This window comes from Malus domestica, chromosome 11 (genome assembly GCF_042453785.1).
Source record: "Malus domestica chromosome 11, GDT2T_hap1".
NCBI lineage: Eukaryota > Viridiplantae > Streptophyta > Magnoliopsida > Rosales > Rosaceae > Malus > Malus domestica.
The window spans coordinates 16,819,444-16,891,532 of NC_091671.1; the positions used below are offsets into that span (position 1 = coordinate 16,819,444).

General features: G+C 35.4%; 2 long non-coding RNA genes across 3 annotated transcripts; both read left to right on the forward strand.

The window, feature by feature from the left end:
- The first annotated feature begins 27,634 nt into the window (after positions 1-27,634).
- On the forward strand, positions 27,635-30,026 carry LOC114820838 (uncharacterized). 2 transcript variants are annotated; one of them, XR_011573227.1, is made up of 6 exons: positions 27,635-27,891; positions 28,511-28,538; positions 28,649-29,231; positions 29,422-29,529; positions 29,675-29,768; positions 29,882-30,026. It is a non-coding gene; the product is annotated as an uncharacterized lncRNA (long non-coding RNA). The 2 variants fall into 2 exon arrangements; XR_011573228.1 differs by having other exon boundaries at positions 27,655-27,891; positions 28,427-28,538.
- Positions 30,027-48,814: 18,788 nt separating this feature from the next.
- LOC139189125 (uncharacterized) lies at positions 48,815-50,530 on the forward strand. The gene is made up of 5 exons (XR_011572674.1): positions 48,815-48,951; positions 49,060-49,174; positions 49,300-49,341; positions 50,253-50,305; positions 50,405-50,530. It is a non-coding gene; the product is annotated as an uncharacterized lncRNA (long non-coding RNA).
- The last annotated feature ends 21,559 nt before the right edge of the window (positions 50,531-72,089 follow it).

Sequence of the window (72,089 nt, forward strand, 5' to 3'; positions counted from 1 at the left end):
TATTGAAAATGAAACATTGTTGGATATGAAGAAAATTAAGGCAATTGAGACATCTGTTGAAAAGGAGAACCATTTTGAGTACCATCTGCAAAATAAGACTTTGAGCCAGAAGAACTACCAATCTCCAAACTAGAATTAGTGGAATTAGCAAACATGGCAAACTAGAATTAGTGGAATTAGCAAACATGGCACTCATCACAGGAGCTTGCTTAATCATTTCTTCTAATGTAGACTCTTCAACTCTTAACTGTGAACAAAGTTCTTGAAAAGAGACAAGATTTTCTCTACCCCTGATAGCAGCTTTGATAATATTATACTCAAAAGGAAGTCCTCGAAGAGCCACAATCACAATATTTTCATCTGAAATCAACACACCCACAACAGCAAGTTGGTCTCTACAATCTTTGATCCTTTGCAGATACAAATTAATAGACTCTGGTCCATTTTTGATATTCTGTAAATCAATCTTCATTTGAACAATACTGGTTATTGTCATATTAGAAAACCTTTCTTTGAGATTAGTCCACATTTCTCTAGAAGTTTGACACCCAATAACACAGGACAGAGCAGCAGTTGATAATGTGGCAATAATAAGAGTCATTAAAGCTTTGTCATGAATCTTCCAAACCTTAAAAGTATCAGCAATCACTGGTGGATCATCAATAGTCTCATCTACATAATCAGACTCTACATATTTGTTTGGACAAGGAATTGAACCAATAACAAACCCAAGAATTCCATTTCCATCTAACAAAAGTTCCATTTGAAAATTCCATGTAACATAATTGGAATCATCAAGTTTTACAGTCACGGTGTTTCCAACACTGGGAATCAACGAAGAAATCGGTGACTGAGTAAGAGCTAACTGAGCAACAGAAACCATGTTTATATGAACACACCAAATCAATTAGAAATTCTGAGTAATGAGGTGAACAAAATGATCAACTTTGCAAGAATCAACATAGCAACGATCAAAGATGATCTAAGCAAGAATCAACACTAATACACCACAAATCCGTCAAATAGCAACACGATCTTCACCAAAGAAAGCAAGAATCAAAGAGAGAATCACCGACTTACAAAAAACCCCAAAGAAATTAAGGTTTCAATCACTGACTTAGCACACCGACTTAGCACACTGACGTAGCTTTAACAAGCACACAATAACAACGAACGACAGAGGCCCAACGAGGAAGGATAACAGAAGCACAGGATTGTCGTCAACCAATGGAGTTACCCATTGCCGGTGAACATACCAAGTTAACAAAGCTTACAAAGGCTGAGAGAGAGAGAAGATAGAGAGAGAAAGTAGATAGGGAAACTGAACTTTTAATATTTCACTTAATACCACATAATTATTACGACATTTGTTTCTATATAACTTCATCCTCACATAACTAACTTATCTAATACACATGTGACACATGGCACACATCTAATGCATGACACTTGGCATAATCCTAATCTAACCTCTATAGTCTAACACCAACCACCACCCACGGTAGCACGTGGCCAGTGGGCCGACACTGCCTTTTTCATGCAAATTTTGATATTTTAAGTCCGTAATTTGTACCCATTTGATGTGATTTGATTGTGAAAGTTAATGTTGAATATGGCCAATACCAGAATATTTTCGAAAATGGATAAAAGAATGAAATGTGAACTACGAAAGGCTTGATCTCGCTCAAGGGTACGTAGGTAGTCTAACAGGGTTAGATGCAGCCTTAAATAATCGAGAATTAATCTTTAGAATGGAATTTGATCTAAGAGAAGAAATTGGTGATAAATTGAGAATATAATCGTATGTTTTGGTAAGAGAATTATAGTTACAGATCATTGATGCGATGAAAGTTAAGCACTCAAATTAAACTCTCTTGTTGTCAAATTGTAGTATAAATGCAAGTAGGGATCGTTCTAAACCGGGGATTAGGAGGGCTTGCTAAAACCTCTAAACTTACTCAAAAACATAAAAACAAAGTTAAAAACGTTTGAATAGACTCAAGGGACTCAAAACAGATTCTAAAGACTCAAAACTGCTTAAAAACACAAACTGGGTAGATTTGACTCTAACACAATTTTGGACGAATTTAGTGTTTTGGCTTGAATCAAAACACTCAAAAACACAAACAAAACCGAAATTTAACACTTTGAAACAAGAAAGTAAAATGGGGATTTTGGTTTTGATGAATTTGAAACAAACAAACAAGTTATAAAACTAGGCAGATTGTAAGACAAATTTGAGGAATACGATGATGGATAGATGAGTTAGAGGTTCGTTCTTCACACATGACACACTTGTACATGAATCGATTTCCAATTGATTTTCAATAAACTATGATGCTCAACACCCCAGATTAACCGTGATGCACAAATTAACCCTCAAATTTTCCTTTACTCATTGAATTGGATGAATGCATGCGACAACCCAAATCATTCTCTAAAAGTCCCATATATGAATGCATAATAGAGATACAATCAGAGATCATTACATTCAATGAAAATCATAAGTGTTGACGAGGCAATTATAACTATGAATGCATGATACAATTGCCAAGAATTCAATTAATGCGATTGTGATAAACAACCTTCACAACTCATGAATATAAACTTGTAACGATTAGGTGAAACTCATTTATATTCTAGCATCTAATTCATGCATGAAAACTAAGTATGCATCCTTAATAAACATACAAGAATCAGTTATGAATCAAATAGATAATTGAATTCCAATCACAACTTATCAAATCACAATTGGAAGAAATCAATTCAAATCTCAAGCATGTTCATGGCTTCAAACTTCCCCCTAACTAAATAGGGGTTTAGCCACTCATAATTGCAACAAAATTAGAAAATAACAAAGTAGACATTGAAAGCAAGAATGAAGTACACCTAAAACGCTCCAAAGTTCCAAGCTTGAAACGCCAAGGACCTTTGTTTTCACCACCTTGTTGTAGCACAAGTGTCTAGGATGTGTATGGATATATGGATGGAATGGATTTGCACGGCTAAGAGATGAAAGTGTATGGATTGGTGAGATGTAGTATGGCTAGATGAATGGATGGAGGTCACGGCAAGGAAATTGTGTTTGTGAATGAAGCTCTCTTGATGGATCAAGATTGTTCTTAGGAAGGGGAATGGTGGATGTATTTATAGGCTAAGGAGAGGACCACTTCAATTCCTTGCATGTGCAGTTTGTATGGGTGTGTGATGTCCATGTTTCCCTTTACATTTGCACACACATGACCTCCATCATTTCAGCCACAAAACAAACACATTTTCTGCCATGTTTCTCCTTTACATTTACACACATGTTCTTCATTATTTCAGTCACAAATCAACCCATTTTCTTCCCATGTGTGTGTCTTTCCTTTGCCCATGTGTGTGTGTTTCCTTTGCCCATGTGTGTGTGTTTTTCCTTTGCATTTGCACACTCATGTTCTTCATTATTTCAGCCAACAATCCACCCATTTTCTGCCCATGCCAAGCCCTCCATGACGTGCCTTTCTTGTTGTGTGTGTGCTGTCCATGTAGAGTGTGTGTATGCCCTCCAACCTGTGCAGTTTGCATGTGTGTAGCTGTCCATGTTTCTTTTTTGCATATGCCGTGCCTTCTCTTTCTAGCTGTGCATTTCCACTTGCTCCAAAGCCACATGAGTGCAATCATAACCCCATTTGCTGCTGAGTGCTGATGACAAAGCAAAACACAAAACAAGTGCCTTTACTTTCTCATTTTATTAGCCAAATCTGCTTAGCCCTTTTCTGAACCTTTCAGTGTTACAATGCCCATAACTTCTTCTAGAAAAATGATATTAACAATCTGTAAATTTCTCCAGCAAATAGACATCCGTAGCTTTCCAAGCATATAAGGCTCATTCTCTCATTCATTCTGAGCTGTTCGTAACATTCTTCCAAAGTCAGCTAATCTGCACAGGCAGTTTTGACGAATTTGTTACTTAATATCTCACTTGTGCTACTTTTCTTTTCTTTGCTTGATAAATCACACAAAACACAAAAACATAGTAAATAGCTCAAAAATATAAGGAACTAACTAATAAAAGACAAGTGAATTTTATGTAAAATATATATAAATATGAGCTTATCAATCATGTGTGGAATTAAGAAATTTAGTTTGGGCCTATCACCGATATTAATTTCCGAAATAAATATTTCGAGGCAGGGTGTTACAAATGGTATCTGAGCAAATGATCCAACTTTACAATATGCAATATTATTGAGTTGTGGTTGTGAATTTTGATGGCATTGATCTTGCATTATTTGATAAGTTCTATGAATGTGAGCAATTTATTTGAAGATGAGCACTTGATTAAAGTCTTGGATTAATCTTGAATGGAGTTGATATTATGTTATGCATTATGAAAATTTGAATGTTACGATGATTATGGTATTGTGATGAGTAGATGAAAAGTCATATTATACCTGTGCTATTGAGAAATGTTGAATTGGGCAAAAAAGGTCCGTGGATGTTGAATTGGGCGAAAAAGGTCCATGGATGTCAATTTGGAAGTGATAGCCCGTGGAATGGGAGGAATGTTTGGTTGGGCAAAAAGAGCCCGTGGATGTTGATTTGGGAAAAAAGGCCCGAGGATGTGTGATTGGACAAAGTGGCCTCGTGAATGATGAATTGGGCGAAATGACCTGTGAAATCTGAAGGAATGGATGCATGGGCACAAAGATCCAATGTTGTCGAGATGGAGCTCTATGTGTGGGCTGTGAGAATGAACTATTGAAGTGATATAAAATGTGTGATGTGTATTGGCCAGGTATATTACGATCTTTTCCAGTCTGCCAGTCACTGAAAAAAAGTGATGAAATCATTGTTTTGTCAATGATAATTATGGCTAGAAATTTTAAAATCTTATGGCCAATGATTTTGGTTCGAAATTTTAATATTTATGAAAGTCATGATGGTTTATGGAATGGGAATGAAACTATAAAACCGAGGTTATGGTTTGTCCATTATAATGGGAATGGTGTAAGGACCATGAAGATTTTTTTTTCATTTAATATTGGTGGACATGAATAAAATTATGGAATGAGATTTTGAGTTCATTTAATATAAACGTTTTCCCAATTGAGTTTTTACGTTTGATGAAAAGAATTGATGGGGAAAGTTTATAATTACAAATTCGATTGGTTTGGTTGCCACAGTTATGAGTTGCCAATGTTGAATTTGTTATTGCAAACAAAACTGATGACGAGCACGTATTCTTGTGGCTTTGTGATTAATAAGGTTTAGTTTTGTTGGCCAATAGAGTTGTAAAATATTTAAATTTCTCTTCCTCGGTTGATGAAATGTGAATAGTACTCTGGAAGTGTGAGTCACTCATTTATTCGATCTGTGTCTACACTTTAAAGCAATTTAAAAGAGAACCAATTGAAAGAAAGAAAAAGATAAGGTTTTTAAATTTACTATGGTAATTTAGTTAATTGTGGAAATGAAGGAAATCATAGAATGAGATTTTGATTTCGTTCTATGGTAACGGTATTGCGGATTTTATTTCAATATATAGTGGGGAGTAGTTATGTTTGAAATTCCAATGATTTTGGTTGGAATTTTTTATATTTGATTTGTCAATTCTAATGGTTTGGTTTGAAATTTTGATATTTACTTAGCCACTGATGATTATGGCTTGAAATTCTGATATTTAATTGGCCGAAGATAGTTATGGCTAGAATTTATGATATTTGTTTTTGCCAATAATGAGTATGGAATAAAAAAATATTCTGATGTTTGGTATCGCTCGTGAGTGTGGTTAGAAATTTTGAGGTAGAATCGTTGTAACGGCGATGTATAGCCAGTGATGGTATGTGGTTTACCAATGATTGTGGTTATTATGCTAGTATTTATCTAGTCAATGGTAGATGGGGTTTAATATCTGGTATTATTTAGCCAAGGGTAAAGGTGGCTTGATATTCTAATATGTATTTAGTCAATGATGATTACGGCTTGATGTTTGACATTATTTTTGCCAATATGTTTGGCTAGAAATTCTAATATTTATTCTGCCAATGAATGTGGCTGGGAATCTGAGAATGTGGGTGAGAATCACAATTATTATTCGTTGGTTGCTTATTTTTGGAGCCTGAACAAAATCGTAGACTGAGATTATGATTTTATTCACCATTAAAGGAATGGTGGGAATAGTTCTAATTCCTTTTCGTAACTCGATGGTTGAAATCTCGGGGAAGAGATTTATTTTAACGGGGGTTGAATGTAATACCCTAAAAATTTTAATATATGAATATGTGGAGAAAAATAAAAAATAAATCAATTTATGAGTATGAAAAGTTGAATTGAGAACTTTTTAAATTTTGTTTCCGGAAATTATTATAAATTACGTCGTAAAATTTATCGTTAAGTTGAAAAGACAAAAATGCCACAAGGGCATATTATTATAAATTACGTCATTAATTTATCGTTATTTGATGACGTATTTCATCCTCATAAATTTTATCGTATTTCTTGACATATTTGGATAGAGGATGATTCCAAATGGGCATAGGTGCAAACCGTTCGTGAAACGGAGTTTTAACGAAAGAGTTATTAAAATTTAAAGTTAGGGACATTTTTGTAATTTTGGTCTCATTTGGAAGGCTCCAGACTTATGGAGCAATGAAATGCGTTGGGATGAAAGGAAAAGAAGAGAAAGGAGAGAGATGGACGACTGAGATGGAAAGGAGAGAAAGGAGGGAAATGATGGGGGGGGAGGGGGAATGGCCCAATTAGAAAAGAAAGAACGGAGAGGAAATGAGAGAAAGAGGAAGCGGGGGATCCTCGACCCACACTATAATATTTTCAGAAATGGATAAAAGAATGAAATGTGAACTACAAAAGGCTTGATCCTGCTCAAGAGTACGTAGGCAGTCTAACAAGGTTAGATGCAGTCTTAAATAATCGAGAATTAATCTTTAGAATGGAATTTAAACTAAGAGAAGAAAATGGTGATAAATTGAGAATATAATTGTATGTTTTGGTAAGAGAATTATGGTTACAGATCATGTGTGGAATTATGGAATTTAATTAAGGGATCGTGATTAATGGTAGTTAAATAAATAAGAGTTTAGTTTGGGCCTATCATCGATATTAATTTCCGAAATAAATATTTCGGGGCGGGGCGTTACAAGGCAAATAGGAGGTTGTATTTGAATTTGAAAGATATTTTTCTATAGAAGGGTGTCATAACTTTATGAATTTTTTAACAACGTTGGATGTAATGTCCATAATTTGTTAACGGAGATAAACATAAGGATTAAATTTACTATATTGAAAACAAGAGGGGACTAATTGACCAAATGACTATAACATATGAACCATTTTGACATTTAATCCTTATTTTTTAGGATGTGAATGGAGTTTAATTCAGTTGTATATTTTTTGTATTTTTTAAAAGTTATGTGAGGAATTTTGAGTGGAACGATACACGGTCGACATTATGTATCGAATTCACACAATAATTTTTCATAAGGAGAAAAGATGAGCTCTTAAAGACTCTTAGTATTAATTACTATTTTCTAAATAAATTTTTAAATAAAAATTCTATTTCTATTGGTTCATAGTTTCTATGACTCCCTAAATTAGATGGTATGGTTGGAGTAGAAATGTTTTAGGAAACTACTAAAATTAACTCCTTTTTACTTCAAATTTAAAAACATGATTGCTGCAGATGGCTCTTTTCTATACACTATTTGAATTCAAGCAGTCTATATTTTTTTTTTTAATAATTTGAAATCTTGGTTATATATATGGGTCCCAACAGTTCCAAATGAAAGCCTAGCGAAACTTCACGCATCTACTCTCTCCACAATTTTTTTCCACCTTATGGTAATTCTCTGTTATTTCATGACACACTTATTTTCACATTCCAAAGTTTTTGTTATTTTACATTCAACATATAAAGATTAGACTACACTAGACCCGGCAGTTTCTGATACAACACGAAAACGAGACGAAAATAACAGGTTTCGGGTCATTATTGGGTGACCCATTAAGAACCCGTTATTAACGGGTTCTTAACATGTATACATGTGGGTAACACGTGAGTAACCCGTTTCAACCCGTTAAAAAAAATTATTTTGCTAATTTTAAAGTTTAATTACTAAAAGATTTATTATAAAATACAATAGCCATATTAATATATACAATATATTCTATATTAAATATATAGTTTTGTATTATTATTCTATATAAGTTTAAAAAAAAAAAAGTTTTAGTCATTATTTATTTTTGTTATGAGAGTTCCTTATTATCATTACCAGAATAAATTTTACTTAACTTGTTGTTGTCCAAAATTAAAATAAACTAATATAGTATTTATATAGGCAAGAACTAAGAAGACATACATACAAGTATGAAAAATGTGAAAGAATATATAAACACTCGTGATTCATCATTATTCCTCCACGAGTAGATAATGGTTACACTTACATTATTGTTTAGATTTTTAAAATCCTCCAAACCTTCATGAATAATGTTTTTTATTTAAGGGAAAAATTAATAAAATTAATAATAATTATTGTAGAAGTGTAAAAAATGTAAAAAAAAAATATAAAATCACTCATAGTGACAAACTTTACAACTTTCATGAAGGCGTCAGCTTCGAAATCCAACACTATAATTCATAAACCTTAAATTTATTTTTAACCGTCGATTGCCATTTACGCTTTATTCTTCTTACTGAATTTCATTTTTTTAATTTTCTTTTTCGAAAACATGATCATCTGGCGGATGTAAGAAGATGAACGGTTCAGATCTTTGATATCACGTTTCGATATTTACGGTTAACTGAAATATAAGTCGATGTCATATAGTTTGTAAAAACTTTATAAACATCAAGCAATATTTTCACCAACCGTAGAACTCTGAATATAATATCAACGATCCAAACCGTTCATCTTCCTGCATCCTCTAATAGATCAAGTTTTCAAAAAACAAAATTTGAAAAAACAAAATTTGATGAGAACAATGAAGCGTAAATGTAAACAACAATCAACGGTTAAATTTTGATCTATGATTTATATGATTATAGTGGCGAATTTCAAAGTTAAGCTCTTTATGAAAGTTGTAAAGCTTGTCATTACAAGCGTTTATATATTTTTTCTATATTTTTTTTACACTTCTACATTAATTAAAAAACTATTAAAGACTTTAGGTAAGTGAAAATATACTTAAAAGAAAAATGTGTTTTTATGTTTTGGATGTGACAATATGGTATGTATATACTTATTTAGTATTATGTTTTTCATTTGATTATTTATTGGTTTAAAATATATTTTCCTTAATGGGTAACGGATCGGGTCATATTACCTGTTAATATTATCGGGTCATTTTACCCGTTTATTTTAATGGGTGTTACACGACACGACCCGTTAAGATATCGGGCATGACATGAAAACGATACGAACACAAAAACCACGACACTAATGCCAGGTCTAGACTACACGCCACTTCAAACATTCGTTAAACCGCGTGTGTTTTCTGCATGGATGGCCTTGAACATTTGTTGTGTAATATTATATGAAATCTAAGACATATATAATGCATATATAATTATTACACTATTATAATTCTTTCGATCTATTAATGCTTAATTTTGCACATGTGCAAGCTTTTCTGTTCATTTTATCAGATGGCTTGAAAGTCAATATATTACCGAAAAGGAAATTTCAATATATCACAGAGAAACATCAGAAGATAAGAACGGTGATAAAATTTTTACGTAAACAGCTTCAAATTTATTGCTTCCAATTATGTGCAGCCATCTTCTAGATTTCACCCCTCACCTCCATACTTGGTACTATACTTTCTAAAGCATATACATTAACAATTACAATGGAAAAAAACTAACACAATACACATTTAGGGGCGCGTAGCACCCGTGATGTAAAAATGCCTCTCGCACGCACGTTAGTGCGTGCAGAGAGGCTAGTATATATTATCTTAAGGGATATTTTGGATTCGGTCCCTAATCCTTAACATTCTTTGATTAAAACCTTAATAGTATTCAAAGTTTAATCAATGTCCCTTAACTTTGTATACCTCATTATATTACTATTACTATTTATATTTTTATAGTTTTGACATTAATTGTTTGATATTTTATGAGATTTATAATCCTATAAATTTTAAATCCCTCATTATAATCCTATTAGAAACGGTTACAATACAAAAATTTAAATATTTTGATTGAATAAATGGATAAAAACTATGTAAAAATAAGAAATAATAAATGGCAAAAGAATGTATCCATAGTGTTAAAAAATTGGTACATTTCACATATAATAAAGTGGTACATTAATAAAGAAGAATGGGTACATTAGAAATAAATTAGGGTATAGATAAAAGATTAAAAATTATGAATACAAATGAATTTTTAAAAATATAGGTGCTAAAAGAAATTAATACATGGGTACAAAATAAAACTAAAAAGAAAATACTACAAATTAAAAAAAAATGTTGCAAATTAAAAGTGGGTACTAACTAAAAATATAAATATATGATACAAAGTTTAGGCATAAAACATAAATATATCATATGTAATTTTTCTATCATTGATTAAATATACAATGTTACGTGACGGTATACACATGGGTACAAACACAAATAAAACTTTAAAAAATATGAGCACAAAAAGAAACTAATATATGGGTACAAATTAAAAATGAAAAGAAAATTGGTACAAATTAAAAAAAAATATTTGCAAATTAAAAATAGGTACAAACTAAAAATAAAAATATATGATAAAAAATTTAGTCATAAATATAAATATACTAATTGTAACATTTTTAACATTAAAGGAATATATTTAAAAATAAAAATATTTTATTATTCATATAATTAATGATGTTATTAATATCCAAGGACCTTGATCAAAAATTGAAAATGAATAGGATTTTAATCAATGGAGTAACAAAAAGAATGATGTGAACCTAATTTTCCCTTATCTTAAAATAACAAAGTCGGCCTAGTCAGAAATTTGCTTTCCTTTTCGCAATATATATGAAAAAAAAAAAAGGGGGGGTTGAAATTAAACAAATAAATTGTGTTTACTTATGCAGTTAGGTTACTCTAATTTCTTGGTAGTTCTGTGGAAACCAAACTGCTAGATACGAAATATTTCCAACATTCAATGCAAAAGCCACAATTGTGTACATTTTTATACCTTCTGTGTACAAATTTAATTAAGTTGATGATTAGTAATTATGTCTTCTGGTGAGAAATTTGATGCAGCAACAGTTCTTCATCCTGGCACGAGACACGGTTCGTCGTCCCATTCTCAGAGTGGTGGAGCCCCGAATCCACCAAATGTTCAGAGTATTCTAGGAAGGGACAAGAAGGAATCTGGGAAAAACTAGCGAAAAATCATATATGCATGGCTGCTGTTGTGGGTTGTATAATACCCTTATCAAATTATTGATTAATTTGTTGGGCAATTATGGGGTACGTATACATAATACATTAGTAGATAATGAGCACAGTTGCATATTTATATATATTTACAAACTTGAAAGATCTTTGCACCAAGTAATGGCTACAAAAATTTCTTCAAGATAAATAAGCACATTATTTCTTAAGTTCAGTTAGCATTATTTTATCGTGAAAATGGGTGAGTTCTGCTAAGAACAAATCCCACTAGGATGTAAGAAAAGAAATAAATTAATTTATTCTTTCATTTTGTTCCACAATTGATGTTTCTAAATTGATTGTATTTAAGAATCTAGTAATCCATGTGTATTATCTTTGATAATGTTTATACCACATTTTAGTTTTGAGCCTCGACAATTCCGTAGGGAAATATAAAGTATGTAAAGGTAAAGATAAGGATGCCAATTCATGACAGTTCATATAGTTTTAGGCAACCAATATGATTGATGGACAGACCTTTACCATCACCAATATAGACTTTATCTTCACCAGTGTAAGGAGAGGGAGAATAGATGTTGGCAATGTCATTGGTAGTGTGAGAAGTTGCACCAGAGTCAATGAGCCAAGAAGGATGAGAGGGCTTTGATGTATAATGCACACACATTGCAGCAAGCTTGGCTAGAGGGATTTTTCCAGAAATATCAGGATTCATTCGATCAAAGCAGTCTATGGCCTCATGACTTGTAGTTCCACAGATCTGGCAAAGAGTACGAACACCAAAGGAAAAGGAACCACGATAGTTGGAATGATGACCACGATTTGAACCAGAGTTGAAGCCAGAGTTGTAGTTACCTCGATGATTGCCTTTATTTCCCCGATTGTTGGAAAATCAATTGTTCCTACCACGATTGGAATTATAGCGAAAATTGTTGTGAAGTGGTGTCTGTTGAACAGCAAATGCCTGAGGTGGCGTAGGAAGAAGAGGAGTTGAAGCTTGAGCCGAGAGAGCATGAAACGGTTCAATAGGTGCAGAAGAGGCAAGTTTCTTCCTTCGATTCATGGAAAGCTCCTTTGTGAGTAACAGGCCATGTAATTCATCAAGAGATGTTGAAGAGAGACGAAGCATGATAGAATCAATGAACGATTCAAACTCATCAGGAAGACCAGCCAGCGTAGCAACAATAAGATCATGGTCTGAAACCGAAGCTTCGGCGGCAGTGAGAGAATCAGAAATTTCCTTCAGTTGTTGCAGATAATCAGTCATTGATTGAGAGCCTTTCTGAATGCACTGAAGACGAGAATGAAGCTGATGAATGTGAGCATCAGAGACACCACCAAAACGCTGCTTGAGTTTGAGCCACAGATCTCTGGATGAAGAAACACCAACAGTGAACGGAATGACTTCCTCAGAAAGTGTTGAATTAAACCAGATGAGAAGATTCTGATCCTTCTCATACCAACTCTCGAAGGCAGGATTGATCAATCGATCTGGTAAAAATGGCGCCGGACAAGGCTCAGATCCATCAATGAGTCTAAGAAGCTTGTAGCGACGAAGAATTGGGGCAAAGAGAGCACACCAGGGCAGATAATTCGAACACTTGAGCTTGAGCGGCACCATGCTACCAATGTTTTGGATCGTGAGAGATGTGTATGAGTGGAACGAATTAAGGTTTGGAGAGGAAGAATTAGCATCCGGAGACGGAATTGGAGAAGAGGACGCCATCAGAGATCAAGATGAAGACAACAAAATTGAAGATCGGAGAACAACACAGGTAATTTCTTACAGATCAGAGATCAGAGAAGAGATCGGAGAAGAAAGCACGGCGGAAGAGACGAGGATCGAAGAGTGCCGTGATGCGGTGGCGATGGGTACCATAAAGAAACCAAAAGAAACAGAAGAATGATGCATCTCTCCAGAAGTCCAATCAACTGGAACCTGGATTTTGGTTCCTTCTTACCATAAAGAATTCAATGCCCTCCAATCAACTGGAACCTGGATTTTGGTTCCTTCTTCTTCCTCCCAGAATGTTGTCGGTTGTAAGTGGGTGTTTAGAATCAAGAAGAAGCCTGATGGAACTATTGACAGGTATAAAGTCCGGCTTGTTGCCAAGGGTTTTCATCAAAAAGAGGGTTTGGACTATCAAGAAACCTTTAGTCCTGTGGCAAAACCTATTACTATCAGAATTTTGTTAACTTTTGTTGTCCACTTCAACTGGTTTCTGCATCAACTTGATATTAGCAATGCTTTCCTTCATGGTGATTTAAAAGAAGAAGTATTCATGCATCAGCCACCTGGTTTCAATGATCCAAACTTTCCAAATCATGTGTGTCAACTCAAGAAGTCCTTGTATGGACTCAAACAGGCTCCAAGAGCATGGTTTGACAAGTTGTTTCAAGTCTCAAGTCTCTTGGTTTCACTCAATCATCATCTGATGCATCTCTCTTTGTTCTCAAGGTTCCAGTTCTTGTCATTGTCCTTGTCTATGTCGATGACATCTTAGTTAGTGGTCCAGATTCATCAGTGTGTAATCTTTTCATCCAGAAACTGAGTTCTTTATTCCCTGTAAAGGACTTAGGTCCCTTACATTATTTCTTGGGCCTTGAAGTTCAACGAACCAAAGAGGGCTTATTTCTACATCAGGGTAAATATCTGATGGACTTGTTACAAAAGGCCAAAATTGAGGGTGCTAAGCCTTGCTTTACTCCTCTTGGCACCGCCAAACTAGATCACAATGGTACACCTTTGGAAAATCCAACAGAGTATCGATCTATTGTGGGAGGTCTACAGTATTTAACTTGGACTCGGCCTGATATCTCATTTGCAGTTAATCAGGTATGCCAATTCATGCATACTCCCACTGATTTACATCTGCAAGCAGCCAAAAGAATATTCAGATTTCTCAAAAGTACATCCTCACATGGTATATGGTTTCATAAAGGTCCTCTCACTTTATCAGCCTACTCTGATGCAGACTGGGCTGGCTACACTTTTGATAGGCGATCCACGAGTGGATTTTGTGTGTTTCTTGGCTCAAACTTAGTCAGCTGGAGTGCTAAAAAGCAGCCTACAGTAGCTCGTTCTTCTACTGAGGTTCAATATCGATCATTGGCTCATACTGCAGCTGAAGTTACATGGATATGTAAAGTTTTCAGAGATTTTGGTTTCTCCTTCTCTGATAAACCTACCATTTGGTGTGATAACATTTCTGCCATCTCTCTTGGTTCAAACCCTGTTTTTCATGCGCACACCAAACATGTGGAAATTGATTACCACTATATACGAGAGCTAGTTCTTGCCAATCTGGTTAAAGTTCAGTATGTTTGCAGCCATGATCAGATAGCCGATATTCACACTAAATCTTTGTCTAAGAATCGGTTTCTCTTTCTTCAATCCAAGCTTTCTCTTGGAACTCCAAGTTTTTCCAAGCTCAGCTTGAGGGGGTGTAAAGATAAGGATGCCAATTCATGACAGTTCATATAGTTTTAGGCAACCAATTATTCTTGTTACAACTGTATAGTTTTGGTTAGGTTGTTATATTTTGTCACAGGATGTTAGAGGAAGTTTTGTACATGGCCTTGACTATATATATACCCCCAATGTAAATGTAATTAAATCAAGTCAGTAAATGAGAAGAGGATTATTCTATAAAATCATTCTTTTGTTTCTTTTGGTTTCTTTAAAAGGAAGGGCAAATTATTATCTCTATAGGGAAGCAAGCAGTTATATATCTATATGAGAAAAGAAATCCGGTTTTTAATTTAAAAGGTAAATCAGCATATCTAATGCATGCAATATTTAACTCCAAATGACTGAAAATCAATTTCGAATGGGACATATATATCTTGCCTTGCTTAAATTAACTAGCCCATGGCTCTTCAAGGGGCCAATTTGTCTCCAGCTCTTGCCCAGAGCTCCTCAATTGGTCAGTTTAAGAAGAAACTAGTGGCGAATGAAAATTAGCTACCTGATGCTTTTTGGCCATTAGCTTGTCACACTATTAGAACAACAAGAAATTTGGAAGGCTATATTTTATAAGTAGTGTTGGTTTTGTAGACATCAAAATTTCGGTGGTCAATAATTCAAAGTTTAACCACTTGACTAGTCGAAACTAACTAGGCCAATTCATGGGTCCCACAAAATACACATGGCACATGACAAAGCGAGCAATCAAGAATGACACATGTCAACATTTGAGACCTCCGTCAAATAAATTAAATCAAGTACAAAAGGGGGCAAAACAATGCTAATTTGATCAAATTATATCAGTTAGGGTTTAATTTTCTAAATCATAAATTCTGATCCAATTAAGATCTAAATTAAATAATTAGCTAAAATTAAATCAAATTAGAAAATCATTCTCAAAAATCAAGGATTCAGATTTGGGATTCTAAACTAATATTAAATCCCTTGCCTATAAATATTAGGCTCGTTTTTAATAGATGGAGGTCAGAAAAACGAAGCAAACCAGAAAGTTCTTTAGCCAAAGCAATCACCAAAAACTCTTGTTCTTCACCAAGCTTGTGGAGAATCAACAAGCACAACAAATACACGTGCCGGTTCATCCACACTAAAGCCGAAGACCACCAACCATGTGAAACCCCTCGTGGTCCCATTTCGTTCAAGATCAAACATCGACAACCCTTTAAGAAATCTCATTTTGGTTCAAAATCAAGTGCTTGCCCATCCTTGGATCAAATCTCAAGATTGGAGATCAAATCAGAGGAATATTTTTGTAAGGAATAAACCATAGATATTGAAACCCTAAACACTCATTAATACAAATTTATTATTTTGTACATGTGTTCTTCTTTTATTTGTTTGTAGGAACTTTTTTGTTTACAGGTGATAGGATTTTTGCTACTTATGTGAATGCGATAAAAACCTCCTATTTTACTTGCAAGAATCACAAGGTTATTGTAGTATAAACGGATTTCGCAAGGTCATCTCCACAGGGATTATTAAATAATTCGAACTAATCAGATTCCAATTAATTATTGTAAATTAGAAATTGAAGTGATTGATTTTATAACCTAATTAAAATAAAAACGAATTTAATGAATTAAAATAAACAATCTGCAATATTAGGACTAGAGAGAAGAAAACAGTTTTAGGAGAAATCAAATTAAGAAAGCACTAGGGTTCCACCATCACCTAGCAATCTTACGAATTTTTACCCATTACTTATGATCTATACATGCCACTTTGAAAGTTAGATTTTCCTAATTCATATTCTACTTGGAACCTCCAACATAGAACGTATATCTAACATGCAACCCGTCCGGACGTTCGGATCAAATCTAAACATGAAAGACTTATTATGCTTTATGAAAATCCTTTGAAAAACCATGCAATCCTTAAGACGTGATATTCATCCTAAGCGAAATTACAATTATTAATCACAAGAAGCCAGCGTCAATTTCAGGGAACCTTCCGACCAAAATTGCATCAAATTACTTTTCTAAAGATCCTAATGGTGATCAAGCATTAAAACAATTAGATAGTTTTTATCCCGGTAATTAACAATTCAAAGTATGCATGAAATCAATCATAAGCAATTAAATAAAAATCACATATTAATGCTAAGGCTCAAGGCTTCGCCCTAGCAAAAGAAATTAGTTCCGCATATTCATAATTGAAATCATAGAAATATCTCTTAAGAAAAGGATTGAAAACACCTTCAAGTAGAAAATCTTCAAAACCCTAGCACTTCTCTCTGTCTCCAATATTGCGTAAAAATAAAGCGTTCCCTGAAACTGTAGATGGCTAAGCAATATATTTACTCAGCCACCACCAAAAACCCCTAGCAAACTGAAATTAATAAAAACCCTAAATAAAAATAGTAAAATTCGTCTAAAATCTGAACAGCCACATTTTGGCCCATAAGCTGCTCCAAAACTGGCCCAATATAGCTGGATTTGATGTTTGGAATATTCTGAACACTTTTTCAGAAGGCCACGAACCCATTCAAGGTCATCTTGGGCTCCAAAAACGTCATTTAAGCCCAAAAACATCATTTTCCAGCACTGCGCACTGCTTCTTTATTTAATCGTCAGAAAATAACCACTTGGTGGAAAAATCCCAAATTTTGATACAATCAAGCTAAGTGACTCACGAACGTCCTCCAACTGGAATTACTCCAAAATTCGTCCATTTGATCCTGTTTTGCTCCAGAGGAAGTCGAAAGTCCTATATTGAAAATACAATTCAAAGTATCAAAATTCTTCCAATATATTAACCAAAATATACTAAGATTAGGGTAAAATATATAATATAAAATCTACTCATCAACAGGTTTGGTGGGCAAGATTTTGTCATTAGCCCATGACCCTCGCCCTTACCATTAACATGATAAGAACAATATTACAATTGTATCTTAGGTCACGTTTGTCAAGCAAACCTATGAAGCACTAGGGAGGAGACTGTTTAGTCTTGACGAGAAAGAACACAAGCTTTATTTTCTTTCTTGTTTGTATATATGGCTAATGGGTTATGGCTATGTAGGATAAAGAAGGATGATCAAGCTTTCATGAAAAATCCTTTCAAGGCACATAGATTACTACACTAATATAATTTACCCTTAATTCCCCTCCACTATATGTGTCAAGGAAAAATTGTGGATAAATATTTTGGATGCAACGAAGTCTAAACTAACGTTTGTTATTTGTCAAAGTTGTGCATGCTTCTATAACCACAATCATACCAAGAATAATAAGAACACTCCATTTTTTTCGAGAACAAGAGATTCATAAACTATATATTACCATGCTTATTCTGGTCAATCAGTTACCGTGAGTTTGAGGCAAAAAGTTTTCCATGGGTTTAATATTTAGGGTTAATCTCAGTTTATTAGCATGAAGTTTCTTGGTTTTCAGCATTTGGTACATGAAGTTTTTTTCATCTTAGAGTGGTACCTAAAGTCATAATTCGGGGACACTTTCATACATCTGTTAGGATTGTTGTTAAATCAGTTGTTAACTGGTGATGTGGCACCTACGTAGACAATGACTGGACACCACATGAATATTAAGAAATTAAAAAAACTTAAATTTAAATAATAAAAAAAATAAAATAAAATAATCTAAGCCTATCTATCCCGCCCCTCACCCACCCCCACCTTCCCTTTCCCTAATACCCACTCTGCCACCAAGCTTATTCCCCATCCCTGAAACCCAGCCCCTTCCCCTCCCCAAAACCCCAAAATTCCCTCCCTTTCTTCTCTCCTCTGCGCCCACCCTTCGTCCCTAACTTCCCCAACAACTTGTCCACTTTGGGACGCTTACGAACATAAAAATTCATCTCGGTTCCGTCGATCCTCGACCGCACTATTAAATCGAATTTGTCCGGCTGCAAGTAGACCCAACAGTTTCTAACACGATATGAAAATAACGGGTTTCAGGTCAACACGATAACTTATTGGGTCATTATGGGGTGACCCATTAATAACGGGTATATACGCGGGTAACACGTGGGTAACCCGTTTCGACCCGTTAAGAAAAAATTTATTTTGATAATTTTAAAATTTAATTACTAAAAGATTTATTATAAAATACAATAGCCATATTAATATATACAATATATTCTATATTAAATATACAGTTTTGTATTATTATTCTACATAAGTTTAAAAAAAAAGTTTTAGTCATTATTTATTTTTATTATGAGAGTTTCTTATTATCATTACTAGGATAAATTTTACTTAACATGTTGTTGTCCAAAATTAAAATAAACTAATATAGTATTTGTATAGGCAAGAACTAAGAAGACATACATATAGGTGTGAAAAATGTGAAAGAATATATAAACACTCGTGATTCATCATTATTCCTCCACGAGTAGATAATGGTTACACTTACATTATCGTTTAGATTTTCAAAATCCTCCAAACCTTCATGAATAATGTTTTTTATTTGAGGGAAAATTAATAAAATTAATAATAATTATTGTAGAAGTGTAAAAAATGTAAAAAAAATATACAATCACTCATAGTGACAAACTTTACAACTTTCATGAAGGGGGTCAGCTTCAAAATCCAACACTAAAATTCATAAACCTTAAATTTATATTTAACCGTCGATTGTCATTTACGCTTCATTCTTCTTACTGAATTCCATTTTTAAAATTTTCTTCTTTGAAAACATGATCATATGGCGGATGTAAGAAGATGACCGGTTCAGATCTTTGATATCACGTTTCGATATTTACGGTTAACTAAAATATGAGTCGATGTTATATAATTTGTAAAAACTTTATAAACATCAAGCAATATTTTCACTAACTGTAAAACTCTGAATATAATATCAACGATCCAAACCGTTCATCTTCCTGCATCCTCTAATATATCAAGTTTTCAAAAAACAAAATCTGAAAAAAGAAAATTTGATGAGAACAATGAAGCGTAAATGTAAACAACAATCAACGATTAAATTTTGATTTATGATTTATATGATTATAGTGGCAAATTTTCTACCTCTCAAACTCCTTTCTTCCTATACACACACATAAGGCCAAGAGGCCAAGAGACACCCCACCTGCCACCTTCTCTATTGAGCTCCAATTGAACCACCCACTTGCTGCAGGACTCGCAGTAAGTTGCCATCAACATTGATGCTCTCTTAAATCACACTCTCTTTTTCTCTGCAAACCGAGACCACCATCATTGTTTTCATGGCGGAAAAACCACACGATCACCATCATTCTGCTGTAGCGGACCACCATCTCCTCATTCCTGCCGATTTACTTAGGACACCCAGGCCTAAGGCCTTTTCCCATTCATTGACAACTAGCATTGCTCAACGTTTTCTCCGATGATTTCCAGCGTGGATCTCACGTATCCTGGTGATAGTGAGTTTGAAAACACATTAAATGAACTCCTCTCGTTGTTTAGAATCACCTCTAGGCGTGATATATGATTTTTGGGCTTGATTTTTGATGTGGTGCCATAAATATACTTATGGTCACAAATATTATTATTTTATTGTTGTGAATTTCGAAATTTTCGTAGCTTGATCATATTTATATTACTGCTCATCATACATGCTACACTGGTGTTTGTACTCGCCTAAGTCAGGGCCAGTCTTCATGTGTATGTTCACATCTCACCAATGCACTCACTTTGGATCCATTGTAGGTGCTAGTCTTGTCCTAAATTGCTATAGGCAATTAGGACTCGTATGTAACGCGCATAGCGCCAGTCTTCACATAATTGTAATACTAGAGCGTAAATCATTATTACACCCGGTCCTGTTCATGTCAGATTACATTTGCATGAACTCGTGTGTCAACATACGTCGCTGAGCACCTGATAGTATATGTTCATTTATTCAAGATATTGTGATTATTGGGTGTTATATGTTTTATACAAAATATTGTGAAGTTTTGCGTTCTCGAGATTTTGCCGTTTACGGTAAGTATTTTCATACTATTTATAATATGTTATTTTTGGAAACTATACTTATTTTACGGCGATGGGTTATTATATTTTCGAAAAGGTTTTACGAAACTTTATTTTCAAGTCCACTCACTCATTCTTGGCAAATCTTGGTATAGGTGATTACATTCAATGGTATAATTCTTATCCTACCTTTACTGTACTTTACTTATGCTCTGATATCACGTGTGAATTAGGTTCAATCCCGCTCACATGCACACTCTTACATTTAGGCACTTTTAAGTTTCAATTTATCCATAATTTCCACATCACTACACTTTATGGTTTTGTCACATTTTTTGTGTCGGCCAACACAGCTTGAATCGGAGCCCAGATGGACATTCCGGGTTGGAGTGTGTCATTTGTGTCCTTTATTTTGTACCCAAAAGCCATTTTTCTTTTATAGTGTACCTTAAAATGAAATAAGTTCATGTTGGTCAATCTTGTAGCCACCATATATACTTACGGATGTGCGGGAATGACAAACACATGACGCAGGACGCAACCAATTAAGAAAACACAAGTACTAATTAAGAAAACACTATTTGAATTCAAGCAATCTGCATTTTTTTAATAAATATGAAGACTTGGTTATATATGGGTCCTAATAGTTCCAAATGAAAGCTTGGCGAAACTTTATGCATCAACTCTCTCCATGATTTTTTTCACCTTTTGGTAATTCTCTGTTATTTCACGACACATTTATTTTCACATCCCAAAGTCTGTTATTCTACATTCAACATATAAAGATTAGACTACACGCCACCTCTTAAGATATACATTGGTGTCGTTCTTCAAACATTCGTTAAACCGCGTGTGTCGGGGAAGATTATTTTCTGCATGGATGGTCTTGAACTTGTTGTGTAATATTATATGAAATCCGAGACCGCATATATAATATTATAATTCTTTTGTGGGTTTCGATCTATTAATGCTTAATTTTCGACATGTGCAAGCTTTTCCTGTTCATTTCCTCAGAAGGCTTGAAAGTCAATATTTACCGAAAAGGAAATTTCAATATATATCACAGAGAAACATCAGAAGATAAAAACTGGAGGGAAAATATTAACAGATATTCCCCATACAATTGAAATCTCCACATATATATTAACTTAACATAACAATGTCGGCCTAGTCAGAAATTTGTTTTCCTTTTCAAGAAATGTGTGTGATTCACGAAGAGAAATGCTACAAAGCAATAACAAGCACGCATGCGGTCAACCATCAAAGATTTTTTTCAAGCGCCCACCGGTTCTCAGCTCATCAGATTACTCGGCATTAAGGATACATTTCGAAAAAAAAGGACTTAAAATTAAACAAATAAATTGTGTTTACTTATGCAGTTAGGTTACTAATTAATTTCTCGGTAATTCTGTGGAAACCGAACTGCTAGGATACGAACCCTAACGCCCTCCCCTCCCAATGCTATAAATATCCAACATTATTTCATAGAAAAGCCACAACTTGATCTCCTTTTATACCTTTAATTTGTGTACAAGTTTAATTAAGCTAATCATTAGCAACAATGTCTTCTATTAAGAAATTCGATGCAGCAACAGTCCTTTATCCTGGCACAAGACACGGTTCGTCGTCCAAGTCGTCTTCTCCAAGTGGCGGAGGCTCAAATCCGCCAAATGGTAAAAGTACTCTAGGAAGGGACAAGAAGTGAAGAATTATATATGCAGACTGCTACAATAAGTTATATAATACTATTATTGAATTGTTGAATAATTTGTTGGGCAACTATGGGGTATACATAATACATTTGTGGATAAACAAGCACAGTTGCAGATTTATATTTGCAAACTTTAAAAAATCTTTGTACCAAGTAATGGCTACAAAAATTTCTTCAAGATAAATAAGCACATTATTTCTTTAAGTTTAGTGTATTTTATTGTCAAAATGGGTGGGTTCTGCTAAGAACAAATCCCACTAGGATGTAACAAAAGAAATAAATTAATATATTTTTTCATTTTGTTCCGCAATTGATGTTTCTTAATGGATTATATTTAAGAATCTAAGTAATCCATGTGTATTTTCTTTGATAATGTTTGTACCACATTTTAGTTTTGATTTTTGAACCTCAACTATTCCACAGGGAAATATCAAATATGTAAAAGGAAGGGAAAATTATTATCTGTAAAGGTAAGCAAGTAGTTATCTATATGAGAAAAAGGATCCGATTTTTAATGTGATAGGTAACTGAGTATATCTAATACGTGCGATATTTGACTCCAAATGACGAAAATCAATTTCGAATGGGACATATCTTGCCTTGGTTAAATTAACTAGCCCAAGATTCTTTAAGGGGCCAATTTGTCTCCAGCTCTTGCACAAGGCTCCTCAATTGGTCAATTTAGGAAGAAAATGGTGGCGAATGGAAACTAACCACCTAATACTTTTTCGCCATTTTTCATAGATAAAGTGAATTTTGCAGACATCGAACTTTCGGTAATCAATAATTCAAAGTTTAACCACTTGACTAGTTGAAGCTGACTAGGCCAATTCATGGGTCTCACAAATGCACGTGCAATAACAAAGCGAGCAATCAAGCATGAAACATGTCGACATTTGTTATGCAATTAGCGACCTAAATATTTAGCTACTAATTGCACGTTTTAAACTTGTAAGTGCACATGAACAATGACATAGTATAGAAAGCAAGTACAAGATCATTCCCACAAGGATTGCACAAATATGTATCTAGGTTATGATTCCTAACAATTTAAATGATATCTTTCACTTAAAGCTATCAAATATGCATATAAAGGATTCCACAAAATAGATTGAGATGTCTTAAATTAAAAAAAGTATTAAAACACAGTATAAAGAAAGTAAGAAAAGAAGAGTAATTGGCAATAAAGGTTTTGAAAACGATGTTTGAACGGTTAGGACTTTGGTTTCCATCTCTATTCTTTTATGCCTAAGCAATCGATACACACAATGACACGAAAAATTTAGATGCTTAACGTTTGTCAACCTAAAGGCAATATATAAAAATTACGATTTGCTGGACTTTAGTTTCCAAGTGGAATAACCTGCATATAAAAATTACGATCCGTTGGATTGACTAGTCAAGCCCGCTAGTCAATTAAGATAGATTTGATAGTAAAACAAATCTAAGATTCAAATACCAATTTCAGTTTCCAAAAACTATATTAATCAGCAAAGCTATAGTTTGTTGCAAGTTATTAATGTGTCAAGTGAGCATAACAGTGAACACATACCATTTAGATGTTCAACAGATATATGTACCATGTATGTGTGTGTGGGATGTGTGACACTATAAACATAACTTGAACTCAATAAACGTAACTTGAACACAAGATATTTTTAGCCGGAAAAACCCATCTCTGGGTTAAAAAACTAGGGACTCCCCACTAAGTCCAATCCACTAGTGTAAACAAAAGTTCATACAAAGATCACACAAGTTCAATTCCTAGATCTCTATCTACGGAGTAGCTTTACCTTTGTGCAACCTTACCTTACAAGAGACGGACTCCTTCAGTCTTCACGAAGTGGCAGCTCCTCCTGAACTCATCACCTTGTGGCACCGAGATCAACACGACCACTGATGTGATATGATTTTATAATATGCACATGAAATCTAGATTCAAATGACCAGTCAGATTCTCCAGTCAAACAATTGAAGGAAGAATCTAATTTGAATCCAAAAGCTTGGTCTAAAATAAATTTAAAGCTTAAAACTAGGCCAAGACATATGGATATGCCCAAGCAAAGTGAAGCAACAAATAGACTAGCAACATGTAAGCACAAAAAGATGCATGTGTTGTGAATTGAACTCCCCCATTAAGACAAGTCCCCCAGAAATGATGATTGCAATATGAACATATTCTTGACCAAGATTACCACATAGAAGTAAAGATTTGTACCAATAAACAACCAACAACATAACAACTAGATGAGAATGAACTACGATGTAGCTTGAATATCTATGCTTCCAAGAGATATGTAACTTGAAGAACACGAAAAGTAGACATGCAATGCAATTCTCAATGGACAAATCTTCAAAGGCATACAAAAACATTAATAATGAGATTAACACAAGCTCATAATCCTGCAGTAATGTGTCAAGGTAAGAGTGAGGATTTTGGATAGTCATCTTAAAATCATTAGCCATCTTGGTCGTAATAACAACTTTCATGAAGAGACAGTTTGGATTCGAGCCACGAAAAGTGGGGTTTTGGCACCCTTAACATGGTTGTCTATATTTTTGCAGAAACTGCACACTGAGTCTGAATTTCAAACATCTGGAATGATTGCACTATTCTATCTTCCTGGAATTTAGATATGTTATAGATGTTAGGCAGACAAACAACTTTCATGAAGGAAGTGTTTTGATTTGAAACACAGAAGAGGGAGATCTAGTGAGTTGACCAAGTATTCTCTATGTTCCGTCACGAGTAATCGTATGACTTTCGTCAATGGGTGAAAACTCAGGCACGTAGGGAGTGCCATTCATCTTGGGTTTAGAATTTCCAACCATTTTTTCCTTTCTCTAGGGCATGCAAATTAAGGAATTAAAAATTCAGAGAGTGAAAACGCTAGAAAATTCGAAGAGAGGGAAATTCCAACAGGAATTGTGAGAGTTTGTTGATGAATGCACCAATTTTTGGTAGCAAAAATCTACCGTACCTAGCCTTGACAAAATTGTAGCACCAAAATAATTAAACACCTTTGATCAAGGACCAAACCCATGCATCCAAGGAGTGGAGGGATGGATGGTTTGACCAGTAGATCTCTAATGCCTTAGTCAGTTTCTCTGAAAAGAGAAAGTTTAGGGCTTAATTGCATAGCAAAAACTTACCGAAATTTGATGCAAAATGGGGTATTATAGGGAGATGTGGCGGCTATGTGTCGGCGTCTTGTTGGTCAAGGTATGTCATTCGTTGGGAGAGAATTATCCCAAATATGTTATTAATTAAATAATATCTTTGGATTATCTTGTGGTATTCTTGATTGAATTTGATTGTGATTCCTTATTTGATTGAATTCGTCTTCAATAAAGAAGGCTTTAAATATAGGATTTGGTTTTTAAATATATCTTTAATACATTTGACTTTTATCCTTGCCATGAGCAGAAGAGTTGGAGAGATTGTAGTTAGTAGCTTACGTTTTTTTGGTGATTCTACTGTGCGTGGAATAGATGTAAGCCTCACCAATTTAATAAGGGTATTCTTGTCTCTTGTAGGTAAAAGTCCACGCGTCAACTCCATAATATACAAATTATTTTTTGCTTGACATATACTATGAGATATGAGATCAGAATTGGGAGACATTTTTGACATAAATTGTGACACCCATTTTTAATCCGTTAGATTAAAAACATTATCAACGGTTGAGATTGAATCTGATACTAATTATTGCAAGGTAAAAAAAAATATTTCATTCCGTTATTGATAACCAAGGTTCTAAAAAGCGTTCTAAAAAAATATTTCATCTCAGCGCCGCGATTAACCCGAAATCATTTAATAAATCGGCAAATCTATTAGGCGGCGTAAAGCGGCCGCTTGGGTGGACTAGATGGAGGCTGGGCGATCTAAGCGGTTTGGGCGATCTGGGCGGTCTGGAAAAAAAAACAAATGCCTACCCAGAAGAAGGTGGACGCTGGACACTTTGGGTGCTTTGCTTCTCGTGTCTTGTCTCTGTGAGTCTCGTCGTATCCCTCTTAGTGTGCTAGAAGACGAGTCAACGACAGTCTATGAGACGAGAGAGAGAATTAGAGGGAGAGGGTATGGATCTGCAATTGCAGATATGGGTGACGGCGTAAATGGCTTGGCAGTAGCAGCTTTTGTTAGGTTTTCTTTAAAGAGGTGAGTTAGTGATTGGATGGCCACTTGACCCATGAATACAAGTATCCATTATATTTTTATTCAAATAGGATAACAAATGGATTAGATGGGTTTGGGGATTTTTTTTTTTTTTTTTTTTTTCTGTTAGGGTCCATTACACCCATTTATAAATGAATTGGATTGTCCTAGGATACTCGGTGACAATTTTGTTAATTAAAACGAGGAATACAAGTCCAACCTTGCATTATATATATATTAATAAGAATAAAATGCCCAACAAAACTTGTGGACTTAGAAAATGATACAAAACTAACAATTATTTAATGTTTATTTATGTACTATATAGTAAATTTAATTAATATATATGATATATAATAAAATATATCTCAACCTACCGTCAAACTAGCACCTAGCGTATTTTAAAATCTTGTTGATAATATGAACGCACAACTAACAAAACATTATAAAACGCACCCTCCACTCTTTTTAATTGTACGTTCTTAGCACTCTATTCAATTTTCTAGTTCCAGGCTTACATCACCTAAAATTCTGCTTTGCTATTTTTCTATGCAACTCCCTTACTTAATACTCCTCATGGCAACAATAATAACTGAGTCATGCATGTGCGATAACAAAAATTTGATTTAGATTTTGAGTTCACTTGTTAGTTTCTATCAAAATTGCAGAGGCTGCGGTCGATGGAGTACTACTAGAAAATATTATTTTGCCGACAAATTCTAAGCCGATAAAGTAAAATTTTGCCGCCACAAGACTCATTTGCCGACGAAAATTTTAATTTGTAGGCTCATAATTGTTGAACTTGTGCCGACAATATTTTTGTCGGCGAAAAATATTTATGCCGACAAATAAAATAACACTCGGGAAAGCATGCAGGTTTGTCGACAATCAGAAGATGGGAACGGACTAATTTATTCTCGCGCCTTTTGTTTTTTGGTCTTTTTGATTCACCCGCTTCTTCTTTTTATCGAAAAATTCCCCCTATAAAAATCATTGTATTTTCATTGAACCCTAATCTTAATTGTCGATAGCCCACCCCTGCCCTTCTCTTTGAAATCGTAACTTTCTGTCTTCCAATCGAGCTCCATCGACATCGCCGTCGCTCCGTATGCCCGATATCGCCGTCGCTTCGTGTGCTCGACATCGCTGTCGATTCGTCTGCTCGCGTCACCGTCGAAGTGCCCGACCATTCTAGCTTTGAAATTTCTAATGCCGGGTGCTTCTCTGCATTTCGTTCTCTAAAACTTTGGGTAAGTTCTCAATCTCTATCTACCCTATTCTTTCCCCGTAGCTTTTTGGTTAGTTTCAATTTTATGGTGCTTTTCTTAGATTTGTTCTACCACTGTAATTTTGAGGGATTTTAGGTAATGAATTTGGTTGAGAATCTAAGTTAGGTTTGTAATTTCTTTCTGGGCTGCCTGGGTATGAGGATGATTAGTCTACTTTTTGAATTTTAATTACTTTTAACTTTTATTTCTGAGAAACTGCAATCAAAATGCAGTTATGGTTTTATAGTCATAATCAATTGTGAGTCTTTGCACCACATCAATCAATTCCTATGTTTAATCAATTGAAATTAGGGTCATGTTACTAATGAAGTTGTCGGGTTAAGGTTATATGATATTTTGCTTCTAGGATTTGTGTTTTTGTTTTTTAATCTTTTTCATTTTCTGTCTATTATTAATTCCTAAACGAGAACATCAATTTGGGAATGCTTCTGTGGTATTAATTTATCTTCTATCTTCATTTTATATAATTTGCCTCTGATTTATGCGTGTTATTTAGATTATTGATCAAATCAACTGTGTTGGAGGCTAGGATCTCAAATAAGTGAGTAAAAAAAATCTGAATTGTCCCTTTATTGTGCAGAACACTATGAGCAATGAGCTTTCTGCAGGTAAGTTTGATTGTGATGACAATATATTTTTATATTTTGTTTTCCTCTGCTTTATGTTTATCCTAAATACATTGATGACATCCCTTGCATTTTCTTGCATGTCGGAGTAGTTTGATTATGTCTAATACTAGACATGAGCAAGAAGCATACTGGAACAATGAGCACAGATTGGCCTACACCTCTGAGATCTGCACCGCCTCTGAGGGTGACCGCTATGAGAAATCGGTCATTTTCCCATTACTCTCCCTGGTTTTTATTGCTTTTAAAGTTCCAATATTTAATCAAATTAATATTCTAGTAGTAGATATCTCTACAACTGGGCTGTATATTTCATGAAAAATTTGATATGTGGTCCAATTCTTCTGTTGCAATCCTTTATTGTTCTCGGGGTATATTTTTCTCATTGTTTTGACAACCACCAGTCATTTGGTACATGATTCATTTTCAAGTCAATAATGTTTAGTAACTATTTAACTTTCTTTCATCATTAACTGGTTAGATTTTAATCCCAGCCTGTGTAAAAATGTTTAGTAACGGCACACATTCAGTTTGGTGATTTGGATTCATTTTTCACTGGTGTTTCTTTGGCATTATTTAATCTTCCATAAAAATAGTACTTGTACAGAAAGAGCTTGGGAGGCAAACAATGCCTGCTCTATGCGAAGAAGCGCAAGATCAAAGAAGCTCTAGAAGGTTCGTTATCTCTCTAGTCTATAACGTATATATGATCAGTTATATATGAAAGTTACTTTTTTTCTTTTGTTTATAATGTATCACTGTCGTAAAGTCTTGTGTAATCTGGTGATAATTTGAACATGTAATTGTTTAGTTTTTCATTAAGTTATGTTGTTGATTCTTCATGGCTTTCATTTCTGAGTCTCAGTCCCAAGGTCACATTAACAATACGTATGCAAACGCATCTCAAAGAGACCCGAAAATTTTGATGACTACTACCTGGGACCCGAGTGCTCCACTAATACAATTTGCAAAGGTTGGCCTAGCCTTTTTCCTTACTTATCACATTATTCAAATCAGTTTTGCTGCACTCTTGTGTTCATTTTGGTGGTATCATGCTGTGTTGGTTATTGATTGTCGTTTTTGTTGCACGCGTGTCCATTTTGGTGATATTATACAAGGCGGGGGTTGATTATTGATTGTCGTTGAATCACACTGGCGCAAGAACTGAAACTCTTTTTTCCCATTGCGCTACAAATGAATCGTGGTGGCCAGGTTGGTGCACATTTTCAATGAGCCTTCTAACTATTTGGTTATTGTTTGTGTTTTGTAACATTTATTTTGCACCTATTTGGTTATGTTTGTGTTTTGTAACATTTATTTTGCAGGTGCAGGATGTTTTGTGATGCTACATGGCAGCCAATTTTGAGGAATGACAGTAGGATAATATTATTGTGTAACATATGCTTTCGTATAAGCACTCTAGATGTACATTAAAAATTTATCAATCAATAAAGTATTATTTCTTAACAACTGTGTATTGTATTTTGATATGTTTATGTAGTTGTTGAGCATTAAAGTAATTATTAATTTTTTTTTTATAAATTAAATGTCCTTCCCGACGAAACCAGTTTTGTCAAGACAGAGAAGATTATGCCGACGAAATATCCATGGTGACAAACATATTTTGTTGGCTTAAAAGTACTATTGGTCGGCTAAAATGCCTTTTACCAACGAAAATATTTGTCGGGACACATGGAAATGCCGACAAAAAACTGTTTGTCGGTAAAATTTGAACCTTAGCCGACAAAATACCAAAATTTGTCGGGAAAACTCTTAGGCGACATGCTTTGCGAGACAAAATGACCGACAATTTTTTTCGTCGGAAAAGACTCTTTGCCGACAAATTTTGGCCTTTGCCGACAAAGTAGTTTTGTAGGTAAAGTCAAAATTTGTAGTAGTGGTAAGCTTTCAAATGCGTTAAGATAAGCTTATCATTTCATTCTCCTTTCCATCATGATTTCTTGATAAATTTTTCATTCAGAAGAAGGAAATCTAACCAAAGTAGGTGTAAAAATTGTGAGGTTACTTGTGTGTTTTATGGATTGGACTCCATGTGAGCTAAACATCTGGAAACTATTTCTACTTCGGCTAATAGGGACCTTTTTTCTGTTCTTATTGGTTTAAGAAGTTTTCTTCTCGTACGACTCCGTAAAAATTCTAAATTATGTGGGAATTGAGTTGCTTTGTGTGTGCTTGATTTCGATAAAGGACGGAAATTATGGCAATTTGGAAGATGAGACTTCTCGGGATCCATGAGTTTGGTTCCGATTCATTAGAGGTGATGGTACAAAATGGGCTAGAGTTGTGTTTGTGGTGGTCTTTTTGGTTTTTTTCGGTGGCTGTTTTCTTCACCATATTTGTGGAAGTGACGGTGGATGGCTTTTCTAGTATTTCTCTTAGGTAGTTTGTAGACTTGTAGTGGCCACTTTTGGGGTTTTTTTGTGTGGTCATCTATATCACTTGGGTTGATGTCCACTTTATGTAGTGTATTGTTTTGGGTACGAACAAATCCTTTACTAGTGCATTGTAAACACATTGAGTTGTAACGTCTCATTTGTACTTTTCTCATTTTTGAGGTGCTTGTATGATGTATGATGTATCAAAATAATTTAAGACTTTTTTAGCATAGGTCAATAAATAATTTAACCCTTTCCGGTCCAAATTACATGGGATAACCCGCGTATGAAGCCCTACGTGTCCCTCTGTATGCCAATGGGAGAAGGATTCCGATCTTAATCAACATGATATCATCTCCATGCATGCTTATGTGTGTATATCCATCCGTATCAGTTTCCTTTTTAAGAAAGAAAGAAATCGTCAAAGTTTTGCATACGGTAAGTTGTTGCGCAATTGCTCTTATTTTTTGCAGAAACACAAAGAAGGGATTGATCGGTAGGTAAGGCCGATGGACCATTAACAAAATCAGAAATTAATACGTGTTCATGATCGGAAGGGAGTTTCCTGCCGAGTCAAGAAGAAGAAGAAATAAGAAATAAACTGAAGGATTTTTGACCCAATGCCATGCATGTTAATGGCACACGAAATCCAATGGTTTCCTGGATGCAACAGTGGGAAATGAAAACGTACGGCTAGTACAACCACATTTTTGTATATATATATATTTATATATATGGTCAACACGTTTTGACATTAAGACATTCAGCAATTACATTACTGCTTTCTAAACATTATTTTTATTTTATTTTTTATTTTTTAAATTTTGTAGAGACAAATTAAGCGAGATTAACTCTTCATCAACAGTCGTGTGTGAAGTACTAACCATTTCCCAAAAGAAAAAGGACCGTTGCACCCAGAAAACCCATGCACGTCCCCTCTCTACTAGATTTGCTTTCTAAACATTACACGAACTTCTTGCTTGCATGAAGCGAGTGAAAATGCAGGGCCTTATTCAAAATGAAAAAATGGAGTTTTAACAAAACATTCTTGATATTGTTCACTTTTTTACTAAAAATCACATTTTTACATTTTCCTGGTACTATTCTCTACACCTTTATTTGTCATTTTTCATTAAAACTAAAGTTTTTTTGTACTTTTAGTTGGTTTTCTTAATGAAAACGGGCCAAGGGTCAAGGATTCAAAGTAGCAGTTTTGGTTGGAGTGCTCATGTAGCACCTACACAAAAACAATTATCCAAAGTGATTGCTTAATTTTCAAGATAATATCAATTTACGGACATGACGGTATTCAAATTACATTAATCCAAAGTCAATGTTCCTAGAAAATACAAAGAAAGTGAGAATCATCAAGTTTTAGAATTTAAATTAAGCAACTACGTTGAGTTTTGAAATTACCATTTTAGTGGAATTTTCTTGTTGCTTGTAAGTAAGAGATCTTAGGTTTGAATCTCGAAAATAATGAGTTGGCAACCAATTTATTCTCCACTATGTTAGTATTTGATAAAAAAAATATTAATAGAAGAATAGAAAATACAAAGAAATTAAGAAAGTGAGAATGATCAAGTTTTGGAATTTAAATTAAATAGCTACTTTGAGTTTTGAAATTATGTAGTACTATAGTATAGTGGTATTCCTCTTTAATCGTAGGTGAGATGTTTTGGGTTTGAATCTCGGAAATAACGAGTTGACAACCAATATATTCTCTACCATGTTAGTGTTTTGTATATGAAATAAATTAAGTAAAAAGATTAGACCAATTAAACTAGTGTGTCACTTATGTGAGAAATAAAAATGAAAGCATCTTGAAATATCATAATTTTATAAAAATTAAACCAGTGTTTTATTTCTCTACCACAGTGGTGGAGAGAAGTGTTGTCTTTGCATCATGGCGTGCATTCGAACCATGTCGGCTCTCTAATCTAACATTTAATCTAACAAATCTATTTTTTGACAAAAAAAATAAAAACTAAAAAACTAATTTCCTTCAAACTTTTTTTAATAATATGAAAATTTGGAAGAAGTAGGGGGGTGTATAGAAGCAGGGTTCGTGAGGTGGGAGGAATGGGTGTGGATTTAAGAAGTAGGGGGGTGTATAGAAGAGGGAAGAGGGTGGGTGTGGAGGGAAGGATGTGGATTTATGGGTGAGGTGGGTCGCCGCGGGGGCGGGGGGTTTCAGGGTCCCCGGGGGGGTGTTCCTGGGTGAGGAGGGTCGCGTGGGGGGTTCTGGGTGAGGTGAGTCGCGGGGGAAAGTGGAAGCTGGAAAGGAAGCAGCAACAGGAGAGGAGAGGAGGGTGGAGGACTTTTGCCTTGCTTGCCGTAGACACTTAGACAGCAAGCATTTGATTAGTTAATACTTAATAGCTAGCTAGGATGAATGAAGAAAAAGATGGAATTGAAAAAAGTGTAAGTGTGTGTGTCTGAAGACTGAGAGAGAGAATAGGCATGTAATAATGTGGTTTGGAGGAGGATGAGGAGATGTGTCTGAAACTCTTTCTGGGTTAGGGGGTTCACGAGGGTTGGGGTTTTGTTCAGCTTTTGAATGTTTTTTTTATTTTTTATTTTTTTTATAGTTCAGAAGATTTTGGTTTAAAAAATTATTATTTTTGCCACCTGGTACAAATGTGGCAGCACGTCGCGCTTAACGGATTAATTGATGAAAAATGTAACGGAGGTATTATTTTGAAATAAAATAATACGTGAGGTATGAAAGTGAAATGTTTTAAAGATGTTGTATGAGGTTGTAATAGACCTTAAACCTGAGGGGCTACTATGTAATTTACCATTTTTTTAATGATTAATTCTTTTTGTACAATTTTTTTAAATTAGTACCTCACAATAGGTTAGCAATAATGTGATTCAATCAGTTGTTCATTAAATATTATTTTCTTTATTTTTAAACACATTCAAAACATCTTAAGATGCGTGTAATGCCGGTTATAAAAAAGATCTTTCACACGCGCATAATAATGTGATTAAATTAGTTGTTAAATAATTGTTTTTTTTGTTTTTTGAATCTACACTAAGGGCGACGAGGTGGGCTTAACCCCACAATGGTCTAGCAATAATGTGATTCAATCAGTTATTCATTAAATATTATTTTCTCTATTCTTAATGTAAATTCAATAGAATGTATAGATGAAAATTGAAAGACCGATTATATTATGTGAATGCAGCTGCTTTGATTGGTTTGTGAGAAGTTTTCTCTAGCATTATCTAAGATTATTCATTTACTTCAAATATTTGACTTTCTTTTGTCAATTCACGCATATAAATACATTTAAAATGCGTAAGTCACGCGTAGAACGCCGTGATTCAAAAAATGTTTTCTGCATGCGTGTGAACGCGTGCATGAAGGCTAATATTTGCAAACTTGATATGACACAATATTTATTTTCAAGATTAGAACATGTACATTATAATTTCTCAAGTTTAGTTAGCATTATTTTATTGTGAAAATGGGTGGCTGCTGCCAAGAACAAATGCCACTAGTATGTAACAAGAAAATTCTCCCCCTCTAGGTGAGAGTCCTTTCTTTCCTTCTCAGTGAAAGTCTTTCTCACTTTTCTGTGAGTGAAAACAGTTCCATCACTTTACTCTGCCGCTGGTCCTAGCTGTGGCTAGGGTTGGTGGCAGCCCGCTTTGCTTTTAGTTTTCCTCTTTCTCCCTCTCTATCAGTCTTCTTTTTCCACTGCTCTCCGGCCAGATTCTCCCAGTCCTCCACCCTCTTTTGCCTTCGATTTAACCGATCTTAACCCTCGAACGGAAAGCCCCAATTCTGAACTCCACCCTTTCTTTTACGCCCTGTTGTTTCTTCTACCTCCATGATTCTAATTCATCCATCTTATATCTATCCAAATTGGCTCAGTTTTCCCACAATCCCTCAACCTTTCCGTTCTCCATGCACTTCCATCAAACACGATTTGTCGCGGTTTTATCGGAAGGTGTGTAAAGCTCTAGCTTGGGTGTTTACAACACCTCGCTTTTGACTGTGTAATCGAGAAACTGACCATAATTGAGAAAGCCATATATTACACTTTCTCTTTATTTAAATTTTAATTTATAAAAAAGTATAAATTAATTAGAAATAACATACAGAAGAGATCAAACTTCCAATTTGAAAAATTATTATAGTTGCAACATAGAAAAGAGGGGTGGAGGGGTTGCAAGAAATTAAATTGGGAGATGAGTGAACATTAGAAAGGAGGTCGTGGAGTTGGGAGAAAAGTAATTTTTCTTTTAATTTTTAATTTTATTTAATTTTTATACATTTTAAATCAAATAGATAATTTTAAAAATAATTTTATAATTATTTATGAATTTTTGAACAGAGATTGGATGAAATGTTTTTTATTGGCTAACATAGTTACACATAGACTAAATTGACCAAATTGAAAACATGGGGACTAAATTGATATCCTCCCTTTGTATGTATGTTTTTAATCTCTAAACCAAACATCCATTGCTCTTTGACATCCTCCCTTTATATGTATGTTTTTAATCTCTTTGAATTTATTATTCACTTCATAGAAAATATATGTGCTATGTTTGGATGGCGGTTTTCCAAGTTCTAAGGGATTGAAGCCATACTATGAAGAAATTGCCCACAAACCATAACATAGAGGCGATTATAAAGTCCTCCATGAGCATTAAAAAGACATGTAGAAGGATTTGCAAAACCCTACTTGGGAGTTGTCTTCTACAAAATCCTCCCACATATTTGTGAGTAATGCTCAGTGGGCTATTCTAATCCCCTCCATGGTACATTTTGTAGTACATTCCCTCCTAGTTTGACCTAAACCCTTGGAACTTGGAAAAGCATCATCCAAACATATCCATGGGGTTAATTCGATAATAGGCTGACGTTGGGTATCATATACACACAATAATGCTCCTTTCTCACTCCCTAGATTAGGGGTTCCTAACGATTTCGCTATCCTAAGAGCATGATAGGGAGTGTGATTGGAAATAACTTTTTTCTAATCCTCCCTGAATTTTAGTCAGGAGCTTGTTTAAAGAGCTCATTAACGATGATCTTTATTGATTATATTTAAGGTATGTCAATTCATGTATTTTCTCTTTGATAATGTTTTATGTCACATTACTAACCTCCCTTCTGTCTAAAACCCCAAATCCAAAATGATGAACACCAAATCTTGACGGACCTTGTAAAATCCTGAAGCCTCAAAGTCAATCCTGAACTCCTTTATATGATTTTTTGAAAAATAAGTTTGGGGACGGGTATATTTTATTTAGTAATAGCGCCACATTACAATAAAATTTGTGGCCTATCCAAAATATTTGGTTGGGGTTGGTATTTTTTCTTAAAACCTATGACTAACTTCGTATTTAATTTGAGTTTACCACTACAAAAAATATAGTCATTGCACATATATGTCTTATGAGGCCAAAGAGCACCAATATATATACCCATAGAATAATAGTTAAAGTGCAGCAACTAAAATGTGATGTGTGCCCTCTATGGGCATGCCCTTTGATTATGCAGCACAATAAGGTGTATTGTGCTCAAAGAGGTAAACACAAATAAAGGTTCTTTTGTGCCTCAGTTCCAAAAGAGTTGTCAAATGACTTCTACCACCCATGTTAGAACACTTATTGTTATTGTGCCCAATATGTCAACTATTTAAAAAAAACAAAAAACTATAAAAAATTAAAAAAAAAAAGGAAATGACTTACAAATACAATTTTGTACAATATTGTTTCCAAAGTATAATCATTTCAAATCACTTGAATCTGATGATCAGCTGAACCCAAACCCTCTGTTTCCAAGAGTTTAATCATCTCAAATCACTTGAATCTGATCAGCTGAACTCAATATCAAACCCATAAATTTTCTGAAAAATGGAAGAATAATGTTAACTCAAGTTCAATAGTTAAAGTAATTAAAGTTGAGTACAACACTGGGATGTGATCAAATAAATACCTAGGAAATCTAGATTTTCAAGAGGTTTGCAGTCAGAATTAACCATACAAAAATCCAAACAAATTTGCAACCCTTCTGCAACTTCAACTAAGAACTCAACTGCTATCACTTCTCCTATCAAGAGTAAAAGATTCCAACTATGCCAGGCTATAGAGCGTTAACAAAGCGACAGATAATATCCAATAAATTAAGCACATTCTATGCGGAAAAAAAATGTTAGCACATGAATAAATACCTCAAACAGATTCAAGCCCATAGTAATAACTAAACCTGAAGCAGCAAAGGTAGCCCATGCCCTGTTTGTCCATGTCTTTTCAACGAATGAGGCTCCTATGCCTAAAGTGCAAGTGTTGCTGCCAATACTAATGAGAACGCAATTGAACTCCCAAGAACCTGACCAAAAAGGGAACATTAACCTCATGCTATTGTTAGACATGTGTTCGTGTGTGCGTCAATCCGTCAGAGAGAGAGAGAGTAATGAAGGCAATTAAGTATCAAGTTATCACCTCTGCCTTGCTTTTTGTTGAACCAAGTACTCCTGTATGATTCTAATAAATTCATATTAGCATTACACGTGATACAGAACACTTGAATCAAAAGGAGTGAAAACATACTTGCAATCAATAAAATTATATCTTCTCAAAATTTTCTCAATATAGTGCGACTGATCAAGAAACATACCATCGCATGTTTTTGTAATTTTCATGTCCCAAAATAAAATTAGCCTCACCAAGATATTTTACGTCAAAATGGCTCTTAAACATATTTTTTGTTTCATTAATCACAAATATATTTGAGCCAAAAATTCATAGTAACATGTGAATCATTCTTTATTTTATAATATATGCACTTGTCCTCATTACTTTTATAACCATGGTTTCATAAAGATTCCCTTCATCTAATCTCCATTCCAAAAGCTATTTTTACATCCATTTGATGAATAATCAAATCATGAATAGAAGCAATAGCAATCAACAATCTAATGGATGATACTCTAGTAACTGGAGAAAAAGTATCAAGGAAATCTAGATCAATTTTTTGTTCAAGTATGGCTTTAAATTTATTTATACTTTCATTTGGTTTGAGTTTCTTTCAAAGGACCCTTTTTGCACCCTATAGTTTTACAACTTGGTGGTAAATCTACCAATTTTCAAGTGTTTTTGGAAATTAGTGATTCTATTTCATCATTAACATCTTTTCCAATAAAAAAAAAATAGCATCATGTGAGAATAAAACATCTTTCAAAGTAAGTGATTTTCCTCAACATTATACACAAAATAATCCGGGCTAAAATCTTTTTGAATTCTAGCTCTTTTACCCCTCTTTGGTTCAATTTCAATTTTTTTTTTCATCCTGAAAATTAGGAGTAGAAGAAGAAGGAGGTTCATATGAATTATTTTGTTGACCCCATTATTTTTAGATTTAAAAAGAAATTTTTCTTCATCAAAGATAACAACACTTGATTCTAATTCTATAATAACATTATTTTCAAAATCAAGAAATCTATAAGTTGCTTTGACACCCAATTTAGGCCTTTTTGGATTAGTTAACCTTACATAGGCTAAACAACCCCACACTCTTAAATACCCAATTTTCGTTTATGGCTCAAAAAGTGTAATTTTTGTTTTCTTGTGTGGCAGCTTATCCAATACATAACAAGCAATTAAAACAGCTTTACCCCAAAGATTAAAAGGAGACCCTGAATCAATTAGCATAACAACCTTTGAATGTTACTTCCGCTACAATCATTTGGAAATCTTGGACTTGCTCTACACCTGCTTTCCCATCCACCATTTGGTAACAGAAACAACGGCTTGATGCATATTCTTTGCACCTGCCTCCTCGGTGTCATATTACTCTGCAATGCTTTTCATATCTTTTTTGCAGAAGGGTAAGTGGTTTCGTAATGATCATAAAAATGATCAGTAAGACAATTCAAGAGATAATACCGACACTTGTACTCATCTTTTTCATATTGTTGGACTTTGTCTTCATGGTCATAGAGCTTCTTTATTCATGTTCTCCGTGCTCTCTTTGTTTGGATTTTTGTCAGTGACAACGTAGGGAACTTTGAGAAGATTGAGGTAGAAATGGACTTTCCCCTTCCACCTCTTGAAGTGAGCTTCCTTGAAACAGAATGGCTTGTTGAGATTTCCAACATTGTTGAATGACTTCTCAAGTTCAGGCATCATGATATGACTCTCCTTAAAATTGTTGGGAAAATTACAAGTATATCACAATCACAAAAGTACCTAGTAGTGTCACTTTAAAAAATGACAAGAAAACCCCATTTCTATCGGATATTAGCAAAAATCCGACAAAAATTCATGTAATGGCGGATAGAAGAACCAACAACATGGCATGCGTCACGAAAAGGCTTTTGTTATCAGTTAGTTCCCTTAAACTGCCAAGAAAAGTAAAGCATTTAAAATTATAAAAAGGTCAATGATGTCGGATATAGGCGACATTAATTGTTGAATTTCGTCAAATAAATAGATACTTATGTCGTCCATAACCGCCACTAAATCAATTAATAACTAAAAAAAAAAATTATGTTTGAATAAAAAAAATAAAGTTCAAAGGCATTCCTTAAATTGCCTCGTAGGTGAAATCAGAGAGAATAATATTTACACAGATTTATGAAAATGCACTGGACAAGATCCGAAACGAATTCAAAATTTACAGGGATTGAACAACTAGCTATTGATTTCTTTAATCTCTGTTTTATTTACTCTTTCTGTCTCTAAGAGGCTTTGACCCACTTTCGCAATGCCTGAGTAGCTTTGATGTTGTCTAGAGGTTTCCGGCTAGCCTTCATCTTTGCACATTCTTTGACCATTGTAACTTACTAACTTTGTTAGTAATAGTCTAGCGAAAAGAAAAATACTCAGAGACTTTTAGAGAAAGAGCACTAAAACAAACTCCATGATTTCAGCATCAGTATAAAGAAACCCCAAATTTTCTTTTAGAGAAAGTGCACTAAAAGAAACCCAAGATCTAGTAATCCAATAACATAATCAAAATTCAAAACACAAACTCGATTTAATACAAATAATTTAAAACTCACCACTTTTAGGATGCTCAAGTTGCTCCTCGAATTGTTCATCCATGGATAGTGAAGGAGAAGTGCAATAGGGAAGGGGAAGAAGGGTGCAACGGGGAAAGGGAAAGAGAAAGTGAGTGCAGCGGGGAAGAGAAAAGAAAAGGGAAGTGCAGTGGGGAAGCGGAAAGGGAAGGGGAGGAAGAGTGAAGAAGAAAGAAATGAATGAGAGTTTTGAAATAGGGTATTTGATATTCCTGTCGAATAAAACCGCCAGTAAGTGTAATGGTGTCAGTTAAAACCAACCCAAAATCTGAAAAATTGACAAACCTACATCAATCAGTATCTGACACAAAATGCAATGATGTTAGTTAAAACTAACACCACTCTGAAACAACTAACATCACTCTGCCGAATTCCTAATTATGTCGATTACAACTGACAGCACCAATTTCATTTGCAAAACAAGCGGGAAGTTTGAAATTAAAACACATCATGTCGGATAAAAGCACTAGAAATTATTTTTTAACCGACAGTAATTTTTATGTCGGTTAAAAGCGCCACTATTCTCATTTTATCCGACACTATTATTTAAAAAATTAAATTAGTTAAAAGAGCCACTATTCTCATTTTCCACTTCACAATTTTTGTCGGATATAAGCGACAGTAATGTTTTGTCATCCAACAGCATTTAAAAAGGTTGTTGGAAATTTCTTATCCGACAGTGTATTGTATAAAACCGCCACTAGTCTCCGACACATTAAGCTAGTTTTGTAGTAGTGTATTGTAATATTATTCTAAGAAGCATGTAGACAATCAGGTTGAGGCGTGAGTATCTCGCTCTCTTTAGAGCAAGTCCAGCGGTGGGACTTGGACGGGGGACATGCCCCATGTGGGAGCCCGAGGGCCAGGCAATCCAAATCCAGCGGTGAAGGGCCCGAGTGAGGGTGGGGGCCCGAGCTCAAGGCCCGTGGAAAATCGACAGGCCTGTGGCCCGAGTCCGAGTGACGTCAGCGTGACGCAAGGGCTGGGTCCGGCCTTTTTTTTATTTTTTTTGTGTCAGGCGCGTGCCCCTCACTCGCGAGTGGGGGCGCGTCGCCCGACAAGATTTCAGTGCGCAAGTGGCTCAGTCAGTGACCGTTGGGAAGCCACGTGGCTTCCCACGGTCCGTTCGATCCTAACGGATCTTTTATAACAATCGTCCGATTTACAACGGTAAAAAAAAAAAAAAAACTGATTTAACATCAACCGTTCGATCTTAGATCAACGGTTGATATTAATCTGCTTTATAAATTGAAAAAAAAAGAAAAAATAGTTTTAAAATTAAGAAAAGTTACCGTTGTGACACGTGGAACAATCTGGAGTGTTGGAATTCAAAATTTTTAAATCCAACGGTAGAGATTAATTATTTGAATAAAAATTTTAAAAAAATGTAAAAAATCTGAAAAAAATGTAAAAAATCTGAAAAAAAAAATTGTAAAAATTTGTTTTTACTTTTCTATAAATACCACTTCTTCTCCATCTACCTTACACCACAATTTCATATTTTCTCAACTACTTTCAATTAAATTCCTATCTTTCTCTCAAAGTTTCAATCCAATTTTTTTCCACAAAATGGCTACTGATGCAGGTTCGAATTGGTCGCTTCTTGAAGATGTTGCGTTGTGCACTAGCTGGGTTGAAGTTACTCATAATTCCCTTACGGGTAATGAGATGCAATTGCGAGAAATGTGGAGTTTAATTCATACCAAATTTGTTGAGCAAATGAGTGGGAAAAGAACCAAAGAATCGATATCCAGTCGTTGGAAAATACTTAGTCATTCCTTTACTACGTGGAGAGATGCCTTGACACAAGCTAGTAATAATGTTCGAAGTGGGGCAAATTATGCGGATGAGGTAAGAATATATTATAATTATTTGTTTGTATTATTATTTTGTTACCTAATTTGATTATAATTATTTGTTTGTTTCATTTATTTGTTACCTAATTGTTTGTATTATTTATTTGTTTGCAATATTTATTTGTGACCTAATTTCATTATTATTATTTGTTTGTATTATTTATTTGTGACCTAATAATTTCATTATTATTATTTGTTTGCAATATTTATTTGTGACCTAATTTCATTATTATTATTTGTTTGTATTATTTATTTGTGACCTAATAATTTCATTATTATTATTTGTTTGTATTATTTATTTGTGACCTAATAATTTCATTATTATTATTTGTTTGTATTATTTATTTGTTACCTAATAATTTCATTATTATTATTTGTTTGTATTATTTATTTGTGACCTAATAATTTCATTATTATTATTTGTTTGTATTATTTATTTGTTACCTAATAATTTCATTATTATTATTTGTTTGTATTATTTATTTGTGACCTAATAATTTCATTATTATTATTTGTTTGTATTATTTATTTGTGACCTAATAATTTCATTATTATTCATTTGTTTGTATTATTTAATTGTTACCTAATAATTTCATTATTATTCATTTGTTTGTATTATTTATTTGTGACCTAATAATTTCATTATTAATCATTTGAAGCAACTTCAAGCACAAGCATGGTATGGTGCCAAAATCAAATCAAGAAACAAATCATTCACCCGGTGGGAATGTTGGAATATTGTTAAAGATTGTCCTAAATTCAAAATTGTGCCTGTTGGTCCAGAAGTATGCATGAATAGCATCCCTCTACACAGCACCCCTCCACACTCTACACCCGATCATGGCCCCCATGTTGATGAAGAAGATGGAGAAGAAGTGCCTGAAACGCCCATTCCTGAACAAGCGTCGGGGTCGACCCGTTATCCAATTAGGCCTCTAGGTAAGAAGGCTTCAAAGAGGAAAGGGAGTGCTTCCAAGAATGATTATGGAAAGTACATGCAAGAACTTGCTCGTCAAGGTGAATTGACGTTGGCGCGGGAATTGGCGAAATATGAAGCTGACAAGGCTAGAGATGAGGCAAAAGCTGCAGCTATTGAACAAGCATTTCAAGCTGAACAGAGGGAAAGAGAGCTACTTAGGCAAGAAAGGGAGTTGCTTAGAGAAGAAAGAATTGCACAACGAGATCGTGACATTATGAACACGCGTTTAGAAGGGATGTCTCCAAATTCTAAATATTTTTGGCAGTCGGAGAAGCGAGATGTGGTGCAAAGGAGGCGTGCAAGAGAAGCGAGATCAAGACAAGATGGTCCTAGCACAACAAGACAAGATGATCCTAGCACCACAGATTGGTTAAGTGGTGAGGAATAGGGTACTTTTGTAATCGGAGCCCATAGTTTTCCAATCACTTTGGGTTGTAATTTATTATTTATGTTGTTTCCATGTAATCGGAATAGGGTACTTTTGTAATCGGAATAGGGTACTTATGTAATTTATTATTTATGTTGTTTCCATTTTATTGAAGTTAGTACTTTATTAAAAGTGAGAGTACATGTATTTAATTTCGTAATATATTTATCCTAATAAAATTGCATAAACATACCAAACAATTCACAACAAATAAAATTACATAAACATACGAAATAATAAAAAAACTCACTACAAAAAACACACCAAATAAAATTACATAAACACACCAAACAATTCACACCAAATAAAATTACATAAACACACCAAATAAAATTACATAAACACACCAAACAATTCACACCAAATAAAATTACATAAACACACCAAATAAAATTACATAAACACACCAAATACAAACAAACATACTAAATAAACTTAAGTATCTTCAGCTTGTTTCAATGCCCACTGGTGCTCTATCAAGTCAATTTGTCGATCAATGTGCATAGATGACCTTTGAAGTGCAGTATATCGTTGAATGACCCTTTCATTGTAACGTCCATCCCTTTCTAATGGGTCGTGTTGCACGGGTTCTTCGGTGGCATCATGCGCAAAATATATCCGTGTTCTTGAATTGTTCATCGTGTCTGCCTCTGGCTCATATTCATCAACCGCATCATAATCGAACTCATCTTCCACAATCATGTTGTGAAGAATGACGCACGTCATCATGATGGATCGAAGTGACTCTACATCGAACATTCTGGCAGCACCCCTGACGATCGCCCAACGAGCTTGAAGGATACCAAAACAACGCTCCACATCCTTCCTGCACCCCTCTTGACAGGTTGCAAAGTGTTTTTCCTTTGCACTTCGCGGACGTGGCACTGTTTTGACAAATGTTTCCCACCGTGGGTAAATGCCGTCAGCTAGGTAGTATGCCCCTTCGTACCTACGTCCGTTGACGACGTACGTGACTTTTGGTGCCTTTCCTTGCAGGACGTCGTTGAACACTGGGGATTGGGCAAGGACGTTGAGATCATTTTGAGCCCCCGGAACCCCAAAAAAGGCGTCCCATATCCATGTATCAAAAGATGCCACTGCCTCCAAAATGATAGATTTTGATCCTTTTCTGTCCCCATATGCGCCTTGCCATGCACTTGGACAGTTTTTCCACGTCCAGTGCATACAATCGATGCTTCCTATCATCCCAGGAAAACCTCGCATCTCGCCCTTCTTCAGAAGCCTTTGCAAGTCCCAGCGAGTAGGTTTTCGGAGGTACTCTGCGGTGTACAAAGATTCGACTGCTCCGCAAAACCTCATCAGGGCCTCAAGAATGGTTGATTTCCCCATCCTCGTTATCTCATCCACTTGGTCTGCAGATGCTCCATACGCAAGCATCCGCAACGCAGCAGTGATTTTTTGCTCAGGCAGGAGACCCATAACACCACAAGCATCCTTCTTTTGCACAAAGTAAGAATCATGGTTGCAAACATCAGTCATGATTCTGTTGAACAAATGTCGTTCCATTCTAAAACGGCGTCTGAAGTACGTATCAGGAAATGCACTGTTATGGACAAAGTAATCGTCCAACAGCTCTTCACCCCGTCGTTGCCTGCTTCTATCAAGGTTTCTTGAACGGTTGGGCCTGCATATCTGAGCAACAGTCTGGATGACTCGACGGGAATGTGAGGCTCTAGCCATTCTTGTTTCGTCATCTCTCCTTCTACGCTCCTCATCCTCTTCCATCTCATTTTCGGCTATCTGAAGGTTGAACATTCCTTCAGATTGGTTAAACAATTCTTCCTCTTGCTGATCGATTTCCCACATCATCCTTGATGAAGAAGAAGACATTTTAATGATGGATGGTGAAGAAGAAGCAGAAACTATGATTAATGAGATAGAGATGTTGAGAAAATTGGTGTGAGATTTGTGAGGATGGATGGTGGATTATATGGACGATTCAGAAAGGATTGGATTGTAGATAAGGCCACGTGGCATGTCGTCATTCGTTAAAAATCTGATCGAAATCTATCCTCAAAGATTATGAAAAGATAATGACACGTGGCACGATCGTATTGGATAAAAATCTTATCGAAATCGATCTCCAATAATTATATTTTCGGATAAAGACACGTGGCGCAATTTTGAATGAGTTAAAATCTGATCGAAATCTATCGTCAAAGATTCTCAAAAGATAACGACACGTGGCACGATGACATTGGATAGAAATCTTATCGAAATCCATCGCTAAAAATAATTGTTTTTTTTATAAAATGACACGTGACGCAACGAGAACGATTTAAAAAATCTTATCCGAAATTTCAAATAATTTTATTTTGTATTATTTAAACAAACAAAAAAAACTAATATTTTATTGCCTATTGCCAGGGGGGAGGGCTCCAAGGGTGGAGATGCAAATGGCAATTACTGTTCATTAATGTCAGTTACTATTCATTTAAGGCAGTTACTGTTCAAAAGGGTGGATTCAATAGTGGATTGCCAGGGGGGAGGGCTCCATGGGTGGAGTTGCTCTTAAGGAGATTCAAGCCCACTACGGCTTGACTTGTGTAACATGTATATTTCTTACCTTGTCCCCTCCATGATACGGCAGCCCAACTGAATTGTTGTTTGACTCAAACCTATTTGCACAGAAAGGGATGAGAACAAAGCTCCACCACAAGAACACCTTATTTGGCCAATAAGTAAAAGATAGAAATATGGAGGAATAAAGATTGTAGTTATAGAAGAAATTGGTAATGGGATCATAAATAAAAAGATAATGGAAAAAATGCTAATAATTATATGTTTCTTATCATCTTTAGTGAATAGCCTAATAAACACAAATTAACAAGAAAAAAAGTTACAAAAAATGAAAGGCCAAAGACTGCATCTTAATTGCCCACTAACCACAAATAATGATAAATAAACTTACTTCCCCACTAACTACCAAATAATGACAATTATAATTAATTTACTATTAAAAATGAACCAATAACTACTAATTAAGAAAACACTATTTGAATTCTAGGCAGTTTTTTTTAATAATTTGAAAACTCGGTTATATATGGGTCCCAACAATTCCAACTAAAAGCACAGCGAAACTCCATGCATCAACTCTCTCCACGATTTTTTCCACCTTATGGTAATTCTCTGTTATTTCATGACACATTTATTTTCACATTCCAAAAATCCTTGTTATTTTACATTCAACATATAAAGATTAGACTACACGCCACCTCTTCAGATATATACTGGTGTTCTTCAAATATTCATTAAACCGGGTGTATCGGGGAAGATTATTTTCTGCATGGATCGATGGCCTTGAACATTTGTTGTGTAATATTATATGAAATCTAAGACCGCATATATAATGCATACATAATTATTACAATATTATAGTTCTGTGAAATCTAAGAGAAAATATTAATAGATATTCCCCAAATTTAAATCTAAGAAAACTAATGAGAAGAACTTGAAAACTTTGAATTTTAACGAAAATAACAAAATAAAGGGTAAAATGAATAATATTGTGATTGATTTTTTAGTGTAAAAATATAATTTTTCGTTAAAGTAAACATTATCGAGAGCTTTTCGTTAAAGTTCCCTTTAAATCTCCACATATGTATTAACTTAATATGAAAAATGCTAAAAAGACTCTTTTAAAGTGAAACTTTCAATAGATTCTATGATACCTCATGTTTTTGGTACAATGTTTTATAATATTGGCACGAGAATTGTGCAAAAACATAAAGTAACGAAGAGTCCATGGAGAATCTCACTTTTGAGAGAGTTTCCTTAAAATTTCTCACTTTTTTTTTAACAAACGATATTAACTACACTAATGAGGAGGATGGTGAGGCTATCTACACTAATGGGAAGGGGGGTGAGCTTAGCCTCACAATGGACTAATAATAATATGGTTCAAATTCGATTTTACTAAAAATTAAATTTAAAACCTCTCATTTACAAAAAAAAATAAATACTACTAAACTATAATACAAAATGACAATATTTCTCACTTAATATATTAACTTAATATAACAATGTTGGCCAAGTCAAAATTTGTTGTCCTTTTCGAGGAATGTGTGTGCGTCAATTAATCACGAAGACAAATGCTCCAAGCAATCACGTATACATGCGACCAACCGTAATGATTTGCTTTCCTTTTCGAGGAACGTGCGTTTGTTAAATACGAAACCTATGTCTATAAATACATTTGTAACATTCAATGCAAAAGCCATAAGGTCATCTCCAACCGATGGTTGGTCAGATTACTCGTTTTAGTCATAGTTCTTTAAGATTCTCTAAGATATTAATATTTTAATGAACAATACATGACCATATTTGCCTCCATCTCCAACTGAGGGTCAGAAGGCTCGTTTTAGCCCTGTTACAAAAAACTGTCTCTAACTGAGGATCAAGGGGCCATAATGCCAAACATAATTTATTATTTAAAAACTACAACTTAAATTCAAATCTAACGGCTAAAAATTTAAAATAAAATGAAACAAATTTTGTGAAATAGAAGTTAATAGGAAAAAATGGAATTTAAAAAAAATATGAAACAAATTTTGTAAAATAAAAGTTATAGGAAAAAATAGAAGTTATATGAAATTTTTTGTAAATAAAACATAATAATGTAAAAAAAAAAAAAATTCAAATGCAATGGCTAGTCAGCTAGCCGTTGCATTTGAATTTTTTCTTAAGAATTCCTGTCAGTTATAATCGACAGGAAATCCGACACATTTAAAAAAATTCTAGCAAGCCTGGGGCTGGTTGGCTAGTTAGCTGGAAGTGGCCAGCCCTCTAGCCCTTTGGCCATTTCCGATTCCACAGCCCTCTGGCCTAGCCCTCGGTTGGAGACGGTTTTCGGACTATTTTCGGCCCTCTGGCCATCTGAACCCTTTGGTTGGAGATAGCCTAACTTGATCTCCACCTCCTTATACCTTTTGTGTAAAAGTTTAATTAAGTTGATCATTAACCTTCTAGTAAGAAATTCAATGCACCAGCGGTCCTTTATCCTCGCACGAGACCTGGTTCGTCGTCCCATTCTCAGAGTGGTGAAGGTCTGAATCCGCCAAATGTTCATAGTACTCTACGAAAGAACAAGAAGAAATCTGAAAAAAATTAGCGAAAAATCATATATACATAGCTGCTGTTCCGGGTTGTATAATACTCTTGTCGAATGAGCACAGTTGCATATATATATAGACATCTTTGTACCAAGTAATGTCTACAAAAATTTGTTCAAGATAAATAAGCGCATTAAAATTTCTTAAGTTCAATTAACATTATTTTATTGTGAAATGGGTAGGTTTTACTAGGGACAAATATCGTTAGAATGTAACAAAAGAAATAAATTAATATATTCTTTCATTTTGTTCTACAATCGATATTTCTGGATTATATTTAAGAATCTAGTAATCCAAATGTATTCTCTTTTATAATATTTATACCGTATTTTAGTTTTGAGCCTCCATCTATTCCACAGGGAAATATCAAATATGTAAAAGGAAGGGCAAATAATTATTCACGTTAGTGCCATCCCTTAATTTTGTTGTGAAATGGGCCCTCAGTTTTGTATTATTTATATTTATGCTATCCCTCCAATTCAAAACCCCATGCCTAATACAACTGATTGAAAGGGTGTGATTTCTGTGTTGTTCGTTCATCCTCCGACGCTCTTTGAGGTAAAAGCACTTTCTCCTCCTCTCACTCTCTCTTCAATTTGAATTCTACTTTCTCTCTTTAGAACTTCAATCTCTTTGTATTTCTTGAAAACCGTCTTTATTTTGCAGATTAAACTGAGAAACTTGAAAAACCCTGTTCGAGATTTTGCTTGAAATCGTGCTTTTGGGAAAATAGCAGGGTCAGATCCAGTACTCCGAGAAGTACTACCGATGATATCTACGAGTACAGATGCACTCCTTTCTGCTTCGTTTTCTTTTGATTTTACTTCATTTTTCAAATTCTTTTTGCATTTTGATAAACATTTTGTTTGTCTTCAATGTTGGTACATGCATGTGGTTGTTCCTCAGGATGTGGCTAAACTGCTCCCAAAAAATGGGCTTTTCTCTGAGGTAATTTATTAGGGGTTTCACTTTCTTTGATTGTAATATGTCCTTTTGAGCTTGTTTTATCTTGGGTTTGTGTAATCTTGGAATCCTTCCTTTTTCTTCTGTGAGATTTGGGTTTTTCGGTTTTGTTTACGGTTTTTGAATGTCCATGAATTTTGAATGGTGGGTTTCTGTGGAATTTTTTATTTGAAGAGGAAAACTATGGATTGGTTTGTTACTTGGTACATGCGTTTATAAGCATCAAATTATGTACATTCCCTCCTACTTAAATGTTCAAATGTATTCATTTATGTATGTTTGCGCATTCACTTCGTATACGTGTGTTAACTGCCATATAAAATACACCCATTTAGATTCGGTCAAATGAATAATGTAGGTATATGAATCGGTCATTTCACACATATATAGATTGATGGTTACATTTAATCAAAATTTCGTGAATCGGTCATACACTTTACGTGATTTCTATGCGGCAATGCTGGTGAATGCTTTATTTAATTTCCAAGAAATTGAAGCTGAGAATACGGTATTTTCCCTTTGCTATGGAAATAGAATCGTGAATTCCGTGGTGCAGTAAATATGAGGCCTAATAAAAGTTTATTTTTCCTTGTTTCTTATATTCATCTGTTCTCAATATCGAATTGGATTTGCATTAAGGGTTTTGTTGATCTGATATTATTGATAATATACTAGGAAACCCACCTGAACTTAAGCAATTTTAGGGGTTTGTTCTGCTTTAGTTCACTTAATATTCACACCTATTAATGTTTTTACTTTTTAAGTGTATGTTTTTAAGTTTTTTTTGGTCTGTGTAAGAATGTGTCCAACATGGTTTTTTTTTTTTTTGCACATCCTTTCAATAATTTAGATTGACTTCACCCCAAATCCATTGACAATTACTTTGTATACGTTAGGGATGGGTCTTCTTCTTCAGCTTAGTGGGCACCATACCTTTAGCAGAGTCTAGGTAATGCGACTGAGTAAGTGCTAGTTTTTTATTTTTAGCATTAAGTTCTCTTAACTTTACCTACGGCTAATTCTTAAGTTTGTCATTGTTGTGGTGCAGGCAACTTGCTTTCTACACCTGACCAACAAGTATAATTTTTACCCTGCCAAGTGATGGAGGCCTGAATTTTTGTATACTATTCATAAATTTTTGTAGTGATATTCATATGGGAAATTTTATTTGAACTCATATAACCTCTTTCTACACTCAATTTACTCTCTACACATTTTATTTTTTAAACTGTCAATATGTCTTTAAACCCAAATTTATTACCTATCCTACCCTCACAAACCCAATCCATATGGAAATTTATCTTTACACCCATTTAGAAAATAAAAAAAAACCAATTTCTCTGGCTCCTCAGTGACTCTAGTGCTTGCTGCAGAGTTTCAAGGCTTCAACGCGCTTGGCCTCTCAATTGTGCGAACAGACTTGAGAATCGATGGCTTGGTGAGCCTCCACTCCCACGCATTCAAACTGTTCTTTTTGAGCAAAGGAATTGTGCTTGCTGGGTTTATTGACACCTAAAACCAGCTATTCCAAAAGGTTCTTACAGCAGGAGATGTGTTTGTTTTCCCAAAGGGTTGCTTCATTTTTATCAGAATACTGGGTATGATTTCACCACTGTTTTCTGGATATGGATATGGTTGACAGGATGAGAAAGGAGTTTCTCACTCGTGACATTGGAAATCTCACTCTTAACAAGAAGCAATTCAGAAAGTTAAAACTATAAAACTATAAATCTCACTCAAAACTGTAAAAAAAAAGAAAAAAAGAAAATGACTTACCAATCAGATTTTTATACAATTTTGTACAAATATTGTTTCCAAGAGTTTAATCATTTCAAATCACTTGAATCTGATCATCAGCTGAACCCAAACCCTCTGTTTCCAAGAATTTAATCATCTCAAATCACTTGAATCTGATCAGCTGAACCCAATATCAAACCCATAAATTTCCTGAAAACGTAAGAATAATGTTAACTCAAGTTCAATAGTTAAAGTAATTAAAGTTGAGTACAGCACTAGGATGTGATCAAATAAATACATGGGAAATGTAGATTTTCAAGTGGTTTGCAGTCATAATTAACCATACAAAAATCCCAACAAATTTGCAACCCTTATGCAACTTCAACTAAGAACTCACCTGTTATCACTTCTCCTGTCAAGAGTAAAAGATTCCAACCATGCCAGGCTATAGAGCGTTAACAGGCAATTAAAGTATAAAGTTATCACCTTTGCCTTTGTTTTTCTTGAACCAAATTCTACTATATGATTCTAATAAGTTCATATTAGCATTAGACATGATACAGAACACTTTAATCAAAAGGAGTGGAAACATGCTTGCAATCAATAAAATTATATCTTCCCAAAATTTTCTCAATATAGTGCGATTGATCAAGAAATATACGATCACATGTTTTTGTAATTTTCATGTCCCAAAATAAAATGAGCCTCACCAAGAAATTTTACATCAAAATGTTTCTTAAACATATTTTTTGTTTCATTAATCACAAATATATTTGAGCCAAAAATTTATTGATCATCAACATAGAGGCTAAATAGTAACATGTAAATCATTCTTTATTTTATAATATATGCACTTGTCAATCTCATTACTTTTATAACCATTGTTAATCATGCAAGAATCAAAATTTTCATGCCACTGTTTAGGTGCCTGCTTTAAACCATAAAGAGATTTAATTAACTCCAATGGTGCCATAAGACTCACTCCAATGGTGGGCTATGGGCTAAATTCCCCCCCAAACTTAATCCAACCCAAGGGGAAACTTTGGGCTAAATGCTAAATGGGGAATTGAGGCCAAATTCCGCCCAAAATTTAGCCCAAAAGTCGGTGTGGGCCCCACCGAAATGTTTGCTTTTCAGCGTTTGGGTGACAAACGCAGCCCAACCCAACGCCCAACGCGTGAGGCTTCCAACCACCTGATCGGATCATATTTATATATATTTTTACTTCGAATTCACTCGTCTTTTCTTAGTTAGTTCCTTATATTTTTGAGCTATTTACATTATTTTTGTGTTTATAGGATTTGTTATGCAAAGAAAATAAAAATAGAACAAGTGAAATTTTATGTAATAAATTCGTCAAAACTGTCTGTGTAGATCAGCTTTTAAATAAAATTAAAAAAAAAATAATGATAAGTCATGATGACGTTTGAAACATCATCATGATTCATGTTTTGTAGAAGAAGAAAACTAACGGCAAAGAAGAAAAGAAATAAATAAAATAGCAAGAGGGAATGGCAGAAAGAAAAGACACGGCAGAAAGCAGTGGAGTGCACACTGACAGATTAAAATAAGCAAAGAAGAATGGAATGCATGACAGCAAGCGGAAAACTAAAAACAGAAAATAAAAGGAAGTGGATGGCAGGGACTGATGGAAGAATAAAAATAGAAATAAAAAGAGGGTAGTGGGAGAAACAGGATGGCAGACACGGGTTGAGTGGAAAACAAAGGAGGTTAGTGCGTAGGAAATAAAAAAATATACAAAGAGTGAGGACAGAGAGCATAGAAGCGGAGAAAGCCAGAGAGAGGAAGGCTGATTGGAAAGAGGTCAGAGAAGGGAGGCGCGAAACAGGATAGAAGCTGCCTTTGGCAGCTTGAGAGACAGGTGGCGGGAGAGAGAAGCAGACAGCTGCCTTGCGGCAGCAGAAAACCGAGGAGGACTCGGACTGGGTGAGACGAGAGCGCATAAAGAGAAGCAGCAAAGCTGCCAGGGAAAGAAAAAAAGGCTGCCTTTGGCAGCGTGAAGGATAGAAGGCAGTGCGCAGGAAGAGGGAATCAGCAGATCACAGAGGCACGGACACACAGCAGATCTTCTTTTCTTGGTTTTATCTTCTCAACCCCACGTTTTACTTTTGGTTTAATTTGATAATAATGTGTAACTAAATTTATTTTGGCTAGAGGTTAATTCAAAGCCATGAATATATTTGTAATATGAATTGATTACCTTCAGTTGTGATTTCTGAGTTGTGATTTAATTTGCTTAACTGCTTGATTGATAACTTATTTTTGTATGTCGATTAAGAATGCATACTTAATTTACATGCATGAATTTGATGCTAGAATATAAGTGAATTTCACCTAATCGTTATGAACTTATATTCACAAGTAGTGAAGGTTGTTATCCACAATCGTGTTAAGTGAATTCTAGGCTGGATTAACATGCGTATTCCATAGTTATGAATGCCTAGTCAATGTTATGATTTTCGTTGAACTTAATGATCTTTGTTGAATGTCTCTATCATACGTATTCCATAGTTAGGGACTTTGATGAGGAATAATTTGGTTGTAATGCGTATTCCATTCAATCCAATAAATCTAGGGAAATCTAAGAGTTAATTTAAGCGGACCTAATTAACTTGGAACATTGTCATTCACAATTTATTGAAAGAACAACTGAAAATCAATTTAGGTTGCATATGTGTCATGTGTGGAGAATAACCCTCTAGCTAGTCCATCACCTATCCTTTCACCTTAATTCATGCTTTTGTCAATTCTGTAATTTATTTAAGTTTAATTTACTTCTCGTCAAAACCAAACCCCCCCCATTATTAAATTATATTATTTAGTTAGTTTTCATTGTTGTTAGTCTTTTAATTCCATTTCCGTCCATTTCAGTTCCTAGTGTCTAAATTGATTGTTTTCATTATGTTGAGTCATTCTAAGTGTGTTTCGAGTTATTAGAGTTTTTAGCCTAGTTTTGTGTCCTTGAGTCTTGTTTAATATTTTTAAATTAATAGATTAGCAATCCCTCCTAATCCCCGGCCTAGAACGATACCCTACTTACATACTTTACTACAATTGTCAAAAAGAGGGTTTAATTTGTGTGTCAAGTAATTCTCACATCACCACCAAGGACCCACCCACATGGGCATGTCAGCCACGTTCCACATGAGCTCCAACGGCTCTTTCCATCCAACGGTAATACAATGAATGAATTTGATCGTCAATTTAAATTATTTACACAGGTGAATACCACAAAATCTTATGTTATACTTAATGAAATTATAAATAAACTCTAAGTGTTAGTGAATCTATAGTTTTGATGGGATACGAATTTTATGAAACTAATTTTAACGATCCAACCGTCAAACTTGTTTGTATATGCTTCTAGATCGCATATGCCAAAAATCACAAAAACCAAACATTCAGAGATTAAGAAATGAGACAAAACTTTTTTACGGTTATAAAACAAAGAATCACGATTTAACGGTTATTTTAACTCTGATTTTGATGATTTTTTACAACTACACTCCTTGACCCTATACGAATACAACGAATGAATTTAATCATCAATTTAAAATATTTACACAAGTGGATACCACAAAATCTTATGTGATACTTAATGAAAGTATAAATAAACTCTAAGTGTTAGTGAATCTATCGTTTTGATGGGATACGAATTCTATGAAACTAATTTTAACGATCCAACCGTCAAACTTGTTTGTATATGCCTCAAGATCGCATGCGCCAAAAATCACAAAAAAGAAACATTCAGAGATCAAGTAATGAGACAAAGCTTTTCGACGGTTATAAAACAAAAAATCACGATTTAACGGTTATTTTAACTCCGATTTTGATGATTTTTACAACTATACTCCTTGACCCTATACGAATACAATGAATGAATTTGATCGTCAACTTAAAATATTTACACAAGTGGATACCACAAAATCTTATGTTATACTTAATAAAAGTATAAATAAAGTGTTAGTCAATCTATCGTTTTGATGGGATACGAATTCTAGGAAACTAATTTTAACGATCAAACCGTCAAACTTGTTTTTTATTAGGCTCTTATTTTCGAGTGTAGATGTAGTACTGAAATGACAAATCTGTTTTAATGTTTTGAAGTAATATTTATGTGGTAATATGTGGTATGTGCAAATTTAAGAAAAAAATATATTTTTCTTAACGGGTTATAACTGGTCATAAGTCACTTTACCTGTTGGGTAAAGTGATCCGACCTGTTATGGACCCGTTAAGATAACAGGTGTGCCACGACACGACCCTTTACGATAACATATGTTATACGAAAACGACACGAACATGACAGACACGACCCGTTTGCTAGGCTTACATGGCATTAAGGATTCCTTTCCAGGCTTGGGAGTGGTTTTTGCCTAGTTTTGTAGTTAAGGAAGGATTCATTCCTTAAGTATTTCATTTTAACAATTTGGACCCACCAATTGTCTTCCTCGGTTAGAATTTTCTAGCCAAGTTTAGCAAGGCAAGTATTATTGAAGTGATTACTTTTTCTTATGCCTAGGCCCCTAAACGCTTAGGAAGACAGACTTTGTTCCAAGCAACAAGGTTCACCTTACTTTCTTTCCTCCAAAAGAAGGATCTACTATCTTTCTCAATGGTTTTAATAACATTTTCAGGGCATTTAAAACAAGACATCACATGATTTGGAAGACTAACAATGTTAGCCTTAATAAGGGTGAGTCTACCGGCTTTAGAGAGGGTATTATCTTTCCAACCAGCAAGTTTATTTTTAACTTTAAGAATTAGATCTTTAGTATTGATGGGGTCTTTTCAGCAAGTGATATTATGGATACCCAAATATTTGCCTATTGTAGATTTGTGTTAGATTTGATGGATATTAAGAATATCATTTCTAATTTCATTAGGGGTGTTATTTGAGAAATAAAGAGAGGACATATGAAAATTGATTTTCTGACCTGAGACATTTGCAAAATCATTTAGGACTTGTAGGATGTTCCTTGTAGCTTTACCTGTGGACTTTGTGAACGTAAGACAATCATCTGCAAACATAAGATTAGAGACTTTAAAGCCTTTAGAAGAGGTATGCACACCTACATTGGACTTTTGTAAGTTTCCTAATTTATTTAGGTGTCTAATTAGAGGTTCCATACAGAGAATAAATAGGTAGGGGAGAGAGAGGCTCCCCCCTGTCTTATGCCTCTAGAAGTGTGGAAATATCCATGAGTTTTGCCATTGATGAGGATGGAAAAAGACGAGGAAGAGATGCATTCAAGAATCAAATTTATCCAATGGTTGTTAAAGCCAAATCTGTGGAGAACAATTTTAATGTAGTCCTAATAAATGAAATCAAAGGCTTTTTCAAGATCAAGTTTAATTGCCATAGCACAAATTTTGCCTTTTTTGTTTTTAAAAGAAAAGAAAAAGCTCATGAGCAATGAGGATGTTATCATGGATGGATCTACCAGCAGCAAAGGCTTCCTGGTTTTTGGGAATATAGTCAACAAGAATTGGTTTTAAACAATTGACCAAAACCTTGGTGATGATCTTGTAGGTTACATTGCAAAGACTTATAGGACGAAATTGGCTGACCAGCCCAGGGTTGTTAACTTTTGGAAAAGGCAATGTTTGTGTGATTTATTAACCTAAGAGAAGAGTTGTTGTTAAAGAAGTGTAAACACAAAAATTCTATAACGAATGAAACGAGAACACGTGTACAAAATATTTGTATTAATGAATTTGTAGGGTTACAATCTCTATTTACAATTTTTCTTTGATTCAGTCTTCAAATTTGATGTAGATGCATAGGTTGTTGATCCAAGGGTCGTGATGACTTGATCTTGGACGAACGATTGAACGGTTGCTTCAAGTTTTCAGCTTGAAACAACGCTTGGATAGTTTTCACCTCTAGGTTTGTGTATCACCTGTGGCAAAGGTGATGTTGATGTGGGATTTTTTTGATTCAAGGGTCTTGGCGACTTGATCTTGAATGGAACGTCGTTACAAGTTTTAAGTTTGCAACAAAGTCTTCAAGGAATTGGCACAAGTGCTTGTTGATTCTTCAAGGGAATGCTTTGGCTTTGGTAGAAAGAATGCTTCAGCTTTGGTTGTACGTTCTCTGAATAGAGCTTTCGCAATGTATTAGTCTTCAAAGATTTGGCAGAGGTTATCCTTTTGTGAGAATTTCGGCCCTTCAGTGTAGAAATTGTCAACCTTATGCTTGTCTTGGAACCTTGTATTTATAGACTTCTAAAGCCATGCCCTTGGGTCAATTTGGCTTTGATTTGTGTCTTGATTCGTCCATGGGAGAATTTAGGCATATTTGTGTCTTGTTTTCAGCCACTTTCCCTTGCTTGGGTGAAATTTATAGGGCTTGTTGCCTATTTTGTGAGCAATCTTCAATTCTTGCTTGTTTTGTGAAGAAGCTTTTGCTTTCTTTCCGATTTTGGGAGCAATTTGGGCCCTTGCTGATTTTAAGGAGATTTCTTCCCCTTTCCCGCATTTTAGGAATGCTTTTGAGCTTCATTTGCTTGATTTGTACCACATATCATTGATAACTTGTCCATTTCTGATGAGTTATATGCCACATGGAGCTTTGTGATGCATCATTTGTATGCAACAAAATTTACATGTCTACAAGAAGTCCTTAACAAGGTTTCAAATAGGACTATATCCCAGCGATTTTGGTAAAAGATTACATGAATGCCTTCAGGACCCGAAGCTTTAAGAGGGCCAATATTTTTAACAACATTCCAAATTTCCTCGTTAGTAACATCTTTTATTTTTGAGAAACAGAGATACACAAGTTAACAATATGAATGAAATTCATAATATCCTCAGCCCTAGGTCTAGCACTAGTAGTGAACCCTAGTTTGAAGATGGTATTTCTTTTCTTTATGATGTTAGTGACAATTCAGAAGTATTTTGTGTTTTTATCTCATAGTTGAAGCCAGTTAGTTCTGGCCTTTTGAGCCTGGAAGATTTCTTCGTTATTGAGGATAAGATCTAAGTCCTTATTAGTGTTCAATTCTTTCTGGAAGGTACCCATGCATAAAGGATTATTCATGTTTTCTTTTTGGAAGATAATCAAGTTCCTTAAGAAGATTTTTCTGGTTTTTTTTTTTTTTTGAAGATTACCGAAAACTTCCTTCTTCTAGTTTTTTTTATTAAGAACTTGAAGTTACTCAAGCAGTTTCTAATCTTATCATTAGGATTGGAAGAGTTGAAGCTGAGCCATGCTTTTTTAACTATGTCTTTAAAGTCATTGTGAGATAGCCACATGGCTTCAAACTTAAACCAGGGACCTCCAGGGCTGTGGTTATAAGTGCTACTTTCAGTGTTAAGAAAGATATGGCTATGGTCAGAACCAAAAATAGGGTAGTTATGCAGTTTGGCATTAGGGAAGTGACTAATCTAATTTGCATTAGCTATATGACAGTTACACCAAGTAAAAGGAATACCAGAGGCATCGATGGAAATTAGATTGCCATCTTTTAAAAATTTGACAAAGTTAACCGTATGAGAATTTGAATCACAAATACCACCAAATTTTTCACTCATCGAAATGATATCATTGAAGCTTCCTATTAAAAGCCATGGATAATTAGAAGGATTATGGGTATTGAGATTAAGCAAGTCATTCCAAAGAAATCCAAAATATTAGTATTAACTTCATTTCAAAATAAGCAAAGGCCGCCAGCCTTGCCCACCACATTAGTAACGAAAACATTAGAGAAATACTTGCAAAAAACAGACTTAAGAACCCTATTAAAGCTAGACTTAGGCTCCATGACACAAAAAACATTAACCTTAAGTAAATTACTAAGAAACTTAAATTGGGGGGCAAATTCAGGCCTGCCCCAGCCTCTGCAATTCCAAGCCAGAATCTTCATCAATCTACATCCTTAAGGTTGAACCTTAAGCCAGCAACTTCATTACCTTAATTGCTTACCTTTTTCCTGTTACCACCAATCTGCACTGATACCTCAGTCTCTTCAGCAACTTCCAGAAAAACCTCATCCTTAACAGTCTTAATCACATTTTTTGCTTTGTCCTTAATAGTTGCAGGACTTCCTTGTTAGTAGCAGTCATGGCTTCAACATCTTTGTCACCAGTAGGCCTCCACCTAGGCACAAGGTTAGCCTTAGACACCCAAGTCTTGTTTTCTCTCACAACATTACCATAAGTCTTTCCATCTCTCCTAACACCACCTCTGTTCCTGCTGGAACTTTTGTTCTTTCTTAAGACAATTGTAGACCACCCCTCGCTTTCATCCATAGCATGATCTTGAGAATGATCCCTAGGATCAGGGTTGTCACCCTTCCCGGATACAACCTCATCAACTAAGACCGGCTGTGGAAAGAATAGCATCACACCTTCGTGCAACTCATTCCTAGTTTCATCACTAAAAGGGACTTCAGCAGGGCAAACAGAAGGCTCATCTTCAAAGATCCTATCAACTAGCAGGCAACCTTCGTTATCCTCATCTGCCGGGAAAGAGTGACCATCAACTCTTCTTCTTCCGCAGTAAAAACAAACTTCAAAAAGCTTATCATAGCTAAGAAGCACCAGGCAGTCATCATCAACATTAACCACCATGATACACTTGAGAGAAAGCCTGAGATCCACCTCCAGAAGCATGTGGACAAAGAGCATGTTAAGGCCAGTAAGAGTGGTATGGTCAACCCTAATGAACTTTCACAACAGGTTGAGTAATCACTTCTAGAATTTCCTCATCTCTATACGGGACTAGTAGCCTAGGAATTCTAACCCACACTTTTAGATTTGAAATAACATTCACATCCCTAAAATGAAGGCTCCAACTCTCTAAATGGAAGATTTGGCCCCTAACGTACCAATGCTTGTTGTCTAAAACAAACTCGAGCTCCTCTTGATTAGTAAACTCAACAACATACCATCTGTGCCCAAAGTGATCTAGGTAGAAAGGGTTCTTAACTCTAGAGCCCCAGGTTAAGCCTAATTTCCACTTAATGTGGTTCTAGCATCAAGTTGTTTCTTAATAAGCTTGTCTATAAGCACCCTACTTTCCATGTATTGGACATTAAGACTAAAGTACAGGTTAGTAGTGACCCTGGTAACCCCATTTTCGAGAATGAAGATACCCCTAACATCCACCACAACAACAGGAGGCTGACTAAGTTGGGGTAAAGCAAAGCGGGTAACCCAGGAGGAGAGCCTAGGGCTAGTGGGGATTCTAGGCTGCCTAAGGGAGGAAGCATCAAGTTGGGAAAGCACAGTCGTGATATGAGGGCATACAAACATAAGAGGATAAGGGACTGGAAGGCTAAATGTGGAAAGCAAATCAACAGGGTATCTACTTATAAAAAACCAAAAAGGTAGGAAGACACCTGGGAGAAACAAAAAAGGTAAAAGGAGTAGCTGAAACGAAGAGTCGCAGCACACAAAGAAACTAGGGAGGAGCGACCAGCTATCAGTAGATAGCTCAAACAAGTAACACAAGCTACACATGGCATTGGGAATAACCAATGTTCTAAAAATCTCCGTCTAGCACCTCCTAGGTGCTAGGCGGCTGATCACTACCCCGATTAATGATTGGGCATTTGAAAATTAATAAAGGGCACATAGACCTACTGAGGCGCCCGCCTAGACTTCCTAGGCGCCCGCCTAGACTTCCTAGGCACCCGCCTAGGTTGTGACTCACTTAGATAGAAAATAGATAACTTTCATTTTGCATTTTTTTTTCAATAAATTGTAAGAGACTCATTGAATACTTACACGAACATGCATTATATGCTTGTTCCTCATTTTTCATTATATTCCAATACTTCATAATATATATGTCATTCTATTTTGTAGTTTATGATGTAATTATATATATTTTAAGTATAAGGAGACACGTATTTATACGAAATATAATATATTTACTTAAATCCACCTAGTCCGCCTAGGCGCCCGTCTAGGCCGTGCCTAGCCGCCTAGGCGCTAGGCCCTAGCTAGCCGCCCAACTAGAGCTTAGCATCTTTTAGAACCTTGAGAATAACAAAAAATTGAGTGATTAAAACCCACCAATTAAAATTAGCTGCTAAAAGATAATGATTGCAAATCCAATTAAATTGAGAGATGTAAGCATATCGAAAGTTGCATTTATCAGGGAAGAGATCCAATTAAATTGAAAGATGTTGCATTAGCCTGATGTAATATCCAGCACGGGGCCATCGCCGATTAACAATTATGGAGGAGTTATTGTCAAGCATATATTAATAATATTTTTTAACTAATTTAAGGCTTATTATATGAAACAGAAAAAAAAAATTAATTTAATTATTACTTATAATATATGTCAAAATGTTCCTACAAGTAATAAAAAAAGTTATAACAACCTAATCACTGGCGGATCCATTAAGAGGAAAGAGGGGGTCAGTTGAACCATCGAATTCCTGTGCATCTCCATAGATGAGTTGAGTGTTGCCCCCTTGAAGTTTGAAGTTATCTTTTGTACATGTCCTCTAGCTGCTTGATAAAATGTCTGAAAGAGGAGTTGTCGTTCTTATTATTTAAAAAAAAAATCAACCTAGAAATTATATTTTTGATATGCGATCAATTAGTGAATTTTCTCAATTGAAGGAATTGGTAGCCTTGCAAAACAAATGGTGGAGACGGGGAGGAATAGAGTATATAATCATGTGTATTTGCTAATCACATTGTGAAAAGTTCATTGAGTAATATTTTTTCTTTCAATGATAATGAAGCTATAATACATCATTTTCAAAACATGAAAATGCATCGTCGACAATTGTAACTTGTATTGTTATTTGTTCTATAAATTAAAGTATACATGTTGATTCAAGTTAAAGAAGAAATAAGACTTTTGTTCAACAAGGATTTGAAATAGTGATTGGCTTGACTCACAAATGAATAAAATGTCCCAAGTGTTGAATGATGGAATTATGGTTTAATTTTCAAGGTTATTATATGTCTCACCAACAAATAATCCAAACATAAAGGAAAATTGTTCAAAATTTAACCAAAAACAAGGAGGGTTCAGCCACTACTGTGGAATTCAGCCCCATGGTCTTATTTTAACCAAAAAATAAGTCTATGTCTAAGATTCTAATCTTCCATAGGTGTGATAGCCTCTTGAAAGTCAGAAGCCTTCATTTTGGTACTCTCCGATTCGTCTACTTGCACAAAGTTTGATTCAAACTTCTTACGACGAGAATGATATTCAGCTGTAACCTTCTGGTGTGCTCGGCAAATACGGGACCAATGGTCATTTGAACCACAGTGATAACACATATCCGCATCCATGGTTTCAGGTGCTTTGCCCTTATTCTTGAAGTTCAAGGCCTTGGGAGCGAGGTTTGGGCGTTTCTGGGCTTTGTTTCCTCCATTGGATAGGGCTTGACTTTGTTGACCTTGGTAGGATGGCTTCTGGCTGCCCTTACCACGCCTCTTTTGATGTTTCGGGCATTGGTTTGTGCTATAATGTGCTTCAGGCATAACAGTTGCCCTAATAGGTTGAGCTTAATGATTCTTCATCAATAGCTGGTTCTACTTTTCAGTGAGAAGTAAAATAGAGATCAAATGAAAACTTAGGGAAATTCTAAGCTCTATATTGTTGCTGCATGACAATATTAGTAGGAAAGAAGGTCCAATAGGTCTTCTCCAAGAGATCCTATTCGGTCAAAGTTTCATTACAAAACTTGAGAAGCGATCGGATTCGACACACTTCAGAATTATATTCATTCACAAACTTAAAGTCTTGGAAGTGCAAATGCTGCCAATCATGTCTTGCTTTAGGCAAGAAGATGTCCTTTTGGTGATCAAAACGATCAGCCAAAGCCACCCATAGTGCTCGTGGATACTTCTTAGCAAGATATTCAGTTTGTAAGGCGTCACAGATATATCTTCGAATGAAGACCATAGCGGTGACTTTCTCAACTTCGCCAACAGGGTTGTCCATCTCATCTTCAATGGCGGGACACAAATTCTTTGCAGTGAGGTGGAGCTTCACATCTTAGACCCACTTGAGGTAGTTCCTTCCATAGACCTCCAAAGCGGTGAAGTCGAGTTTGTTTAAATTCAACATGTTCCTATCACAAAATAAAAGACAAAATGTGATTAGTGCAATGAAAAAAAAAATTAATCCATTCACGTAGGAGTAGAACATTCATGTTCTACTAGACATGTATTGGTTAATATTTGCATGAAAAAAACTTCAGGTTTTCAAATAATGCATGTTTATAGAAACTTTAGGTTTCAAAATAATTATGAACTTCAGGTTCATATGTTCCTGCAGACAAACGCAAATATATACAAAGAAATATGCAACAAGAAAATATGCAAATACAACTTCAGATCTACAATTATATTTGAATTAATTATTTGGACTTCGGGCCAAATTTAAAGTGTGGGTGAAAAAATATCAAACCTATTGGGCCTCAAAAAATAATTAGGCAATTAAACTCGGGGCCCAAAATAAGGCCTAAACCCACTGGTGGGGTGAGTGGTGTGAAATATACGGCTTAGGCCCAAAAATTTGGGTTGGGTTGTGCTCGGCTCAGCTGCAGGCCTAAATAGAGAGGGCACAGATCTGGTGTGGTGGGAATTCGAGACACCAAAGCCACATGGGCTGGTGTCGGGAATTCGGCCAAGCTAAGTTGGTGGGCCCTAAGATTTTTTTTTATTTGTTTTTGGGTGGTTTTATGGTCGGGTTGGGCTCGGAAAAAAAAAGCCCAAAGAAAAAAACTTTTTTTTTTTTCTGGCCCGAGATCATACCAGGCCTAAATTGGGGTCTGGTTAGACCAAGAAGTCCTAGCAGAGCTACGAGGTGTCACTGGAGAAGGTGACTGGCGCCGCCACTGCAGGTGGCCAATTCTTGGACAGGGGGAATCAGGGCACCATTGGTGGGTGTTTTTTACCATAATTACAAATAGGAGATTGAGAAATCTCAACAATTCAACTAAAACCCTAGAAAATAAAATCTGAATTTCTAGAAATCCAATGAGATTCGAACGAATCTTCAACCAAGGGACATCGTGGACGATCTTCAAGTCGTTGGCAAGGTAGCTGAGGTGGCTGGGCATGGCTGCAGGCCATGCAGCACGGTGGCTGAAGGGTGGCAACACCTTCTGGGTGTCGGGTTTTAGGTTTTGGACCAGGAGTAGAAGCTCTAGTTTGGGTTCTTGGCTCGGGGGCCCATCTACATGGATGGGTGATGGAGGTCACAGGTTCAAAAGAACCCCTAGGTTTCCCAATTGCAAAATTTTTCTTTTGTTTTTTTTTTTTTCAATTCAATTCATATACAATTCAATTCTAAGCATATTCAATTCAATAATTTTAATGCATGTACATATATTTGATGCAATTCATGGCAAATATCACATTCTCATAATTCAACAATTATGAGTATAATGCATACACAATTTATGTAGAATCTAAAATTTGAAAAATGTAAAGTTGGATCTTGCATTATGGTGAATGTTCATGCTATCAAGGCTGCAAAAATATCGAGATAAAAACCGTTGTTTTGAAAGAACCTAATTGTGTGATGATATGGATAAATTGGTTTGATGCAAAAAATCTTCAATGTCAGATTCCTAAGTGCAACGTTAGTGCTGATAACGTGTTGTAGCCTATTTTATCTGACAAGGAGAAGGGGGTCGGCGGCAAGGGTAGAGAGAGATGAGAGATGTGTTTGTAGAATCATAGGGGAATTGTGTATTGAGGGTCTATTATCCCCCTATGTAGTGCCTTTATTTATGGTAATAAAAATGAGAGAATAAATCCTTCATCCCTAAGTAATACAAGTCCATATAGGAAACAATAACTAGAATAAAATGTAATATAAAATTTATACAATCACACTTAAACTAGGAAAGTTCACAATAGTTATGTTAATGATTAACTAATGAAGTGGCAAATGCGGGGTCTATATTTACGCTGATGCAGCTTCCGACATTGCACCGTGTGGATAAAAAACAAATAAAAAATTAAGAATAAAAAATCAATTATTGTTGTAGGCCTATTTAATTGAGTGATCTAAGGTTTAGAGAGAGAGAGGAGGCCGGCCACTTTAGAGAGAAGAGAGATTGATTTAATTGTGACGTGTGTTTGATTCACCCCATTGTGCCTTTATTTATAGTAGTTGGAAGGGTAAATACCTTTCCCTTTATGATTACAACATTTAATAGGTAATCTAATCCTAATAGGAATATATAATACTTTCCCATATTCTCTAGGATTTACACAATCACATTCCTATTCCAAATAGAACTGCAACACTCCCCCTTAAGTGTGTAAATACTCAACAAACCATCGCATCAAATCTTCAGCAGAGAAGGTAGAATAGTTGATGAAGTCATCGGCACAATGGGTCATCGCGAGTCTCAAATTTAATTTGAAGTATGCATTTGTAAAAACTCACAAAACCTCGCTATGGTAAAACCCAAGGAATGGGGAAAACCTATAGACTCAGGAGAAAAGTAAGAAAATATGCAAAATGTCTAAAACAATCGTCAAACTGGACGAATGTAGTGAACTCAACGGAGTATGATCATCCCAGAATGGGTGCCTCGTTAAAACCTAGTTAGGTAGAAAAAACCCAGTGGGAAAAATGCTTCTAATCGTAGGGAAAAAGAGTACATTAAGATCATGTGAGTATGCTTCTAGATACTCCCCCTGAGTTAGACATAACTTCTTAAATAAGAGAAATACAAGCGATTTAATTCTGATAATTTATGCATACCGATTCCTTAGACGAGCTTTTGAAATGTAGACTTGGGCAATGACTTGGTGAAGAGATCGGCCAGGCTGTCCCGGGACCGGATTTGCTTGACTTCAATGTTCTGATGCTGTTGCTGCTGGTGTGAGTAAAAGAACTTTGGCGCTATGTGCTTGGTGTTGTCTCCCTTGATGTATCCTTTCTTTAACTGCTTGATACATGCTGTATTGTCTTCAAAGATCATCATAGGAAGGTCAACGACTGATATAAGACCACTAATGCTTCGAATGTGTCCCATCACTTCTCTCAGCCAAAAGCATTCACACGATGCTTCATGTAGAGCGAGAATCTCAGCATGGTTAGACGAAGTCGCAACTAGCGTTTGCTTGGTAGACCTCCAAGAAATAGCGGTGTTTCCAACGGTAAAGACATAACCCGTTTGAGAACGTGCTCTATGTGGGTCAGACAGATATCCAGCATCTGTGTAACCAACAAGGCGAGAATCAATCCTAGATCCATAGGGGGCGGCAACACTAGGAGATTTGTGGGTATAGAACAAGCCCAAATTCGTAGTACCCTTGAGGTAGTGGAAAATGTCTTTGACACCATTCCAATGCCTGTGTGTAGGCGCATTGCTGTATCTAGCCAATAGATTCGCAGCAAAGGAGATGTCGGGTCTAGCGCACTGTGCCAAGTACAATAATGCTACAACCTTGTGAGACTTGAGCCTAAACGTTTATTTAGAGAGTTAATAATCTGTGCATCATTGTTTTCTAAAGTCGTTGCATGATCTCATTATTCTTCGCTTGGTTGCTACTTAGATGGCGTTTCATCATTTAGTTCCAAATGCTAGAACTCATGCCTATTTCATTCAAAGCATGCTATTGATTTGCATAACACATATTCAAGATGAAGTTGTGTAGTGACCACCAAAGCCAAATTGCCGTGCCCCTATTTCATTATGTGTTTAAGTTTAACCCAGTTGAGCCTTGTTAAGCCTATGTTCTTTGTTAACCCACACTATCCTTACCTAGCCTAGTTTTAGGATCATCCATACCCTTGTTCTTGAAGCATAGTAAAACATGACCTAAAATGAACTCTTTTTTTATCAATGTATTGCAGAAAGCAAGTGTGGGGGAAGTGATTCTTGTGTGTGTGTGTACCAGAGTCCTTAGTAAGGCACGGGTAGAGAAAAGAAAAAAAAAGTAAGAAAAAGAGCTCTAAAGTGTTGTTTGTTAAAAAAGGGTCCAAAACATTGAATTAGGCCCTAAGTGTTGTATGAATCTTCCCTTTGTATGTAAAAGTTGATTCTGCATTCTAAAGTGAACTCTAAGTGTCTATTTCATTGCCTTGCTTGCTATCGCTTTAAGAACGTTTGTTATTCATATCCTTTCTTTGTGAGCCATTACCCCCAAGCCCTGTTACAACCCTTGACTTCAATCTTGAGTGTTGTGTGTTTCAATTTGTGGAGTTCAAAATTGTTATGAGCATATGGTGTCACTGGTTCTTGCATCTAAGTAGTAGCATACCATTCATGAGATCATATCTAAACATGCTTAATAACTCCAGAAAATTGCTTCCTTTGTTATAACATATGTGAGTCCCAGTCTCTAGTGTAGGGTGTGTAGTCAGAAAATGTGTGTGAAAATAGAGAGTATCTTGTAAGGAATTGAGCAAATTCTCGAAGGCATGTTACTACATTCAAAACATTATTTTAATTGGTTAATTGTGAACTAGTAAGTAGTGACCGTGATTAAATTTGTGCTCAAGTGTGAAGATAACCAAAATCTGTGGGAATGATGATTTTTAACATGTCATGTGCATTGGAAATCCCTGAAGCAAATGTTGGAAGGTTGTGTTTTGTTTGTTTTGTTTCTTTTGTTTTGCTCGAGGACTAGCAAAAGCTAAGTGTGGGGGAATTTGATAGGAGCATATTTATGCAACTTAGTTAGCTTGCTTCTTGGCATTTACATAGTTTAATTCTAGTTATTTTAGTACTTTAAGCTATTTTCGTGTGTTTGTAGGTTCAAATAACAAAGTTAGCAACAAAGTGCTATTTGGAGCATTTTGGAGCCTTTTTGGGCCAAGATTGGATAGTGCAAGCATGAAGACATGAGGATGGAAGTTTTTGAAGATTTGAAGGCTAGAAATCAGCATGTGTGTGTGCAAGTGTGTTGACCTACAACTACAAATATCCATCCACTACACCCATTCCATCCACTCATTACCAAACATCCATCCACTACACCCACTACATCCACTCATTACCAAACATCCATCCACTACACCAATTACATCTCATTACCAAACATTCACCCATTACACCCATTACATCCACTCATTCCCAAACATTCACCCACTATACCCATTACATCCACTCATTACCACAACATACACCACTACCACCTTAATTAGATGGTGGTCCTCTCCCTAACCTATAAATACATCCACCCTTCACCATAACGAGGGGGAGATCCATCCAAAGACACATTCACACGGACAATTTAGGGATAAGGGAGGAAGACACATTCTGCCGCAAGGCAGAGTCTTTTCTTCTTAACCATTCTACACATTCCCACAACAAAAACACAATTCCATGCACCTTCATTTCCCTTTCCTTGCCGTGACCTCCATCCAACCTAAACACATTCAGCCATTCCCTTCCATATATCTATACGCATCCATTAAACCACACCTTGTGCTGCAACAAAGAGAAGAATGAGGACCCTTGGACGTGCTTGCCATTCAACTTGGATCATTTGAGCATTTAGGTGTTTTCTTTCTTTTGTTTTCAATGTCTAAATTTGTTTATCTTTGCTTTGTAAGTATGAGGAACTAAACCCCCCTAGCTAGGGGGGAATTCGAAACCATGTTCATGCTTGCAATATGATTTGATTACCTTCAGTTGTGATTTCATAAGTTGTGAATTCAATTTGTTTAACTGCTTGATTGATAACTTATTCGTGTATGTTTATTAAGAGTGCACACTTAGTTTGCATGCATGAATATGATGCTAGAGTATAAGGGAGTTTCACCTAATAGTTACAAACTTATATTCACAAGTAGTGGAGGTCGCTTATAAACGATCGCGTTAAATGAATTCTTGGCAGGAGTTTCATGCTCATCATAGTAACGAATGCCTCATCAATACTTATAGTTTTCATAATGCTTAATGATCTTTGATTGTATCTTTATTGTGCTGTTCACGAAAAGGACTTTTGAAGAATGCTTGAATTGTTGTATGCACTTTCCCATCCAATTCAATAACTTAATGAGAACTTGAAGGTTAATTTAAGTGGACTTAATTAACCTGGGGTGTTGAGTTTCATGATTGATCGAAAGAACAACTGAAAATTGGTTTATGTGCAAGTATGTCATGTGTGGAGAAGAACCCTCTAGCTAGCCCATCATCCATAGTTTACCCAAATTCGTCCAAAATCTGTTTTAGTTTACAATCTGTTTGTTTTGTTTTCAAATTCGTCAAAATCAAATCCCCCTTTACTTTAAAGTGTTTTATTAGTCAAAATCTGTTTTGATTTGTGTTTTTAAGTGTCTTGAGTCAAGTTAGAACCTAGTTTCATCCAAAACCATCCCTAGAGTCAGTTTAGAGTCTAATTCATTGTTTTAAGCAGTTTTGAGTCTTTTAAACTAGTTTTGAGTCTTTTTAGTTTGTATTGCATCTTTTAAGTCTAGTTTGGTGTTTTAAACTTAATTTTATGTTTTTAAGTCAGTTTCAAGTGTTTTAGCAATCCCTCCTAATCCCCGGCCTAGAATGATCCCTACTTACATTCTTTACTACAATTGACAACAAGAGGGTTTAATTTGTGTGTTAAGATAATTTTCACATCAGACATGCAATTTTCACATCAGACATGCAATTTTCACATCAGACATGCAATAATAGTCAAAAGTTTGTGACGTAAACTCTCCAACATTATCCAGTCGAATCGACTTAAACGGATAATCAGGGTGGTGAGCCCTTAGCTTAATGATTTGAGTTAGGAATTTAGCAAACGCGACATTGCATGTGGACAACAAGCAAACATGTGACCATCTTGTCGATGCATCGACCAACACCATAAAATATCTAAATGGTCCGCAGGTTGGTTGGATAGGTCCACAAATGTCCCCTTGAATCCTTTGAAGAAATTTAGGAGGGTCTTGATTAATCTTTGTATGGGAGGATTGAGTATTCAACTTCCCTAAAGAACACGCTATGCATGGCAGGACTCCAACATGTGGATGTAACTTATGCTCGTGTGAAGATTTGAGGATACGGCGCATCATGTCACGTCCAAGATGTCCCAAACAGTCATGCCAAAGCAACAAAGTGTCCTGGAACTCAGGCATAGAGTTGGCCACACTGTGGGCCTCTATGCTGCGAATGGTTGTGTTGTACAACCCACTCGGTAGACGTTCCAACTTCTTGTGAATATGCTTCTGGCCATATTCGTATGAAATGATACAAAGAAATTCAGAACCATGATCTTCAGTGGTTTCAAGATGATATTTATTATCTCGAATATCTCTAAAACTCAGCAACGTTCTTCCGGAACGTGGAGAATAGAGTGCCTCCTTAATGGTCAAGATTGTACCATTAGACAACATGATACGTGCCTTTACGTATCCTTCAATCAGGTTGGATGAGCCTGAGAGAGTTGTCAAAAGAGCTTTCTTAGGTATGAAGTTAGTAAAATAGTGTCGTTCATGCAAAATAGTGTGCGTAGTTGCACTATCTACCAGACAACTAACTTCCCCACTAGACATACCTAGAAATAATTTGATTGAATTGGTCACATGCATAAATATAAGTCCATTCATTCAATTAAGCAATTTGAGAAAATAATATCCATTCTAATAACAATCCATAATTCAAAACAAACCAAAACCAAACAAATGATTCCAAATACATAGAAAAATTGTTCAAAATTAAACCATAAACCTAGCAAAATAGAGGGTAGGGGCCGGCCACTCCTAGTGGGTTCGGCCACTAGGGGCTAATGCCCTAAAACATGTCTAATTTAGTCTTCCATAGGTGCTGATGCCTCCTGGAAGTCTGATATCTCCATTGATGTGGTTGCATCGTCCGGATGATCCACATGTGCAAAGTTAGACTCACGACAGGAATGATACTTGGCAATAGCCTCAGGGGAAGCTCTGCATATGCGTGACCAATGATCATTTGATCCACAACGATAGCACATATCTAGTTCAGTAGAAGCGGCCTGAACGGGAGCTTTGCCCTTGTTCTTGAAGTTTGGGACCTTAGATGCGAGTGTTGGACGCTGCTGGGTCGCAATTCTTCCCTTAGGTGTGGCACTTTGTTGACCTTGGGCCCGTGGTTGGGCTTGCCGCCCATTTCCATGGCCACGACGATTTTTTCATCGTTTATGGCTACTAAAATTGGTCGTATGCGCTTCAGGCGCAGCGTTTAAGCCAGTGGGTCGAGCTTGATGATTCCTCATCAAAAGCTGGTTCTGCTTTTCAGCAAAAAGTAAAACAGAGATCAAATCTGAAAACTTGGTGAATTTCTATGCCCTATATTGTTGATGCAGGACAATATTGGTGGCATGGAAGGTCGAATAGGTCTTCTCCAGGAGATCTGATTTGGTTAGTTCCACTTTGCAGAATTTCAACAAAGAACGAATTCTACAAGCTTCAGAGTTGTATTCATTCACAGACTTAAAATCTTGGAAGCGAAGATGCTGCCAGTCGTGTCTTGCTTCAGGCAAGTATATGTCTTTCTGGTGATCAAAACGGTCAGCCAGAGCAAACCAGAGGGTGCGTGGGTCTTCCTCAGCGAGATACTCAGTCTGCAATGCATCATGGATATGTCTTCGAATAAAGATCATTGCAGTAGCCTTCTGAGCTTCGTCAACAGGTTTGTCGGCAATAGGTGTCTGGTGGCTCTAATACATTTTGCAGTGAGATGGAGCTTCATGTCTTGAACCCACTTTAGATAGTTTCTTCCAGAGATTTCGAGAGCGAAGAAATCGAGCTTGTTCAAGTTCGACATGTCCCTAAAACAGAGGGAAAAACGTGATTAGTCATATGGTAAGCCATAGACATATATCGTAGAACATACAGGTTCTATAGACATGTATTAGTTTAATTTATGCATGAAAACTTCAGGTTTCATGTGGTATGTTTTGAATGAAAACTTCAGGTTTTAAAGGCACTAATTTTGAAACTACAGGTTCAAATTAGTTTTATGAACGATTAGTTTATAATGAGAGGTTCTTGCAAGAAACACAGAATGCAATATACTAACTAAGTGTAGTGGATTTGAGTT